This window comes from Colius striatus, chromosome 3 (genome assembly GCF_028858725.1).
Source record: "Colius striatus isolate bColStr4 chromosome 3, bColStr4.1.hap1, whole genome shotgun sequence".
NCBI classification, from domain to species: Eukaryota; Metazoa; Chordata; class Aves; order Coliiformes; family Coliidae; genus Colius; species Colius striatus.
This window is the reverse complement of record NC_084761.1, coordinates 6,411,591-6,478,827: the sequence shown is the minus strand read 5'-3', so window position 1 is coordinate 6,478,827 and position 67,237 is coordinate 6,411,591. Positions and strand designations below refer to the sequence as shown.

Sequence of the window (67,237 nt, the reverse complement as noted above, 5' to 3'; positions counted from 1 at the left end):
AACAACATTCTTACATGCATAAGCTATGAGCCAATTAAAGAGAATCTTAAGAATGGGAAGTTGTGCAGTTGAATATATACATTCATCTATGAAGCAAAGCAGTGAAATGCTGATGCCTACATATTGTACAGGCTTGAGCCATTACAATCGGAAAGTAGGGAAATATGTTAAATAGACTTTCCAGTCTATGAAAAACTATTCAGTCAGCAGCACATCAAAGCTACTCAGCCTGGACAGAAGGAACCCCAAACAAGAATTCTGGTATTGAATCCAATTTATGTCCAGAGAGGCCAAAGACACTCGCTGAGTGGCAAACCAGAGCTCCAAGTTAGAGCCAACAGCTCAGACAACATGAAAGGAATTTCCAAGGAAGTTAAGTTCATTCTTAACCCAGTATCTACTGAAATCAATAGGGACCTTGCAGCAGTGTCCAGGAGCATTAGAGAATATCTTATTCCTCAGGGAATACCTAATTACCAGCCTATCCCCCAATTTTGTTAGACAAAGACTGTAGGAACTTTGAGGAAATCTCAGAATGGAGATTTTGGTCACCAACGTTGTGCCTTTTGTCGTGCACACAGACTCACACAGGATTTCTTAAGTAACTCTGACAAAGGTCACAGTTCTTCATGCAAAATCTTTTATGTCTATTATGAAAATGACCACCTACAGCAAAGTAATGTGTAATCTTATAGAAGATGTTCTGAACGTGAAAGGTCTGTCTTTTAGATTGCAGAGTTGGTTTCCTCCCCAGCCTCAAGCTTGTTTTTAAGACAGTCTGGTCAAATCTTTTCCCTTCTCCCTCACCTCCCTGTGCTTCCCTTGACTTGTAAAAGTTCCTCAGCAGCCTTCCACACCTATACTTCTAGTGTCACCCACCATATTGATTCCCAAAGTCTGATGAGCCTCAGTAGTGCTGTAGCCTTACAGGTGGCATACAGACATGGCATACAGCCTAAAGTGATGCACTGCAATGCTGTTGGTCATATTGACAGCTTCCCCAGAACACAATTTTCTCAAAAAGTTGGGAATTTCCGATCTCAAAAGGTTGGGAATTTCCAATCTAGTAGGTGAAAAGGGCCTCAAATATTTGTGGTCACTCAGAATCTCCCAGAGCTTTGGACAAGCATTCTCAGAAGGCCAGTGAAAAACCTGAGGCTGGATGAAAGACCTGTTTAGATGACTGCTCTGCCAGCTTCTGACAGACACACTTCAAAAGGCATTCCTGCAAAAATGACCTTGGTTTCTACTTGTATTAGGCTGGGATATCCAAGTTTGCTGCCAGACTGTGCTAAACATTTAATGGAATTCTTCTGTTTCTCTAAAATATTAAAACTCACAGCCCTTGCATTTTTAGCTTAGTAACATAAATAATAGTAACAACATTGATTTGCCAGCCTAGCTTGTGCAGGCCAGATTCATTTTTGTGCCATGAGGACACAGCTACCATAAAACAGTGTGGAGAATTAGGCAGATATATGAAGACAAAAACATGAAGGTGTTTCCAGCAGCAAGGTATTAGATATTTTCTGAACTATCTTTGTTTTTGATAGGCCCACATCTAAACTATGATACTATAAACACTCTCTTCCCCACCTGAATGGCAGTGATTCATTACCCTTCACCAGCACTAGAATGATTGTACATGCTGGAACTTCCCAGTGGAAATAAAGATACCTGAAACAACTGGAAATTAAGAAATTATTGCTGGTTTAGCAATATTTGATAAAGCACTGCTGATTTATAAGCATGCTGTCCCCTTGTTACACTAGTCTTACTAGCACAAGGTATTTAATCAGGAAGCCAAGGATGGAGCATGAAGCATTTTCACTAGTATCTGCACACTCTGCAAGCACACCATGAGCACCAGGACCTGCAGCCACAGGCAGCTGCTGCCTGGCCCACAGATGGAGGAAAAGGCCCTCTTATTCCTTCCTTCAGTTTTCAAGAGCTTGTGAGTATCACAGATGCAGAGATCTGCTAGCAGTAATTATGTTAACAGAAGGACCTGTCACAGCTGAGAGGACCATCTATAGCTGAGAGCAATGGAGAGAAGAGAATTCATATCCTTTCTGTCACCACCACTATACTTCATGTAACTAGTCCAGTACACTGGTACGTTGGAGTGTGTGACAAAAAAAACTAACTTGTAATTCCCCTTACACTGAAATAATACAGAGCAAGAATGGGAAACAGAATACAAACGCAAACCCAAACCAACAAGGAAAAGGACATGCAAAACCACAGCCTGTGTCAAGTTTCAGAATGATGGTGGCCAGAAAACTGGGCAAAAATACTACCCTGACAGTTGAAGAAACCACATATTTTAGGGGCTTCCCTAGAGCATTTCTGATTTCTATCAACTAAAACAGACACCAGATACAAAAGACACCAACATCCACATCACACACAGTAGCTCTGTTTTCAGACACTTGAATAAATCATCACTTCCCATGACTTTCATTTCAGTAGCTGTGCTGCTATTCTTGTAACTGCAGGCAGTGAATCTGGTGTCACAGTCACACTGCCTTCTTTTTCAGAAGCCTGAGGTCCACGTTTCTGCAGTACTGCAGCATGGCCTGTGAGCTGCTCTGCCACGGGAAGGGGAACTCACAAACTCTTTTGCTGAAGCTGTTCTATCCTGTATGAAGGATGAAAGCCAGGCAGTTAGTGCATTCTCTAAGAAACAAACAGGTTTGAGCACTTGCCCTTCCTCCAAGGTTTACTTCGGCATTTTTAACTGGCAATTGTTTGTAGATTTTAAAGATGTGTGAGTCATGAGCTCAGGCCCGTTCACAGGAGAAACAAATGCTTCACTCTCCTTGGGAACAGCTGTGGAGGCCTCTGGTGCAGCTCAGGGCTGCAGTTGAGGATTGTCACCTCTCAGGCAGCTGAGGGAACTGGGGTCTCTTCCTGAGCACAGACTCCATTGCAAAAGGGGCTCACAGACCACAGACAAAAGCCTTGCTTTTGGATTTGGGTCCCTACCTAGAGGAGAGGTTGAGAGCTGTGTATTGCATATAGACTGAGTTCTCTTCAGTAGTAGCTGATATATATTGAACATGCAGTCGACATGCCAGATCCCATTTCAAGGCACTTAATGTTCCTGTGGCTTAAACAGGTGATCCAACACCTAAAGACCAATCCTGGGCACCTCCACCTCTCTGGTTTAGGTCTACAGAAACAGCAGAGATTTTGTGAATGTTAATTTCTCAAGACTCCCCTTTAAGTTCTCTGTGGCTGACTACAAGGAATTTTAGGGAGCTGAAACTATTCAGTATGTATTAAAAATTATTAACATATTGAGGACAGACACTATTAAACAGTAATGCCGTAGAGGTAGGGAGCAGGGTCTGCTTCACAAAAACTGCAAGTCAAAAGAATTAAGAGCTGTACAGGTACAGGTTTCTCACTTTGTTGCATCATCAGATTAGGAACTCTTAGTTCTCTTTTTTTTTGGCATTTTGTCTATATTCTATTTTTTTTCTGAGAAAATTATTGCCTTTACCACTCCCTGAAACCAATTTGGAATAAATAAGAACAACAAATGCAAGCAAATATAGTGAAAGCTGCTTTACCACAGCCTCCAAGACAAAAGATGAAGTAAACGTGTACAGTGAAAGCAGTGGTTGAAGAATTGTCCAGCAAGCACCTCTGGTATCTGAACAAGACTATGTAGATATTACTAGCAGCAAGAAACAAACCAACCAACCAAGTGGATAAGCAGCTTACAGCTTTTATAAGCAACTTCAACTTCTATTTTTGCAGACAAAACAGTAGAAACAAAAGTACTCTTTTCTCCTTTATTTTTTGTATTAACACCCTGTTGTACAAAGTTTCTCAACTGTTTGACAACCCTTTAAGGTCTTTTCTTTAACAGGTTTACATTACTATTTTTTCCCCCCTCAGCAAGCCTACAGAGGACTGGCTTAAGCCAGGAAAGGTATTGGATACATGTGGGAGTGTGTACAGGCCTTTTATATTCATGTAGCAAAGGAAGGAAGAGACCCCAAGCACTTTTTCTGGTGAAATCAGAAGTCTGCCATTCTGGGAACGAGATCCTGTCCCTGCTTACAGCAGTAGATCTATGGAGTCACTGACACCAAACTTTTCACAGGTGTCCAGCCAAAGTTCCTTATTTTTGAAGTTCCCAAACTGAAAAATAAGAGATGATTGGCAGAAGTAAACTGCATGAAGTAACTACAGCTGAGAATGGCTGAAGCTTTGAACATTTCAAGAGATATATAAAACTAAGGCCACTAAGAAGTCTGCATACAAAGGCAAGGAAGCAACACATCCTGAGCTAGAGGATGATTGCTGATGATTTTGCTTTGGTCTGCTTTTGTTTGGCTGTTTCTAAGTGACCACTGCATAGTCTCAACAGACAAAGTTACTGAAGTAAAGCCATTATAAATTGCAAAGCATTTTGTCTCCCACACCACAGATTCTTACATCATGAGTTAAATAATACCTGACACAGTGAATACAGAGCATAAAATAAGCTATTTAACAAAAATATGTACTGTTTTCTTGATTTTTTTCCCAACCAAAAGGGATACAGATACTACTGCACTGTGTAGAATCAAAACTACTACTACAGTGCAATAATGGGTAGTTGTATTCATTCAATCAATACAGACCTTTTGGGGTTTTAATGTCCATTTAGATTTAAGGACCAACCTTTGAGACATCTTTCAGTTACTCATTTCTTACTGATGGCAGAACTTGAGTATATAGCTATGTATCACCCAACTAAAAGGCATTACCCCTGTGTAAAGGCTGTGGCTTCTCACAGAAGCTGGTATGGTACAGCCAAAAAAACCCACAGACATGGGTTCTGAGCCAAAGCAAGAAAACATCTTTTACAAATTAATGAAAAGTCAACATTATTAGAAAGTTGTCTATTTAAACCTTCTCAATCTGATCTACCTCTTCACAATTCAAACATTTCACTGAAGCTCCAACAAACCCTGCTAAGTATGCCTAATGCAAGTGAGGTAAGAGTTGTTATTCTTGCATTAACAGTATTTTCCAACATTTAGAGGAACAGAATTGTAAATACCACTGAGACACTTCAGACAGAGCAACAACTGTCAAATTACTCAAAATATCATTGTGCAGTTTACAGGGCAGGTCTCTGACACCATGCCAATGCCTGACTCTGGGCAACACTCCAAGGAAAAAGAGAAATCAGCTGACTTCTTGTTAACCACATGTATAAGACAGCATATCTTGGAGGAGGTTCTGTTTACTCTTGACAGAGAGACCGAGGGAGATTTCTCAGTTATTCACATGAAACCTTTGGCATTGACAGTGCTCAACAACAGAAAGGGTTTTATTTGATTTGGAGAAAGGGTTGTCTGTGAGGTAATTGCATGTGAAGAGCAGCAAATTATAGAGGTTTGAACTACTTTATCATGTATGTTTCAGTCGGCAATTAAATGAAATCTTAACACATTTCATGAATGGTCAAGGTTTGCCCTGTGTACAAAACTGAAGAAAAGAGCCACAATTCATAAATTCAGTGTAACTGCCTTCAATTTTTGTTCTGTTGAAGCAGTATTTCAGGACTTCCATCATCTTGAGGGTGTCGCTAATCTTTCCAATGTCCAAATATCTGAAGTCAAATCAGAATGTTGAAACAGTGCTGAAAACTGGACAGTTTGTTCTGCAAAATCTTAGAAAATACCAGAAGCTGCTAACGAGGTTTGGCTTGAATATATTTATTTTAAACCAAGGAAGGATACTTTCCTAATAATCCCAAAAGGAAAGACTAATGACTAATGATTGCTTTAGAGAACAAAGATTCTTTCTAGCTCTTAATTTGCTCTAAAAGAAAACAATAACCTATAAAATACCTTGAAAAATCACACAACATAACTGGATACAGCTTTTTAGAGAATGACACTAAAACCATTTGCATGGTACAGTGATAAGCTTCTGTGGGATTTTCTCATGCAGTTTTTTAGGAAAACAGACAATCCCTACAGTGAACCAGGGGAAAAAAGCACTGGAGGGAGGGAAAATTAAAGAAACATGCTTCAAAATTAAAAAACAAAACACAGGTTCTGTTTGGGGTTTTTTCTTCCTTTAATCTCTAATGAAATCAGTTGGCAGCACCAGGCTAGTATATCAGCTTCCTAACACTGTGGCAGGTTAATAGTCACTTCTCCCATAGAAGCAAGTACTGGTTTAGCAGATAAGGAACATAGCACATGGCTGTTTTCTTGTGCCTTTAGACTGAAAATGCAATGGCCCATAAAACAGAGCAACTTTACAGAATTACTCAGTTCAGTCTTGCTGGCTGAACTGTGCTGAGAGGTGAAAACAGAGGCTGATAGTAGAGCTAGTAGCTGAGATGAATAATCCGGGAGTCAGGAGATGCCAGACCTGTCACCACTGCTTAACGCTTCTGTCAGTGCAGTTCCAGGAGCTGCTTCTGAGTCAGAAGTTGGTTCTTTCCAGTTATTGCTAATATGCTGCAGAAGCACAAGTTGATACAGTAAATGAAGCAGAGGTCAGCTTCAGGTATGCACACAGTATTTAATAATTGTATCCCATGATAGTTCTCAAAGAGGTTATATCTTCTTCAGGAGTTAAAGCCTACTTAAATACTTTAATACTGTAGGCTATCATGTGCCATCCCATCAAAATACAGATTCTTAGTGCAAGGCTGCTGTATTTACTGACACACTATAAAGTGTTCTTTTAACACTACCAAGGCCAAAAGATGATGATCCTAGTATTAACATTATTATCCATAAAATACACCATTCCTGCCCTACAATTACAAATCCTACTAAGAACAGGTGCAACAGTTTTTCTGATGCATTAGGTGTTGTCTTGCTCCAACAAGAAGTCTTGCACAAAGCTACTGTCCAACTGATGTTTTCTGATGTGTTCAACTTAGTAACTTCTCAATAGATACATCCTGGTTTAGCTGGATGTTTTAGAAAAGACTAGTAAGTTATTATTTTGCAGGTTTATTTAATGCTAGTAGATAGTCAAATCAACAAATGATGATCAATTCTTCCTTGATCCTCCACTTCATGTTTAGCTGTCTGGACTATTTCCTCTCATTATTGTGAAACCCTTACCCATATCCTGAAGCTCAGTTGTCTCATTTCGCTTTCCTACTTCCTTAACTATGCTGCATAATCCAACTGAAATTTAAATAAAAGGAGAAAACTATAATTAAAGGGCTGACATATTTCACTAGTAGTACGCTCACAGCATTAGAGTTATACTGGATTGTACCCAAAAGCTCTATTGCAACAGGGGCACAGACCCAGTGCAGAGCAGGGGACAGCACATGTGGTTTGGCCCAGTACTGACAGGAAAACAGTTGGTAAAAAGTCAAGTCCTCAGATGAAATGTGCAAGTGTGTATCACATTCATACATGCACATTCACCTCCCTCTCCACTACTTTCTCCTTTAGGGGTTTATGGCCAGCAAAAGGCCCAAGCAGCCCTGTCTGGGTTGGTGTGTCTGGTCAGCGGATGGCTGTTACTAGAGGAGCAGACATAGAACCATAGAGACATTTTGGCTAGCAAAGATCTTTAAGATCAAGTCTAACCACTCACCTCACGCTGCCAAGCCCACCTCTAAACCATGTCCTTCAGCACCTCAGCCACATGGTTTTTCAACATCTCTAGGGATGAGGACTCCACCACCTTCCTGGGCAGCCCCTTCCAATGCTTAATAATCCTCTCAGTGAAAAAGTTGTTCCTAATCTCCAATCTAAACCTCCCCTAGTGCAACTTGGGGCCCTTTCCTCTTGTGTCCTATCACTTGTAACTTGGGAGAGGAGACTGATCCCAATTCACTACAGCCTCCTTTTCAAGTAGTTGCAGAGTGATCACGTCTCCCCTCAGCCTCCTTTTCAACAGAATAAACACCCTCACACGCTTCTCACCAGACTTGTGCTGCAGACCCTTCACTAGCTCTATTGCCCATCTCTGGACACACTCCAGCACTTCAATGTCCTTCTTGCAGTGAGGGGCCCCAACACTGAACACAGTATTTGGGGTGTAGCCTCACCAGCACTGAGTACAAGGGGACAATCACTTCCCTGGTCTTGCTGGCCACACTATTTCTGATACAAGCCGGGATGTCATTGGCCTTCTTGGCCACCTGGGCACACTGCTGGTTCACATTCAGAGCTGTCGATTAGCACCCCCAGGTAGCTTTCTGCCAGACAGCTTTCCAGCCCCTCAGTCCCTAGCTCGTTGCGTTGCCTGGGGTTGTTGTGGCCCAAGTGCTGGACCCGGCCCTTGGCTTTATTGAAACTCATGCAGCTGGCCTCCAGACGCATCCTGGGGAGCTGAGCCCACGATGTGTCCCACTGCAAACGGCCTCAGCCCATCGATCTAGGTAACCGCCAAAGGCCTGAACGTGACGGGGAGCAGAGCGGCACCGCAGCGCTATGGAGGCCGGGGAGCAGGCAGCCAGCCCTGCCCGCCGGGCCCAGCACCACCGCCCGTTCCGCCGCGGCGGAGAGGGGCTCCGCGCTCCGGCCGCGTCGCGGGTCCCGGGCAGGCGGCAGCCCGGACCCTTTTCGCTGGAACACCTCCCGGGCCCTGGCAACCGTCGCGCCGGGCAACCGGGCAGCGGGGCTGGGCCGGAGGATGAAGCAGGTAGGGGCGGGCGGGGAGGGAGGCAGCGGCGAGGCTCCCTCCGTCCCCCCGCGCTGATGAGCTCCCCCGCCGCAGGCGCTGGTGGACGACACGGAGGATGTATCCCTCGACTTCGGGAGCGAGGAGGAGCTGGCGCTGCGGAAAGCAAAGATCAGGTAACGGCGCGGGGCCCGGCCCCGAGGCCTGAGTCCCGCGGCGCCCGCCGGAGGCAACCGGGGCTGGGCAGCTCCAGCCGTGCCGGAAAACAACAACAAACTCCATTTAAACACTTAATTCCCGTTTTTCACGGGGAGGGTGGTCAAGCGATGGAGTAGGCTGCCCAGGGGGGCTGGCGAGCCACAGCCCAGGGGATGGCCGCTGCTGCCCGGGCTGGAGCCGACGAGGCCACGGCCCTGCCAGCCGCACCGCTGCTGCGAGCCCGCCTGGCCCGCAGGCTCAGCCTCGTCCTGCCGCTGCCAATGGAATGTTACCGACCCAAAGCCAACATTTCATGACCTCCCCTCACCCAACCAAAGATTATTTTGAGGAAGCCGAGAGAGCTCTGCTCTCATCTTCACCAAAACGAATGTGGCAGGATACTCTGGCATTGCATTGCACACTTGGCCGAAGGAAACAGCAAGTTACTTGCAATAAAACTGTCATATTCGCCTACCATGAGATAGGATTTTATGTGGAATATTGAATCATAGAATGGTAGGGTTCGAAGGGACCTTTAGAGATCTAGTCCAACCTCTCTGCAGAAGCAGGGTCACCTAGATCAGGTGGCATAGGAATATGTCCAGGTGGGTCTGGAAGACCTCCAAGGAAGGAGCCTCCACACCTCCTCTGGGCAGCCTGTGCCAGGGCTCCCTCACCTGAACAGTGAAATAGTTTTTTCTTATGTTTAAATGGAACTTTTTGTGTTCCAGCTTCATCCCATTACCCCTTGCTAGATACCATCAAAAAAAGTGATGCCCCAACCTCCTGACACCCACCCTTTAGATATTTGTAAATATTAATAAGATCCTCCTCAGTCTCCTCTATAGTGTATCTTATTCTTGTAGCTGTTACCTAAGGAAGCCCAACCCATTGATCCATCTCACCTGATGGGTTAAGCAGTCTATTGTTACATTACCAGAGCATATTGGAGCTCTGTCCACACCCAGGCCCCAGAGCTGTTGGTCCATCAGTGGCTTCTGAAGATTCTGCAGCCCAAGACTGTCAAGGGAAAAGTTTTATGTCAAAAGGAATTATACCTATGCATGCAGTCGTCAATAATGTATATAATCAGCTTTGCTTTATATTGCTTTCTTCCTTTCTACCTTTACCCAGTTTACTCTGGTTTATTACAGTGTTAGTATTTCTCATAGGTGTAAACAAAGAAAAGAAAAGATGTTAAGCCTAACAGAAATGTTATTTGAGATGTGCAAACAAACTTGGCCATATGATTACTCTGTTTTATTAGTGTCTGGTGAAGCATTTCTACCCTTCCAGTGCATTGAACTTTGCAAGTCCGTGATGAGCCAGCCATGACACAAGATTAGCACTCTCACAGTTGCTTCAGCAGCAGCACACATTTTAAATGAAGGTTTATATTTTGGTGCAGTCTTGGGAGAAAATAGCCTAAAGGATTAAACTAAACTGGTAAATACATTTTAGGGGTGTGTCTTGAGCATACAAGCCACAGATTCAGTCTGTGAGACCAGACTAGAGTTAGAGTGAAGTGAAACCACCCTGAAATGTTTGTAAGGAGGTCCAGAGCATCAGTTACTTTAGAGATCTGTTCCTACTGATTGTCAGTATCCAATCATATAAGCAGTAAGCCATGCTATTAATTGATCCACTGTGTGTAGATAATCGTTAGAGACTGCTGTTCTTTCTTACCCTCATTGCAACAACACTAAAAGATAACCTCATACTGAAAAACCTTTTGCTACAGAATACAGAAATGAAACTCCTTATGTTGTTCACACAGAAGTTTGTTTTTATATTTCTGAAGAATCTTGTGCAAACAAGCCTGGAACACATCCATATGCTGCAAAATTTTGTTTTACTATTAGAAGGCATAGCAACAAGTTCCAATTATTTGTCTTTATCCCAATTTCACATATCATGAACTTTCATAAGCTATGACAAGTTGTTAACTTTCATAAGCTATGACAAGTTGTGAATTTTGTGAGTATTTGTGAGTATATTCAAGTGCTCTTTAAAAGCAAAAGGTATGTGGATAGTGATTTAGTTAGTAGCTACTTTCATAAGAAGCTTAGGGCAAAGATAATTTACACCATCCTTGCCATTCATCGTAGTACCAAAACAATTGATACAGAAGAGTTAGGAGCACAGGATTGCTTCTATCTCAGGTCAGCCAGGTAACACAAGAAAATCAAGCCAGAGAGTCTGTTAGTTCAGACTTTGCTTAGTTATATTTGAAGTACTAGACAGAGGTGTAGAAAACCAGTACGTAGAGTGCTGTCGTGGCACTTCCGAGCAGGTGCTGGGAATGATTCTCCTGTGATTCAGTGGTGTATGTTGATGTTGACCCAATTGGATTCCTTAATATGGGATGCAGTTAAATTCATAACAGTTCATTCCTATCTCGATAGGCATCATGCTTGCTAACTGAACAGAGGTTGTTGTAACAAGATAAATGATAATCATTTGGCCTCAAGTCTCCAGTTCTAGACTATACGGATGTTCAGCTACAACTGGATCAAAGTCCAAGCAGCTGGGTGGTTGTGATTTCAGGGGCAAATGTATGCCAAGCATATGCTGTCTTCCATTAGTGTAAGGAACCATGCAAGTTTATACAGTGATTTCTTAAAGCCATCATTTTTTCTGGAGATCAGCTTTTAAGAAGTGCTATAGAGTACAATTGAATTAAAATAGAAATGCATTTACTTAAGAAAAAGCTGTAATTTTTTTGTTGTTTCAAAAAGGACCCAGATGATTTAGCTTCAGGTCTTAAAAGACAATTTTATCTGTCTGGGATTTCTCCCTATTAAAAATTCTGTTTATATATGATAAGAGTTATAAATTTCATCTTATGGTTTAGTAAGCATCCTTCAAAGTTAGATAGTGGAACAGATTCAGCATGCAAACAGTAATTCATCATCTGACTTCCAAATGAAACACCACTTCTCCAAAGCTACTTTCACATTTGAAGTGCTGATACAAAAGCTCTGTCTACCCTGATGTGCTTCTACCACTCACATAATGAACTCTCAGGTCTTCTTGAATGAGATCAAGATGTGAACGAGCAAGATATGATCTGCTTTTGACAGATCCTCTCACTAACCCACCTGTCTGCTTATGGCAGAAAAAGCTCCTGTGCTTAAAAAGTCAGTTTAGTTTTAAGTCAGAAAACACTTTTGGAAAGTTTGAGGTTAGCATGGACATGATCAGGAGTAAATGTAAAGCACAGCTGTGTGTCATTCTCACTCATCCAGTCATGTGTGTGTAGTATTTCAAGCACAATGTTGCCATTATAGAATAATGACTAGAATAGTTAAACAGCTATAGAATAATAATACTACCATAAAGATATCAAGATAAGAACCAGTATAATTTAAATCTAATTATAATTTATGATACACATTTATAACTGTGTATGTATTACATGTATCATTTTATTATATACAGTAATAGAATAACAAATGTGATAGCTGAACAGTTAATGCTGCCCTAGGCCATACTGCTGTTAATTGTTTACAGTGGTAAAGGAGCTTAATGAGAAAATGGCTAACTTTAGAAAAAAATATTATTCAGAAAAGAGATTTTATTCACTCAGCTTCAAGGGAAGAAGCTACTTAAATGCAATAGCCTTTAGTTAATTGTTACTTTAAACTTAATTAACATAAACACAACTGTACAGAATAAGTTTTTGTATGGGGCATATCAATTGAAAGTTGTCCCGTGCTCATTACAGCAATGTTACTGTACAGGCCAACATTCGTGACATATAGTTACTTCCTCCACTGAAATTCCCCTTTGTTACAAACAAGATACTGTTTGATGAGCAAAGCACAAATGTCTAGTGGAATTAATAACCATTCATTCATAAGGGCTGTTAGATTCCCAAATCATACTCCCTCCGAAACAAGAAGTGTGGGTTTTTTGTTTCAAAGTTCCTGTTCTTGTTTTCGGAACAGTTCTGAAAGGCATAAGGTTTGTCTTGATTTTTTTGTGCCTTACAATGCTGACATTTCATGAAATAAGGGTTCTAGGGCACGGTGTTAAACACAACCACTGAATTCCTTCATGCAGTGCCAGAGAAACTCATGAGGGACTCAAGATTTTGTTCTACCTTTGAGAAAGTTTTGACATGAACAACACATTCCATCTCTTAGCTTTAGATTGAAGGTTGGCTATTAGAAATACCATTGATTGATAACAAAAGTGCATAGCAGCTACAAACCAAAATACCATTATAGACAGTTGTGTTATATTACATGATTAACAAATACTATAATGTTACTTCCTGTGCCATAACTTCCTAAGTGCTCTGTATTCTTTTTTCCCCAGGCACCCACTGGCCACCTTTTTCCACCTGTTTTTCCGAGTGAGTGCTATTATTACCTACTTGTTCTGTGACTGGTTCAGCAACAGCTTTGTTGCCTGTTTTGTCACTATTCTCCTCCTTCTATCCTTTGACTTTTGGTCAGTTAAGGTAAGATGACCCTGAATAGTAATTACCTTTGCTATTGTGTGCCAATAAAAGAAATACTTATACTGACAAAAGTGACAGCAGCATTGTGATCTGTTGGTTTATTAAGTGTCTAGCCCATTTTAGTGAAGATATTTACATATCTTAGTTACTGTTTATCATCATATTCTGTGACTGACAGCTGCTACTAACATGGTGAGATTGCCTTGCCATGGGGAGATTTGTTTGCATGCTTTACCTCAAAAGAAAAAAGAAAGAAGGTAATCTTGGCTTTAAGTAATGGGTGCCAAAGGATGTCCAAAGCTGCAATACTGTGCCCCAGACCCAGCACCCAGGAGCTGCAGAAGCTCCTGGGAGCCCAGCTATGGCACTGGTGCCCTCACATGCTGGCAGGTGAGTCAGGTCTGCCCAGAATCCCAGAGGCTCCACACGTGGAACAAGGCTTTTTTTTTTCTAGAGGTGAAGCATTGATGCATCCCCAGTATTTTGAAAACTTCCAGTGTTCATCCAGGTGCAGAAATGTTTTCTTGTTTGCTTGATTCCCTGCAGCTTACTTGCTTATAATTAATCTTCCATTTTTTCAGTGTGTTTGTCAGCACTTCTCCTCTCTTACTGAGGCAGTTTGTTTATTGTGGGCTTCTCCAACTGACTTAGGAAAGACATATACTAGAATTTCTTATGTAAATCAATATTACTGTGCTAATTAACATATTAGAAGAGGAGAACAGGCTTCTGAATTTGTGGTAACTCATATATCCTTAATGACTGTTGTGCTCAAGCGGGCACAGATTTTAGAACTAATTTTACTATTTGGTAGAAGAATATGATTTTCAGACTTGCTTGTCTCTTTTCTTTTTAAATGTTAGTCTGAGAAGTGAGTCATGCAACTGATTAATGCAGATAATTGTTTCTGTCACTAGAACGTGACAGGAAGACTCTTGGTTGGTTTGCGCTGGTGGAACCAGATTGATGAAGATGGAAAAAGCCACTGGGTGTTTGAAGCAAAAAGGGTCAGTATGGTAATAAAAGCAGACCCAGGACAAACATCATCCCTAATATCAGCTTTACAAGCTTTCCTAAGTAACAAATAGAGCACCTTTGTAAGGGTTACTTTTTATCCAGCTTCTCTAGAAGATAATATAGGTATTCAGTTGCAAGTCCTGTGGATTGGCACATTCTGGAAGCATTCAGAACAAAACTAGTCTCACAAGACTGTTGTCATATGCACCAGCAGAATAAATATTCATAGCATGGTATTATCAGTATGGAATAGTTCTGGTAATTCAATTTTATTTTTTAGTGAGAACATCTTGTTATAAACACTTCTCTTAATCCCAATGCAGAATTCCCTTCAGGAGAGATCTATGTTGAAAGCAATACTGAATAGTTCAAATTCAGTATTTTTAACTGTATATTTTATTAATACTCAGGAAATACAGTGAAGCCCAGATCACAGAGCATTCTCATACTGCTAGTGCTTCCCAAACACCCTAAGCAGAAAAGGTTTGAAATGGCACTTGCCATGAATGACAGTCAAGACTGCAGGTTTTTGCTTTCACTTGCTGAGATTATCATCTTGCTAAACCCATCATCTGCATTGGCCAACACCTTTCAAACATTCTGGCAAATGGTGGCTGGATTAGTGTGAAAAATGTAGTACCACAAGAGGGAACATATGATTAGAGTGGATTGTATTTTTGACGTAGTTTACCTGTGAGAAATACTTTGATGTGGTGTCCCTCACCCACAGGGTAACGATAGCAAACTCAGGATGTGATTGGAATTGGAAATTGATAGATGGTCTCAATCAGGAGAAAAAAACATAGGTTTTCTGTTTAAGCAGGCAATGAGTTAGAGGAACATTTGCTACCTAGTACTGCAGCTACTACTTATTAATTGAATTAACAGTTCAAAGCTACTTCAATGATTACTTGTTTTGTAGAGAGTACTTGATAGAGAGTGATGTTACTTACCCATATGGATGACAGGGGCTGACTGACTCAGCTCTAAAGGGTAACCTTGAGAGGTATCCCTGCTCAAGGGGAAAAATTTCCACACACATGTGCTGCTAAGACAACAGAAGTTTGCCCTTGGAATCCTATCTTCTGCTGAGGTCTGCTGGAACAAAAGTAACTCTTACATTCCAAACATCACAACTCCCTCCTTTCCTTGAGATAACTGCAGCCATTTATAATCTTGCTCATTAAGTTAACTAGGTCTTTTAGGTTCAGAGTTCTCAGGTGTATTGACTTTTTTTCCCCTACTAAAAGTGCTAACACAACATCACTGTTGGGTAATTTATAAGTTAGTCAGGATACAGGTAATTAAACTCCTTTATTGTTTAGAACATCTGTCTTTCTGTAACTATGAAGGCAGAGAACATTATTCTCTGGATCTCTGCAACATCACTGGTTGCAGAGGAAAAAATTAAAGACACCTTGTAATTATTGCTTTCAGAGTTTTCTTAGGCAAGATACAGTAATGTCACTGTATTTACAAGTTGGGTGCTATTGTCTGCCAATGGATGGATGAGTCTTATTCTTACAAGAAGAATTCAGGATACTGAAAATGAACCAAAAGGCTTTTCACTTTTCTGAGTGAAAGGGTCCCAAGGGTTTTCTTTTCCAGTTGTGAAACTTGTATTTCAGCAGCCAGCAGCAGAGGTGGTTGAGTGGGCTGAGGTTTGGAGGGTGATTTTGAATTCTGTTCTCCTAGGAAAGATCAATGCTAGGAAAGATTCCCTTTCTTTAGTTGAAGTGTTGCGAGTTAACAATGAGCCTTTCAGGGTAGACAGAGAAGAAATCTGCCACCAGGGCTTTCTGCAGCCTGCTTTGAGGTTTTTTTGCTTTCCCTGAAGAACCTAACTAGAGCACCATTTGATAAGGAGGCCTCTTTCAGAGAGATGCCAGCAGTTCCTACGGTGTCCAACATTAGTATTACAGAAGAAGCATTATTGAAGCCACAGTTGTTAATTTATGGAATATCAGTGGGTTTCATAAACAAAATTAAGGTATCCATTTACCTAATAGAAAACTGAGCTACATGCAAGATCTTCCCATACTGGACTGTTTTTTTTTCCCCCCAAACATCTGTGTGTGAAGAGGGCACACGTCAGGAATCTCCACTATGGACAGGGAAGTACTCACACTCAGGTTTCTGTCTTTTGTTTCACACTTCTCTCAAGTCTTGGTAAAGTTTGAATCTGATGTCGAAGTTAACATTGTATTTCTGAAGTTTAAAAGCAATTGTCAGTGTATGTTCAAAATACTACTAAGTTGTAAGTCTAATCTAATCTAGTAGGAGCTGTCATTGACAAAGGAATAATTAGTAAATATGAACCAAGCCCAGAACACTTTGTAAAGAAAATGCTGTCATGTAGAATTGGGCAGCAGGCAGAAAACTCAGCATTAGCTACTTGTCTTCTTACTCCATCTTCCTTCTATGCCTATAATAAGTGATATTTAGGTAAAAAAGTAATTGTGTCCCTTCCTCCTCTGCTGATTTTATTGTGCATTTTGTCTTTGCAACTAATAGTTTCAATAATTTTCCGTCTAGGTGCCTGCAGTAGCTGCTGCAACTGAAGCTGAAGCGCGAATCTTCTGGCTTGGTCTCATTATCTGCCCAGTTATTTGGACAGTGTTTCTCTTCAGCACCTTGTTCTCTCTGAAGCTGAAATGGCTGGTAAGTCTGGGGCTATGGAAAGACCCAGTACAGCTGTCAGCCAGTACTGGCAGAGGGAAAAACCACATCTGTTGGTTTTGCAACAGTCTTTGAACCAAATCTTACAACAGTAGAAAAAGTCTGCTCACAGCTTCAAGAAATCAAGAGTTTTCTCTGGTCAAGCCCTGCAGTCTGGAAAAGATTAGTAATTTCTAGCTTCTACCAGTATCAGATGTCAACTCCTTTGTCTACCTTGAGAACCTTAAGTGACTGGCAAAATTATAGTCTTTCTAACTGTAGCAATTTGCCTTTGCCCAACTTACTTCAGTCAAATGAAACTAATAGGAGAGAACAAAAAAATAAGCTAGTGATGCTGGTTTTCACATCTCCTTGGGGCTTGAATGTTACTTGCTGTTAAAAGTAGGTTTCTGATTCCCTTTTGAAAGAACAACTATCATAGTGCTTAAAACATTGATGAATTGAGCTATAAGTATGTATTTTGTAATAACTGTGTTTTTAAGCCATTTACTTTACAAAAAAACACAAACCCACTTTTTTCTTAATACAGATCTTCTCCATATATTGCATTCTGTTATTTTCCTCTTCATGTTTTCCTCTATAAACATTAAGTGCTTGGGTAATGACTATAGAATTCCTTTTGTCAAGTTCCTAGCCATGCTAAGTATCCTATCTTAATTCAGTCTGAAAAGATAAAAAGTGTCTTGGACATGTGCAGCTACATGACCAGTAACAGCCAAAACTGCATTTTATTATTACATGAAACAGGGAATTCAGCTATGGATGTGAATCAACTGGAAGTCATTACCTGCTTTCTAGTGCCCCAAGTGGCATAGCTGAACAAGCAAGTAGTTACAATTAAACCATCACTCTTCACAGCTCCATCTGTTTTTTTGACAGCCAGAGATAGTTTGCTAACCTGAGAGCTGGCTGGAGAGGGAAGCCTAACTACAACCAGAGGCAAGTTGCTCAGGTGGTTGCAAAAGGCATGTTACACAAATGAAAATAGGGGAGCTTCCAGGAAATTGTTTCTGAGGCTGAGGAAAAGTTTTTTGTAAGTTATTTCATTAGTGAGTCAGATGAGCTCTGCCTCCCGCTGAGCCAAGAGTACCACAGAAAGACCTCATTTTTTTTGACTGCCTGTTAATGTTGGATACTGATTCATTCCTGCTGCTCTCTGGAAGTTGCAGGATCTTATTTGTACATAAGGCTTGTGGCAGCTTAACAAGGCTGTAGGTTTGCTACGGATCTCAGTGTGAAACTTCTAGATACAAACCAGGCTTAAAACACGTGAAATGATTATGGAATCAGTTCAGTTGGTCCTTAGGAAGGTCTAAATCTTTCAAGATACAGAATGACCCCAAAAAAAATGTATTAGTGCTTTCGTAAAAACATGACATTTTGTAGAAAGGAACTATTGTTTTATGTTTGATGTGACTGGATCTCTTTGAAGATCATTTATTACAGGAATGTCCCCCTCTTAACAGCATGCGTGTCTAAGTAGTGCGTATATGTACATACAAACACACATGTGTAGACATGTTGTATACCTGCAGTCTATATATAGCAGTGTATTTGGCCCAGCTGAAATCTTCTTTGTCCACAGGCTCTTGTGATAGCTGGCATCTCCCTTCAGACTGCTAATTTGTATGGTTACATCCACTGCAAATTAGGAGGACAAAAAAGCATCAGCAGAGCAACTTCAAGGTTTTTCGTCACAGCAGCTGTTCCCAAGAGTAAGTACTGTGTTGGTCTCAGCTACAGCCCATCAGCTACCACATCCTCACCTGTCTCACCTTGCTGGTTTTGGCTCTTCCCTGGTCTTAGTTCCCAAAAGAACTCCTGGCAGGGCTCTCTCCTCTTCCCACTAGGCCTCTTGTGTTGAACTCACTTAGGAGGGCTATGTCCCACCCCACTGTGCTGTGAAAGCTGCTGAGGCTTCACAGCTGAGCTGCCTCATGACTTGGGATTGCTACCCTCAGTCCTCAGGTTTCCACAGGGCTCTTCCCTGCTTTTCCAAAAAAAGATTGCTCCACACTGGGCTTTATTAACACCTATGCTTCCTCTGCTCATTCCACAGGACAGACAAGGAGAATTTCAGAAGATGGCACTAAAGAACATGGGAAGACAGGCACTAGATAAATAAGGCAGAACTAAAAGGATGAGCAGTAAAAATACTCATTTATGACACCTGTTCTTCAGATGAAGATATTTAAGTAAAGCTCTTCTAGAATTACACCTGCATGAAATGATTTGTGTCATTTGTTTTGAGTCTTTAGATTCAGAGAGGTTTAAAGCCTTTGTTACTTGAAGGTTTCATTGAAAAACAGTTTGTATAGGCACAGAACCAATGCTCAGGGTCTGCACAGAGCATGGGAAGGAGAAAAATCTGTCAACTCACCTGAGACTGCTGGGTTATCTTAACTGAGAATTGTAATGAAATCAAGTGATTAATCATTTGTTTAATGTTTGAACTACAACAAACAAAATCCAATTACCCTTCTCAAAGCTTTGATTCCTCTATAAAAAGAGGAATTTCAGACACAAAGGACCTCATAGATTAAAGATAACTAATGTTTGTTTTTTAGTGTTGAGGCTTGGGGCTGAGTAGAAGAAAGAAGCCGCACAGCATGTTCACACAGTGCTTGGGTGGAACAGCCAGAGATGTATGAACAGTTAAAATACCCTCAACTTACTCTGGTACCTGTAATAAATAAATACTGTACTTGTACTATAATGAACTTGCCTAAACCCTACTAGGCTTTTATTTAAAAGCTGATGCCAATCACAATGCTCAATGTCAGTGACACAGTTTGTGCTCAGATTTCTCAATCAACTCCCTTACACACCTGTCTGCCAACTCCAGCTTCACGTCCAGGTTATTACTACTGTGGCACTCGATGCAGATCTTGCCTGTGTAACACAGGTGAAGACTCAGTTTTCTGGTTTTCTAGCAAGCTTTGAGATCACCTAAGAACAACAGGAATCTTCAACTAGGGAAAAAACCTAAGGCAAGAACATTTATATTAAGAATTTATTTGCGATATACAAAAAGAATACATTCCTCTATTAAATCAAGGCATAAGTTACTTTCTGTAATTGAACTACGTTTTTAGTCCATTCATAGATTAGATAATCTTTTCTTCTTGAAAATGGTGTTGATCACAGTATTCCTGAATTCCTGCAAGGACAAGGGAAAAAGAAACAGAAACAGTATTTCAGTTACACGTTGGGAGTTAGTTATTGCTGCATCACTCTGACCCCTGTTGGTACAAACACAAGTTGGGCCTCATCACAGTGAAAATGGCTGCAGGAGTGTCCCAGCTATTTGTATTTTTAAACTGCACATCAGTGGCTCTTTAGGTAGTTTTTGTTTGGGGGTTTTTGTGCCAATTACAATTAGAAGTGGAGGCAAAAACCACCCAGCTCTGTCATGCTCAGCTACAGTGAACACACCGCCACAGGCTCACTTAAGAACCTTGGAACTTGAGAGAGCAAGTGCACACACCTCTTCTGGGAATCAACAACTGAAAACAGTTACCAAATACAGTTTTGTTACTGCTTGAAAAGCCTGTCATAACTGATGCTCAGAAGAGATGAACATGGTATTTGCACCTGTTACTTTCATAACTGCTATGGACATCTACTGGTTTAATAATTTGTGGCAGAGTAACTTCATTCTATTTAGCACCTTTGTTTATTGCAGAAGTGCTCAGAAGTGAGAGGATTCATTTGCACAGTGATTTTCAGACTTACGTTGAATGATATTCCTGTAAGATGTTGTAGCTGGAGACTCAGGTGCTTCAGACAAGAAAGACTGGCCTTTGTCACAACTTTTCCCTTGAAGGACAAGGAAAAAACATGAAAGCAATGCAATGGGAAAACATGAATTATTCTTTATTTTACCCTTTATCCCGCTACCCTTCCGAAGAGTCATCTGCAGCCATTCCTTTAAGCAGTCCTTACAACACTAATGTCATTACAGCTACAGCTCACAGTCTTACAAAGGAGTACTAACAGCAGAAACCTGCAGTCATCAGGTTGCAAGTACTGACCTGTTCCTAGATGTCATTAAATCATTAATTGGTAATGGCTAGTGAGCAAGTAACCAAGCCTCCTCACTATCCACAAGAGAACCTAGGTGGTGCCAGCACCAGTGAAGTGCTGGCTTCAATGCTTCATGTCTGCAAGATGTTATTTGTAGTAGTTATGACTTTATTCAGCTGCACTTCCAGGTGATTACAGAGATATTTTGTACTTTGAATAGGATTAGACAGTTGAAAGGATGCATCATCTAATCTTAATCAAGTTTCAGGCTAAAGAAATCATCTTGGCCTCTCTTCACACCATACAATGTTGCAGTTCAGGAAGTTTCGATCCAAAAAAAGGTTCTAGCTAAAAGTGCATATTTACCTAAGAGAAAAAAGGTTTAATATTCTATTTATCAGTGTCCAAGTCAGGGTTTTCCAGTAATAAAATCAGTGAAGGAGAAAAAAAACCAAACTTGTTTTAAATGTAGTGCAATACTGTAACTTTACCTATTTGAGGATCTAGAGGCACTTTACCCAAGAGGGAAACATTTAAATTCTGGCACATCTTCTCTGCACCTCCAGTAGTTGGGGGAAAGATCTGAGATTCATTCTGGGACAAGAAGAAAATGACAGTTAAAATACTGCAATTCTGAGAAGAGGCATTTTTGGGAGCATTGTTTTGCACACAACCAACAGCAAGATACAAAGCACTGTAATACATAAAGATACAAATTACTGTAATACCTCAAAAGCTTTACCTTACACTTTGGACATATGAAGCCACTCATATTTTCCACAACCCCTATGATTGGCAGTTTCACTTTGTGGCAGAAGTTGATCTCCTTCCGAACATCCTGAAGCGACACTTCCTATAGATATTGGGAAACAATGCTGTTTTGATTGTAATGTTTTGATGCTGAACCCTGTAAGTTACACCCTTAAGAGCTATTTTAAAGTTCATTCTAAACTATTACTGCTCTCTTCATATTCTGAGGAACGTAAACTTGTGTTACATGCTCTAGCAACGACACTGGGAGTAGCAACAGGAGATGTACAACAGTTCTAACCCACTGAATGTGGCTCTGTGTTGAAACCTGACTTGATTCTAGTAAAAACTCAGCCATGTTTATGTTTTATCTCCTATAATAATCTATGTCTTTAGTTCTTTAAATGCAACTTTTCCACATTTTCAGTTTTTTTCCCTTGGTATTCCCAGAAGAGCAGACAAGGGTGGGAACCACCAGGCTTATACTTGTTACTTCTTTCCAAACAAAATATGAAATAGCTTGTTATCCCCTCAGGCTTTTTACTGACCTCATTCAGTTCTCTTGTCCCCTCACCATTTCACTCCCTTTACATATTATTTTTTCAGCTGTTTGTGGAAGTACTGCATGTCTTTTGCTAGTTCCACCTCCCGTTCTTTTCCATGTCTTTTGCTAGTTCCACCTCCCGTTCTTTTCCATGTCTTTTGCTAGTTCCACCTCCCGTTCTTTTCCATGTCTTTTGCTAGTTCCATCTCCCATTCTTTTCCATGTCTTTTGCTAGTTCCATCTCCCGTTCTTTTCCAAACCAGGCATTAAAACCTATGTTCGAATTAGATGTATTTTAAGTTTCTTCAGGGGCTGATTTTTCTTTTAAAAATGCACATCACAACATTGCCTACTGGAGGCAACAAGCTACTTCTTGTGGTGTCCAGCAGTGCAAATCTCATCCCTTGAAGCCTAAACTTCTTAGTGATTCCTAAACAATGAGCTGTTGGTGAGTACATGAGAGATTCACAATGATGTGAACTCTGATCCTGAGGAAGGCAGTGAAATGCTGCATTTCCTTTCATGCAGATCATGACAGCTTTTTGTCAACTGCTCAGTGGTTTAGTGTCCCACTCAGATCCCCTGCTCCACTGAGACATCTGCTACCTCATAAACCAGACAGCTATAGGCACAACACAAGTCAAGTCCCTTAGATTCTCTACCATCATTTCCCTGAAGTTAAACAGAGACTAAATCAAGGACTGGTCTTTAACTGCCACCATGCCTCTATCAACAGAAGTTAAGTTCCCATACCTGAGGGGTGGTGATGATAACAGCACCATCTATATGTGCTGCACTGAGATACTGCACAATAGATAAGTGTTCATCTGACGTTCCTGGAGGTGTATCTATGATCAAATAGTCGATTTCACCCCAGTCCACGTCACGAAGAAATTGTTTGATCAACCCTAAAAGAAAAGATAAGAATGTATAAGAGAGGAAAAAAAGAAATCTACCTTTATGGTAAATTTTAGGAGCTACTTCAGGTTTTATAGGCTAGGTATGCAGATTCTTCTGACTTATCAGCTTATATATAGAACTACTTATTTTGCAAGGTTTTAAGAAAAATAAAGACAGCATTTGAACTTGTAGCTTCAGCAAATCAGTGTTCAACTAAAGAAAATAAGTAACCATTCACTTGTCTTTTCCTATAGCTTACTATATGTTATTAAACAAGCTCATGATAGTAAACCTTTAAAGTACCTAAATTATTGCTGAAAACACACGATACGTACCATTTTTTTTGGGTCCTCTCCAGATGACGGCATCATCGGGACTACTAAGCAAGAATCCTACTGACATGACTCCTAAGTTCTCTTCAACATACTAGAAAAGAAATAAAGAAACTCAGAAACAGAAAAGACGTAAAGAAAGAGTAGAGAACCCAACTCTAAACCCAGATGTTTAGCAAAAGTAGTTTGGGAGAGTCGAGTGGGTGGCAGATATTAAGAAAGGAAAGGCAGAGAACCTCAAGCACCTCTTTGATAAAAGGGCATTTGCATGGCTCACAAACTACAGATTGAAAAGACAATCCAGCTGCAGTAAGATTTACAGTGGTTTATGAAATCACTGGAGACAGTGTGAAGACAAAAGCAGCTTTTCCCTCTTGACATCACATCATCTTTTTCAAAGGGCACACACCAAAGGTGATCTTTAGACAACCACCAATCCTGCAAACCTTCTCCTGCCCTTTCTAAAGATTAGTGAGGTTCCTCTTGGGTTTAAAATACTTTTTGTCTGGCACTGAAAAGGTGACATAATATACAGCAGAATGATAACCAAATATAACTATATTAATGGACTTGTATTTATTGCCCACAGCATAGTGGGAAAGTCAGTAAACAACATACACTTAACACAAACTATTTTAGAAATATAGTATTATTAACAAAAGAAATGTAACACTCTGATCTATACACCCTATGTCCAGATTCTACAGAATCTGAATATTTACATAATTAGAAAAAGGGTTAACAGCACACTTTCTGCTGTCCCCTTACTTTCTTTTCACCTCGTAACACGGTGCCCAATTCAAACCCAACAAACTTTCTAAATCAGTATCACCTACTTACCACTGGAGACCATCCAGACCCACTCTGATGAACCTGGAAATGTAAGTGATACATAAAGTTACACTGGAGATAAAGACAGATGTTATAAAGAAAAGTGAACCTAAGTAAAAACTGGGTAAATAGCTAATGGGCTGATAGATACCAATTGTACTTTATTGGAATAGCTGAGTTAAAAGCTGCAGTATGGCCAGATCTCCACTAGTAAGTGAATAACTGCTCAAGTCCTTTACAGGAAGTTTACTCCTAACTTTATACATTTATGTAAAATATTCGATAAAGGTTATCATGCTGGCATAACTTAAGTTCTATGTAGCCACGAATAGGTGGCCAACATGCCACAAAAACAGGTCTGCAGAAGTGGCCACCCTGACAGCAGACAACTCTTTCACAAACTAGTTATGCTGAGCTTCTCCATGTCACCTTCATTTCCCTTCCCACTGCCACACGTTTCCCAATAGCATGTCCCTTTAGAAGTTTTAAATCTATAACCCCCTAAAATGTTAAGACAAAAAAAAAGAGCAAAAATCCTTTAAACGTGTTCCAGCATTCACTTACCTGTTCTCCTTCCAGACCCATCATTTTAGGGATTGATGGCCCACAGATATCTATGTCCAGCAGAGCAACCTGGAAAACAAACCAATCATCCCGCCCCACTGGAAACAAGCCCGCGCCGGCCCGTCTCCAGAACAACGCGCGTGACGGAACCGCTCTGGCGCCCTTGGGGGCCGCGACCAGCGCAGTCGCCCCCTGCCCGGTCAGGGCCGGTGTGAGGCGGGCCAGAGGCTCGCCCCCTGCCCGGTCAGGGCCGGTGTGAGGCGGGGCAGAGGCTCGCCCCCTGCCCGGTCAGGGCCGGTGTGAGGCGGGGCAGAGGCTCGCCCCCTGCCCGGTCAGGGCCGGTGTGAGGCGGGGCAGAGGCCCCGGCCCGCTCCGCGCCGCGCAGCCCACCTGCTTGGCCTCGTCGGCCGCCAGCCCGTGGGCCAGCGCGGCGCTGAAGGTGCTCTTTCCCACGCCGCCCTTCCCGGAGAGCACCAGGACCGTGTGCTTCACGCCGCGCAGCCGCTCCCGCAGCTCCGCCGCCTCCCCTGCGGGACGCACGGCCGCCGTCAGCCACGGGCTGGCCCCGACCCGCCTCCCTTTCCCCCGGCACCCGCTCCCTCACGCCTCCTCTCACCCGGGTCCGGAGCCGCGGCGCCGGCGGCGCAGAGCCTCTGGTTGGGGCAGCCCTGGCAGGCGGCGGCCCTGCCCGCCTGGGCGCTGCCGGTTCCCGGACAGTCTGAAACGGAGAGTGAGAGCTGGAGCACGGCCGCTGCCGGCAGCGACCCGACCGCGCCGCCCTCCCTCCCCGGCCGCGGGCCCTCACCCTCGGGCCGCGGCCCGTCCGCCGCGTCGGCCATGGCGCGCGCCGCGGGGGCGGGGCCAGCACAGGCAGCGCATGCGCGGCCCGCGTGTGCTGCCGCCAGGGGGCGCCCCCCGTGCCCCGGGAGCAGCCCCCGGGCGGAGCCGCGTCGGCCAGCGGCAGCGCCTCGGTGCCACGGGAGCGGCCGTCAAGTGCCCGCGGGGCCCCCAGGCTGCTGCAGCCGCCGGGAGACACGGGCAGACACCCGCGTCAGCTTCCCGCGCGGCTCGGCCCGGTGCAGCCTGTCTTACTGCTGGGAGCTGGTGGATCGCTTCTGTACATTCATGCCACTGCTGTCTCTCGCGGCAGCTCTGGATGTGTTAACCATGGCCCCATGCTGGTAGACTGGTTGTATTCACTGAATGGGTACATTCGTTTGGAAGATGATTCCGCTTTAACTTGGCCAATCAGCTTCGGAGCAATTGTGTCTTAAATCGTGGCATGTGAAAAAATCACAGTATGTAAAATCATGGTACATAAATAATGAAATGATAATAAATTCATTTTCCAAAGAAAATAAAGGTGCACCAGCTTGTGATGTATTCTGGGCCCTAATTACTGACCATTCTGTGCCAGTTGCTGCTCCCTTACTGCCTCTGCCACGGCTGCCTGAGCACAGCCTTGTCTCCTCTCCCATTCACCACATCACAGACCTGAATTACAGACTGCAAACAGGGGTGATTATATCTTTCACTGCTCCTTGCCCCAGCGTGAGCTGGCACTACACCCGACCAAAAACCACGTGTGGCAACTGCAGCTGTTAAACTGAATCACCTAGAGACCAGCTGAGAATCCCCAGCAGGATCCCCTGCCAACATTCAACAAAAGACAATCCCTGCCTCAAAATGCTTCCAATCTACATAGAAATGAGAATCACACTAAATCACAGAACCATATCTAGTCTTATGAAGGGATAATGTTTTTTCCAATGTAGTTGACAATCTAGACCTTGCTTTCATTTTCCCATTACCTATGTATAAAATTCTCAAAGCAGTCTCGTGGTTAAAACAGTGCAGAGCTCCAGCTATTGCAGATGCTGCAACAGCCATCTGAACTGATGAGTAAAGCTTGGTGTTCCAAAGAAGGCATTATATGGTGTAACCACTTTGCTTTGGAAAAATGGCACACAATGCATTTGTGTTCTCTAAAGAATATTTCAGTTTTTCTCCTGGAGATACATATAGTAGGTATGAGCCTTGAAACATCTCTTTTTTCTATTGTATCTAGAAACAGAACAAGGGGTAATGGGATGAAGCTGGAACACACAAAGTTCCACTTAGACATAAGAAAAAACTATTTCACTGTTGAGGTGAGGGAGCCCTGGCACAGGCTGCCCAGGGAGGGTGTGGAGTCTCCTCTGGAGGTTTCCAAATGTGCCTGGATGTGTTCCAGTGTGACCTGATCTAGGCGAACCTGCTTCTGCAGGGGGGTTGGACTAGATGATCTCTAAAGGTCCCTTCCAACCCCTACCATTGTGTGATTCTATGAAAAATACAGCAAAGTTGTGTTTTCATGAATACTCTCCAACTTTGACAACCTCAAGCTTTTAGAAAGAACAGTGGAGGAAACAAAAGCAATACAAAAACTTCTGAACAACTATCCGTTTACTAAAAAGCCCTAGAAAAAAACCCAAGAGTTTGGCTTCTGGTTTTCTGTCACTAATAAACAGACTACTGCTCATTTTCCAGTATATTCACCTCAGGTAAATGCTTATGATCACCTGAGTGTTGTACGACTTCAGCACCTATTGCTCTGTAATTCTTCCATGGGAAACTAATGCAAACAAAAAGGTTATGTGGAAGTAGATTCAAGTGTTTAAGCAAATGTGAATGTCTGAGGTGGGAGGAACTGGCCAGTTAGACTTATCTGAGACATTTATACTGTACCTTCCCTAGCAAAAAAATGGCTCTGCTTCAGACCAAAGCCCAAGGCAGCACTTCAGTTCTGTGCTTCCTTTCAAACATGTGGATTGGAGTCACTGATGTTGGCAGGACTTTCCGTGTTTCAAACTGAGGTACGTGTTAAAATATTTTTCTTGGGGGGCCAACAGATCATTTCCTGTTTCCGAGGTTATAAAAAACTTTCCCCACAAAAAGCACCAAAAAGTGAAAGTAAATGTCTTCCTCAGCACTCCTCCTTCTCCGAGGCAGTGAGGGCTCTTCATGCAGGGGCATCTGGGCAAACAATAGGCTTTATAGAGTGTTGGAGTCAGGCTGAACTTAGTGGTGAACTCTGACAGACCTCTTGCAATCTCTCATGCTCAGGAATAACTTTACCCTCCTGGGCAGCTCTTGAGAATTATTTCCATCAATTATTTCAAGAGGAAGGGTTGTGTGTGCCTGAGCATTTGCAGTATCAGTCTTACCCTGTTTATACACCCCAGTCTGGTGCTTGTCCACTGTGTGTGGCTTCACTGCCTCTATCTCTCCTCCCTACAGTTAGTGCTTAGATTTCTATATATTTTAAACATCATAAGAAGACAAATATAACTTACAATGACCATTTATTTAAAATTACCTCTACTTTTTTTCTATCTGAAGTGTCATGCAAGCTTTCTGAGACAAGATATGCTCCAATGTAATGCATATATAGACATATATATTTTATTTCCTCAGTTTGAAAAACAGATGTTAACAAGTTGTTTCACAGTTATATATCTGGAGAAGAAGAAACGATTGCAATTGTGTTCCATCCCACCTAGAAGACATCTCTGCTGATTTAAGGAGTTAGGATAGTGCAATACAGTGCCTAACTACAGATAATGATGTTCAAAATTCTTGGCACAGAAGATGGATCCCAATGCAATTTTAGAGCACTGGACTTCAGAAACAAGAGGAGGGGATTTTTTGTTGTTTTTTTGGTGGTTTTTTTTGCCAGACAGGCCAGAGAGCTGAAAGGAAAAAATAGATAAGTTATCTGAAAATTCACTCATCATTTTCAATTGGAGAAAAATCCTTGTCAGGGGAAGGCTTCACCCATCTTTTCTACTTTTTTTGGAAGATGAATACTGAGGGGGAGAGAAAAGCCCAAGACAGTTACACTTTTTTATTGTCCATTTGAAGCAAACTATCTGCAGAGATCACTGGAGATTGTAAGAGATGATTCCAAGAGTCTGTTTCAGTTCAGAAGGCTTGTCTCTACTGCTACACTTCCCCACAGCCACTGATTGACATACATGAAGTAAAACCTTTTATTTTGTTTCGCTCAAAGTAAGCTCATTGAAGGTAAACCTACAGACCCATCCCTCTACGCTATAACTGAATAGTCTCACTCACATTGTGAGTGGGTCCCAGCACACCTACAGTGCTGCTGTGTGAGGTAAACCACTGCTGCTTTGTGGGAAAAACAACCTTCCCTAGGACAGAGGGTATGAACAGAGCCCTCCCCGAATGCTGGGCCCCAGGTGGGTGTTGGCCTGCTGGCAAGGAGGAACAGCCCTGGGACCTCTATGACGTGTCTGCTGCATGTGTCTGTGCAGCCCCAAGCAGAACAGCAGAGGCCCTGGGGCTGCTCAGAGCATCTGCAGATAGCGGGAAGCTGGAGGGCTGCTGCCTGAGCCCTGTGCAGGATGGAATTTCTGGGAACTACACATCTAGCCAGCTACTGTGGTACAAAGAAGAGCTGCCTGTTCCCGGATATAGCTCCCATCAGCACAACCCAGGACACCTATCGTGCCTACCCACCACCACGCTACCTCAGCCCCAGGAGACCTACAACACCTCACAAAGTGGTTTTGGTCCCTCCCTGCCCTGACAATCAATTTGTTGCCTGGCCGCCCACTGTCCTGCCTCCACTACGCTCTGCTCTGCATGCCCGCTATAGCACTCATGACTGGCACCAAGCAAACATGGTTCAGTTGAAAGGCTCTGAAGCCTCCAGGTGCAGTGCTGGTAGACTGAACACTGATTCAAGGAGAATGATGCAAGATAAGGATCAACTGACTTACCAGATGCAAGAAGACAGCAGAAGAGACCTGGGAGAAAGGATCTGTGACATTGATTTCTGGAGATCTGAGCTCACCTATGAGCTAGAGTGTCTGCTGAAAGAGATCCACGACTTGGAAACAGCAAAGAAGCGGCTTGAATGTGCTGCAGATGAAATGCAAGGACCACTGAAGGCAGGTTTACCATAGCTAGTTAAGTCATGACTGTACCACGGAATGAGCTGGATTGATGGGCTGAGGCCAATTGCATGAGGTTTACCAAGGCCAAGTGCTGGGTGTTGCACTTGGGCCACAACAACTCTGTGTAACGCTACAGGCTTGGAGCAGTGGGGCTGGAAAGCTGTCTGGAAGAAAAAGTGTTGGTTAACAGCTACCTGAATGTAAGCCAGCAGTGTGTCCAGGTGGCCAAGAAGGCCAGTGGCATCCCGGTTTGTATGAGAAATAGTGTGACCAGCAGAACCAGGGAAGTGATTGCACTCAGTGCTGGTGAGGTCCTGCCTCGAGTTCTGTGTTCAGTGTTGAGCCTCTCACTACAAGAAAGACACTGAGGTACTGGAGAATGTCCAGAGATGGGCAATGAAGCTGGTGAAGGCTCTGGAGAACAAGTCTGATGAAAAGCTGCTGAAGGAATTGGGGATGTTTAGTCTGGAGAAGAGGAGGCTGAGAAGAGACAGGAGCTACCTGAAAGGAGGCTGTAGCGAGGTTGGAGTTGGTCTCTTCTCCCAAGTAATGAGAAATAATACAAGAGGAAATGGCCTCAAGTTGCATCAGGGACAGTTTAGATTGGAGATCGGGAGGAACATTTTCAGAGAGGGTTGTTAGACATTGTCCCAGGCTGCCCAGGGAGGTGGTGGAGTCCCCATCCCTAGAGATACTGAAAAGCCGTGTAGCTGAGGTGCTGAGGGACATGGTTTAGAGATGGGCCTGGCAGTGTGAGGTGAGTGGTTGGACTTGATGATCTTAAAGGTCTTTTCCAACCAACATGATTCTATGATTCTATAATGGATTAAAACAAAGGGCTTTACCTCTCATGAATACCAATATAACTTTTACTGTTATCATCAAGACAGTTATTGGTGAAACCTGGCCATCCTGGACTTTATTAAAGTCAAAAAAAGAACCTATCAAGGCATTTCTATGTCCTCTTTTCCTTTCTTTCTGCTTGAGGCTTGAGGAGGCTGTGTCTCCCCCAAGCACTGGCCAGTCAGCTCAGTATGTTACAGGAGAGCAGAAGAGGGCCCTGTAAGCTGCAATATCCTGATATTCTTACCTAGCTCTGAATTTTCTGCTGTTGCACAGTAAAAATACTATTTTCACTTAGGATAGCATATAATTTGTGTTACATTTTGAAGTTCTCCAGAATCTTAAAGGCAAATTAATTGCAACAGGAAAAGCCACAGTAATGTAAGAGTCAATGAATGATGCTAGCAAAAAATAGAGTCAAAACTGTGTCATAAACATCTGGAGTGCTGTTGATGGAAGCTATGTCTATCATGTCTCTCAGCAAGTACAAATAGAAAAGTAAAATTCAGAATTCAATAATGCTTTTTTGTCTGTACTGATTCAGAGTGGCAGGCTGAGGCTGCTTTCTGTTTGGGAACGTTTTCTGCTGAAAGGCTTTGTGCCAGCTGATGCTGTTTCATTTATCAGTCAGGCTCTAAACAAGTGGATGAGATGTTAAGAGCAAAGTTAACCTGCTGGGGAAGGTTAACTGAATTCTCTATTCAGTGTCTGTATTTAAGCAGTCACTCTCTTGTACAGATATAAAACTTCCAAGCTTTGGCACTGTGTAAGGGAAGATGAAGGGGGATGAGATGGAAGGATCTTGCTAAGAATGAGTGTAGGACAACATGGGTGTTTTAATCCATACAATTTAAAACAATGCTTGGGCATGTCAAGATGTGGACTTTGCTGCACATTGCTAAGGAGCTAATCAAATAGCAGCTATGGTGGCAGCCAATCCTTAAAAGTATGTATGAACAGGTAAGTAGGAATGGGACACTAAGATGGATCAGTTGAGCACAATGAAGCCACATCCTATTCTGTTCCACACTCACTAGATGGTCATTACTTGCCCATCAGCTCTGTGGCCCCTTCAGCAAGGTTTGAGGTTAGGCTCCACAATGCAGTACTGACCATGTTGCAAATGTTCCTTGGTTTGCTTGCAGATAACCCTTGAATGCTTGTATGAGCGTGAGAAGCGGGAGGAAATAGATTTAGTTCACGATGATGTGGAAAAGAACCTCATAAAGGTAAGATCAGACTTAACCAGTTTATTTTTCAAACTGTGGAGATAACTAAATTCCAACTAAAATATTTATCAGGGTAAAAACATTACAGTAATTTCTTCTTTAATTCATTTGCAAAACTAAGGGGGGGGGAAGAGGAAGAAATTTAGTAAAATGATATATCTTGGGGTTGGTTAGTGTTCTATTCATCCTTCCCTGAGGAAAAGGAATAGCCTACCATCCTTGTGAGGTCTTGTCCAGTTCTATCATCCCTGAGCCTATAAAACCAAGGTAGAAACATTTTTCAAGATGGGCCATGATCTGTAAAATCTCAGAAGTTCTTAGGGCTTCAATATAAAATGCTGGTTACTGCCTTGCTCTCTATGGTGTTACTGAACAAAGAAAATGAGATGGATAGTAGTGATTGCTAAATCTTTTAAATAAAAAAGTAATCAAATAACATTTTGCTAACATATTTGGAAGAAGTGATATTGGATGTGTATGAGAACAAAAAGGAAAGAACAGAATGGGATAATGGCACTGCTTCAAGCACTTTTCTGGGAGCAAAGGGATGTGCAGACTGCTTGGATAACCGAGATGCTAGTTCAGAGCCCACTGCCTGCAACTTGGAGTTTTAGAGTTTTAACAAAGAATCAAGGAGGTAATATTTATTAGCTGAAGTATTTCAGCACTTAGTTTAACATGAGAATTCAGGGTAGGATGAAATACTGCTAAATGTTCCCCACGAACATTTTCAGCATGAAAAATAAAGGCTATTTAAACAGCTGATCTGCCCAAACACTGCTTTGGATAAATAGTAAAATAAGTAGTGAAAATAAAAGACAAAGGCTCATTTTATAATAACAGGAAAGCCAGTTCTAAAGTTGATGTTAGTCCTACACATCCTGTGCAAGTACAGAGACAGAGCCTGTGTTTTAAAATTTGGAGTATCTAAATGACTTCCAAATAATTTAAACCACTTTGTTTCCCATTTCAGAACTCACAAAACTGTACACACTTAGATAGGAGAGTATGCTGGGCTAAACCAGAGTTTTTTAAAAGGAAAGAGGCTGGAACACCTTAACATTGCTTGAGAGACCATAATTACTGTGTCTGCACAAGTTTCAAAGTGGTTGGTTTGAGTATTTTTTGATTTATTTTAAGCTGAGTGAAACCAGGCTTTGAACTTCTTTGACTAATATTTACAGCTGTGAAGAATATTGCAATACATCTCCTTAGGGAGCCTGTTTGTGAAATCAGATATATTTTTAACCTACTCCAGTGTTAACAAAGTGTTTGCACTGTTCTAGAAAAACATGGAAGCAGTTAGAGAGGGTAGTTTAATGGATTAAGGTTCATGTTTCAAGTATCTTTACTATACTTAAGCCACACAAAATGTCACTTAATGTTTATTAGAATGACTCCATCCAATAAAATCTAACATGTTAGATATAATAGAAAAAGCCACACAAAGCCACAACAAAAAATACAACTTTGTAGCACTGGAGAGGGACCAAAACACATTCTTTCTTGACCTACATTGCATTTCAGATATGTGAGATAGTTGCAACATCTAGACTGCAGAATAAAAAGGGTAAACTCACTAAAACAAATGAAATTTGATTAAAGCCCTGATATAGTATATTTTTTTTCACTGTAGGAAGCTGATGCATTCAAGGACTGTCAAGAAATCCTTAAAAGAACTGCAGAGAGAATAAGCCAGCAGCTGGAGTAAGACTTTACATTTAATTCCTCTTCTAAAGATAGGAAAGCTGAATTCTATGGTAGCTAGTATCTAATGGCAGATTGAAAACAGCAAAGGCAAAAGCAGAGAATGAGCCTGTTAGATGCTCATTGCCCTCCACTTCTAATTCTTATCAATGATAGAATTTATATGCTAAACTACAGAAGACCAACACTCACTACTTGAAGATGATTATGACACAGTTTTTAAAGTTGTGTTTAAACTGAAATCATTCATTAAAATTAGACACACCACAGTGATAGCTTAGTTGTGCCAGTGTTGCTGGGTGGCACACTGGAGTGAAGTTCAAAGGGAATAGTTAATTTTTTTTAATTACAAAACTAAACTCAAAGAAAGATTGTTATTGACAAAAGAACAAGTATCTAAGCACATCATAAGGTATGAGATGAGTTATGGAATGGACTTATTTTTATGCACCTTTATGCATAGTTTTGCTACAGGAGGATTTGGAATGTGGTTTTTTTTCTTTGGGAGTACACAGATATCCTAGTAAATGCAAATTATATTCAAGTCTTATTATTCAATTAGGTAAAACTAGTCTGAATACAGCATTCTGTTAACTGCACAGAACTGACAAATATCAGAACTTGTGTTTATGTGACATGACACGGTTCTCAAAAGAAAGATTTCATGTAGCCATACACAAGGAAGATAAAATGGTACAGTTCTTCATTATTACATTGCAGGAGAAAAAGGTGTAAGTAGATTTTATAAACAACTGCCCTTACTAATGGCACTTAGGACTCACATTAGTCAAGTTAGATGCATCTCTATAGTTCATCCCAGTACTGTAACATATTGGGTATGTGAGGAGATAAAAGTTTCTATTTAATGGCCTGAACTCTGCTTAGGTCCCTGGGCTGGCATTTCTGGTTACTTTTGGTTCAATTCAGTCACCACATCAGGCAGACCAATAGTAATGCCAATTGCCAAGTACATCATATTTGCAAAACATGGCAATAGATCTGCTGCCTTCCCAATGCACTGGAAAGCAAGACTTTGATTCTTTCTTCATTCATGTCACTTATTCGAGCCCAAGGTCTTCAAGGCCTTCCCTCCTTTTTGGAAGAGCTAAAGGAGATTAAATTACTCCAGAAATTCCTTGTGGGCAAGAAAGGAGAGATGGAGCAACATCTCTTTCTCTCCTCATGGTCAGGATGAGCAGAAATATTTAAACAGCTTTTCCAGTGACGTACAATTTGAATTATGCTAAATGAATTTCTCCCTCAGATCAGGAGATGAGAAACTACAGCTCTGGTCTGCCCTTTCTCACTTAGAGCCATGCTGGCATGAAGGTTATCACTGAAAACCCTTGTCCTTTTGCTCTGAGGCTTTCGCTCATGCTGTACAACTACTCCCCATTGTTTTTCACCCCTATAGTTGTCTGTCATCAAAATGCCAAACATAATTAAACGCAGAGTTGAATACAATTCTTTGGGGAATACTTGCTAAAGGCTAGAAGAGATGTGTGGTACAGCAGCTCCCTCTAGCTAAATTACAGCACTATTTTCAAGCCACTGTTGATGCTAACAAACTCTAAAATTGTAGGAAGCTAATGAAAGCAATGAACTATTCAGCACAACAGCATTAAAAGTGGTCCCGATTAAAGTCTTTCCCCTTCACAGCACCAACAGATGTGTACAGCATGCCCTGGAGAAGGATCTTTCTGACAAAAACTCATCCCATTTTATTGATGACAAGTGCTTTAACCTAAGGAACACATCAGACAACATCAGCTTTTACCATGGAGTGGAAAAAGCAGATGGAATGTGAGTATGGTGGCTATTGTCTTTTCTTTCCTTGCTCCCTTCTGTGCTGTAAGTAGGGGCATGATTATAGGACAAGTCCTAGCCTTATGTTTGAGCAGTGATATAGAAAGAAGTGGTTTTTCTCTCCATATGGCTCTGTTTTTTCTTGGTGTGAAACCCTTCATCATCCTCAACTACACCCTGCCTCCTAACAGCTGCCATTGCTGGAGACCAGGCAGAAGCTGGCAGCCTGCAGCACCTACAGCACTGATGTGCAGTGAGCTGTGTTTTTCAGTGAGGATGATCATTTACAGCTGTATTGCAGCTGGCTCCTTGCCCTCAAAACTCCTTTGTGCAGATGTATCCCTCTGGTTTTGATTTACATTGTTTTACAGCCTTCAGGTTTCAAAACCACATCCAATCAAATAAGAATGCAACCCAGGTGTGCAGTTAAGTGCAATGGGGTCAACAGCATGCAAGTGTACACCAAGGAACTATGTATATTTTCCTGTAAAAGTAGCTCAGGTGATTTGGAAATCAGTCCATCAAGCTGTAGAGAGGTATGTGTTGAACAGGATGATCCAAAAGATTTGGCACAGCTTTAGCATTACAGCCTGAACTACAGTGGCTCAACTGTACACAGTTTTAAAATTGTTTATTAGTCGTGGCCTCATCAAGACCTGCATCCAATCCAAAAGCAACAGCAGAAGAAAAGCAGCTTGCAATAGAGGGCAGTGTGTCTACGCTAATGGCTTGTTAGTTCCCTTACCACTCTTTAACACAGCAGTGTTGGGGTGGTGAATGTACTTCACAGTCTCAAATTATGACAACTCTGTCTTGTTGGAAGGAGGAAAAAAACTCAAGCCCAGTATTATTTGTTTATTTCTGTTTTTAATAAAAACTTCACCTCATTTGCTACTGAAATGAGGGCATATCCTAAGGAAATTTGGCAGGCACAGTGCTGACTCTAGCAGCAGTACCTACTTTTAGGATTAGCAATGAATAAAATGATTTCTGTCAGCTCTGGTAAAAAGCAGATTCATGGGGATAAGTTTTACAGCCCTTCTCCTTTCTCACCAACCATTATCCAAAGAAATGCCACTTTTCATTAACGTTTTCCTGAAACCATCTGCCAAACTGAGACATACCTGCACCACTCAGCAGCAGAGCAGGTCTTTTCTGCCTCAACAGAGCCAACCAGATAAATTACAGTCTGAAAAAAGCAATGTTAAAAAGCAGATTAAGTACTAAGTGTTTCAGATAGTCAAGATGGAAACCTACTTGGGAATTTAATTTTCTGATGAGAAAATGAATGTAACCCATCAGACCACAGAGGGGAAAAAAAAGCCCAAACCAATATCTTGCAGAAAGTACACTGAGATTGTCTGGATCAGTAGCTGTAAGCAATCTCAGCCCAGGTTTACTACACTGATTTATGCACTTTACTGTGGAATCAGGTTGGTTACCTGAATCTTTACAGGGCAATTGCCTAAATAAATATGTAGCACTAAGGAATTCCAAATGATTTAAGAAGATCAGTACTTCAGTTAGGAGAGAGAGGAATACCTTATGAAAAACTGTAAAAAAAAAAAGGTCACTGAGAAAACAAGCACTGACAAAAAATTGTAACGGTCTTTTTGCATCCCTTAACATTTACTTTCAGTGCTCAATTAAAATCTAGAGCAAATGTGAAACTCAAAAAAAAAATGACCTGTCCCTGCAGAGTTTCAGCTTTTCAATTTGGCAAGTAAAATAACTCTACCTTTTCATCAAATATGCTGCATGTTTCTGGTGAAGAGAGAAGTGATCTAGTAGACGAAGCAGTCCATTAAAGGATGTGGTGAATTTAAGTCCAAAGAACGTAGCTTATGCTGCACCAGCAGTTTTCAAGCCAGGGCCTCAGGCTGCAAGTTTAGAGTCCTGCAGTCTCCTGGTTTGGAAAGGTCTGAGTCCCAGCTTTATTGTCACTGCCTAATTATGATAATGATGGCCATCTTTGCAGCAGGGCCACAAAAGCAAGCACTCTAACGTTTGTTTATGTAGAAGACATTGCAGCAGGAACACTCATGGGTGGCATTTGCAGTGCAGGAGCCCTATATTCAGTCTGTCTCTAAATTCATAGGCTTTGCCATGGAATCACAGAATAGTAGGGGTTGGAAGGGACCTTTAGAGATCATCTAGTCCAAGCCCCCTGCAGAAGCAGGGTCACCTAGATCGGGTCACATAGGAACGCGTCCAGGTGGGTCTTGAAGATCTCCAGAGAAGGAGCCTCCACACCCTCCCTGGGCAGCCTGTGCCAGGGCTCCCTCACCTCAACAGTGAAATAGTTTTTTCTTATGTTTAAATGCAACTTTTTGTGTTCCAGCTTCATCCCATAACCCCTTGTTTCTGCTTCTCTCATAGTTATTACTAAATTGAGCTGTAATAGCCTTGTAAGTTAAAGCAAAGGTGTTCACTTTAATATAAGAAGAAGTAAGAGGATGGAGATACTTACACAAATCACACAGCAGGACAGTGTTGAGGCTGGGAGAAAATTCCAGCTCTCTTTACTCCTAAGTCAGTGCCTTATCCATTTTTTTTCTGCTATTATTCCTTTGGATGATGAAGGCTACTAGGTCAGAGCCACATGTTTTAGGTCATATATATCTTGTGAGGTAGGACTGCTCTGACAGCAGACCAGAGCTGTCTGAAAAGCTGTGTAACAACCCTTTGGTTTCTTGCTCATTTCCCCTAAACTGGGTTGAGCTCTTGTGTTCTCTTGTGGTTGGTGACATACAACTCTGTTTCCTCAAGATAAATGTTTAGGTTCAGAAAAGTAGATGGTATTTGAATCTAATTGGATGGTGTGCAATGTATAGGGAATCATGCTAAATAATCTAATAATCCATCAAAGCCATAAGCACTCAACACAGAGAAGTATGAAATGAGTCAAATTTCAGCTGAAATAGAGCAGGTATGAGATCAGACTTAGCCTGTTAAAGCCAGGAAGAAGCCACATTGTTGACATTCAAACATGATCCTGAAAAACTATCAAAACTCCAACAAGTATGCAAGTAAAGGTCATTCTTTATAGAGTAAAATGTAAACCTATGTGCTTTGGAGCTGATGCCAAGGCCTCTAAGACCTTTAGTTAGCAGCTACAGTATTCAAGCAAGACATAGAAGGACTGTTGAAGCAATAGCTCTCCAAAAATCTTCACTTATTGTTGCCAAATCTTTGGTTTACAGGAGAAAAAAGAAACAGGTGTGTATGAAACCCACAGAACCAATTTGCACAGTTCAGTGGAGGAACAGTGTAGCCGAGTGAAAATACAGCTGAAAGAAAATAGCTCATCTAGACTTTTATTATTTAAACCTTCCTCTTTAAATTTCTTACTAGGGCTTCAGTTCCTGCAACATGGGCTAAGTTCAGTGAAGACAATATCAGGTGCTCTCAGAAGGCAAGGGCCAGCTCTGTGAGGCTGCGACAGGACGCAGAGGCTGTGCTGGAGGGCACTTCTGAGAGCGTGTGGAATCATTTTGTCCACACCAACTTGGCCTTTAGTAACCGTATTGCTGAAGTGGCTGAAGTGAAGAACAAGCTCCAAGTACAAATGGCCAAGGTAAGATTCACTAAGAGTTAGCAGCTGCATATTACCTTAGTGGCACCTAAAGGCATAGAAATTGTCTCTAAAGCTTACATCCTTCCTGAATAAGCACCTCCTCAAGAGATACACCTGTATTACTTTTCCTGCAACTGCATTTCCTTAACACAGCCTGAGAAGAGCTCACCCACAGACAGACAGACAAGGGGACAAGGTTTGAAAGGAACTATGCAACATCTATCCATAATCACACATGGATTATGTTCATTTGCAATTTACCTACTTAACTGGAGAAAGATACCTTAGATGGTATATTTTCTTATTTTACATTTATTGGTGACATTCCCATGCCATTTCCTAACACACACATACTTTTTCTGTAAGAATGACTTCTTTCTGAAGTGAACTAACTTTGGAAGGTGTGCAAATAAAAAGGCTCACAAACAGCAGCACATTTACGTGTCTTAAGGGAAGAAGACTTCAAGTCTTTGCACTTTTCATTTTGCAGCAGCAAGGGACAAGCCCTAAATCAACTAAACTTTAAAAGCATTTATATGCAGAATGTCATTAGTCTGCCTTTGATACCTAAATTCCAAGTTCCCTTGCCTTTTGATAAATAGATTTCCACATATTTAGCCTGAATTGTGCTCTGATTGTGGTCAGAAACAGCCTGATATTTTGGAGTGGGTCAGACTGTGAACTTTTCAAACATTTATTCTGCCTTTGTCTTCATATTATACAAAGCAGAAATGGCACAGAAAACAGACCTCTGTGGATCTCTATGGTGCCTTCTCAGAAAGTTTTCACTGAAACAAGTGACACTTTGGAAATGTATTAGTTGAATTTTGAAACATATATTCTGAAGTTAACAAGAGGTGCTGCCTTTGTACTAACAGAAAAAAAATCTCATGTTACTTTTGTGTGACTTTGGTCAGAGTTCAGCAAGTTCTTCCATTAAGATCCTTTCTCTTATAAAGGAGCCTCGTGTACACTCATTTTTCTTTTTGGTTTCAGTGCACATTTGGAAACAATAGAGTTTTCCTGCCATTCTATTTGCCATAAGTGGTTCAAGATGTTTTCAGTTTATTTTTAGGGACTCCAAGGATTAAGTGCAAACTAACCAGCTAAATATGTGTTAAGTTGCAGCACATAAATTAATGTTCTCTTCCCCACCCCTGCTTATGAAGCATGAAAGATGTTGAATGTAGGGGTTTTGTGTGTGTGTTAGATTGTATATGGTCTAGCCAACTGCAACACTTTATCCCTGAATTGGCCATCCAAGTTTCTTATGGATTTATATCTATGAACATTTGCTTCTCATTCTCCAGTGACCTTTTCTAATACTTTTAAGTGCCTTTTTTCTAAAAGAACTTACAGCTTAAGGTAGCACTGGGTGAACATATGGAATCACAAAGTGCATCATCACATATCAACACAAGAGCAGGAATTTTATCATGGAGTCCAGCTGACACTAACTGCTGACAACTGGTGTATAATGGAAAAAACCAAGATTTACGTTGTTATACTATTACACACACACAGAATCACACACCAAATCTCAAGGGCTGGAAGGGACCTTGAAAGATCATCTAGTCCAACCCCCCTGCCAGAGCAGGATCACCTAGAGTAAGTCACACAGGAACTCGTCCAGGTGGGTTTTGAATGTCTCCAAAGAAAGAGATTTAACAACCCACATGGGCTCCCTCACTCTCACAGTGAAGAAATTCTTCCTTCTGTTTCTTTGGAACCTCATATTACACCATTAAATAGGAATAATAGGCTATCTGGAGAAGCTTGAATAATCATATTTGTATAAAGAATAATTAGTTTGTATGGTACACATGGATACAAAACTATCAAGTAAGATTGCACTCTGTGAACTAATGCTGCTGTTACTGCTGAGGTACTAGTTAGCCCACACAGAACAGAGATAATCTCCTTCACACAAACTCCATAGTACTGTAGTTACATAACAATAACAAAATGCTAAAGAAGAAGAAATGCACATATGCTGGTGAGTCGTTCAGCCTGGAGAGTGTTGTTGAAACTGAGCAGAGCTTGTTAAGATCTGAGTGAAGTTATATGCTGAAAGTCCTGTTGGTTCTCTGTTCATGACCTTACCTCAAAAGAAGGTGAGGGGAGAAGTGAGTGCTCATTTAACAGTTGTTTATAGATAAGCATAACAGACCAGCCTTTATTCTTTCTCCAGGCTTGCTGTAATAATTGAGGGGGAAAAAAATGGCTAGGATATGGCTCCTTAAGTAACTTTCTTAACCCCTAACATTCAAGCTGCTTGGCACACAGCCTTTGCTGCTTTTCATGTCTAAAACAGTCCCAACAAGACCAAATGCCTTCAATTTCTAGTCAGCAACACACAGTGCAAACATACAGACACTATCATTTTAGAATATGTATCACCTGTCTCATCACATTTTTTACCATGAACCTACAACAATTCACATTTAGAGGGATTGTTTAGTAACTTACAGATATCTTGTCTTGGGGCAGATCAGATGTATTTTTACCTTTTATTCTATTCGGAGTTGGTTCTAAATCCCAGTACTGTATAGGCTCCAAAGTGAAATCAAATAGCCAGGTCAGCACAAGCGAAGTCTCCAAAGAACATTGCTTGTCAGTAGTTCCCACTTGCTTTTCTGCATTCTCAGTCCAGCTGCTGTCTGCTCTCACTGTCACCTCATTGATGCGTTCAGGAAATTGTCTGAGTTCACTTAAGGTTTTCATTGTCTGCTATTTGGCTTTTTCTGCCTGCCCCTTCTTTTGGGGAAGCTGGCTAGTGAGGCTGACAGCAGCAAGATTATCAGAAGTCTGGGAAGTGATTTGCATAAGGGAACAGTAAAACAGGGATTAAATTACTTTGGCAAACTTTTGAACAGCACAGCTTCAAGCAAGCAACAGAAAGAATAAGTTCTGTGTGACTTACTCTATGTGGTCCTGCTCTGGCAGGAAGGTTGGACTAGATGATCTTTCGAGGTCCCTTCCAGCCCTTGAGATTCTGTGTTTCTTTATAGAGAAAAAGGTGATGTTAGTAGCATGAGATGACACTGCTTTATTTAGTCTATCCACTTGACAGTTGGAGTGGTGGCAGAGAACTTGCTCAATCCTATAGAGAAGAAAAAAGCATCAGAAGAATTTGCATGATCAGATAAAAACAAAGGAAGGATCAGTGGCCAGATTAATCTAGATGGAAAACAGAAACACTTAGTTTTCAGAGCAAAGGAATTCATCGCTGTAACAGCTTTCCACAGATAGGTGGCTTCATTAGCACGAGGAACTCAAAATCAAGATCATTGTTCTCCCTCACAGCTCTGATGACTCCACAGACACCGATTTACAAAGAGGAATTTCTACATGATAAACCAGTGACCTGCAGGCACTGCAGTCTTAGTGCATAACTAATACTTCTTTCTAACTCCAAGACTGAAGATGTCCCTTTCCCTTTCTGTCCCAACTGCACAAGTCTACAATTGATTTCTCCTCCTTGATCCTGGGATTAATCTTGGTAATAACAATGGAAAGTTCATCCCAAATTTGCATAGCAGAACCCTGGAATTATGAGGTGCTGGGAGCAGAAGCCCAGGATCCCTAGCAAGGTATTTGACAAGAGTTAGATTACAAACCAGAGAAGGTATTACAGCTTCACTGCTTCATCATCACTGGGCTCAGAGCATGTGGTCGTTTGGGAATATTCTGCAAGAGCCCACTCACCAAACATGACTCTGTTCAGGCTCAGAGCTCTGCAGGACCAGGTTTTTAGGCTGGTGAACCGAAAAGACAATGTACACAATCCAGTGCAGAGAGGATGGTGTGTTGTCTTCAGCAACACTTTAGGCCAAGAGGCGTTATGGAAAAGATTTTTTACATCTGGTGTAAAAGTACACAAATCTTTATGAAAAGAAGGAAAACCTTTAATCCTGCTGCCAGCCCCTCATTAATATGTTTGCATCTCTTTTCCATGAAGTTAATAGCAACATAAATAGTTACCTTGGCTTCAGTCTCCTGGAAATGACCGACAGAGGACAATGTTTATGTACATTAGCTCTGGGAAACAGTCAGACCCGACAGCAAGTGACATGTTTGCATAGTCCAGTATTTACACCATAGCTAAACAGCAGATTATCCCTGCCAGCTCCAAAACCTGTACTGTGCTCAGAAGTGTTTATATGCCCAGAGGCAGAATGCCCAGCAACACCCTTCTGCAAGCCTTGCTATCCCCCTACCTGGGAGCACAGGCATCAGAAAGATGTTAGAAAAACAGGTACATGTTTAGTAAACTCATGAAGAACAGAGCCACCCACTCCAATAAACAAGTAGCTGTGATTCTGAGCATTTCTATTCAGTTCTCTGAGAATATGAACTTCTGGAAACATCTCTGTTTGTTTTGTTTGCTTTCTTTTTCACCCCTGGGTGAAAGGGCACTATGTTACATCAATATGTGATGGAAATGAACTCTCTCATTCCTTTTTGCCTGGTATATTATTACTCAGTACCTGAAAAGCCTATAGTGTTTTGTTTTAGTGAGTTACTCTGTCTCTTAAATAAGTTAACTCCCTCAGAGTCTCCATCCTTCACACATTATTTGAATGAAATTTAAATGTATTTATACATCTAGGAAAAAATACCCTTTCCTGTCTTGGCACTTATTGGGTGTATTTATACGGTGGCTAGAAGAATTGAATACATTTTACACTTTGACAACTTTCTTCTAACTCAAGGGATGAACCTACTTCATTTTACAACTAGCATAATGCATAGAATGAAAGCCAGGAAGATCTCAGTGGCAATAAACCCAGAAACTACAAGCCTCTGAAATAGTTTTCAGACTTCTTAGCTGAGTTCTGATGGGAGCTGTCCTACGGCTGCTGAAAGGGACACAACCTGTTCCTCCAAACAGGAACATAAAGGAATACTAAAAGATGATGGGAGGTGTCAATGCAAGAGGTACATAGAAGAGGTGCAGCAGTGCTGTGAGCTGCAGGAAGGAGTATGTGTATAGCAGGAGTACTTTCCCTATGGCACTTGCCCCACAAAGGCAAGACTCCAATGTACTCTCACAAAACTTTTTAGAATACATTTTGGTGATTGCTTTTCCCCTTCCCTCTTTTTATGCCTTACAAATCTCAGTTATTTGCAGTTTTTTGTGCCTGTTCGTGGTGGCTGGCTATACAGTCAATCTTATTTAATAGTGGAACCTGCTCTAGAGTAAGGCTTTCAAGTGATTAATGAAGAGTGACTCAGAAGTGGTTGTAAAGGTGTGTGCTGGTTAGTGTAGGCAGCTCAAACTTGCCTGGAAAAACCTGTTTGAAGGAGGAAATAGTTACCTAAGCTAGGAATAGACTTTTGCCTACAAACTGAGAGAAATTGCAGGTGAAACCTAAGGCACTAACTTGAAAACAATACCAGATTTCTTTCTCCTAAATTATTGTTTGGTCTTATGAAATCTTAAAGACTTGCAGACTACATCATAGTACAAACTGTGGGCAAGCAGGGAAGCCATGTAGGAGAAGCCTGGCTCCTCAGCATGCCATGCAGCAATCCTCCACTTCATGGAGTAGCCTAAGGGGAAACATGAAAGGGGGAAGGCTAGAGTTATCATAATCAAGAGACAGGCATTACACATCAGGATATGTACACCTTGTCATGAATCCAAATGTCTTTATTTGCAAAACAACAGACACCTTTTCTCACACTGAGGGACACACAGCTGCTAAATAAAAGCAGCCTGGATTGAATGGATGTGAGACTTTGTTGGCATTGATATAGAAGATAACTTCTGCCACAACATGTCTGCGTGAGAAACTCAAGTGGTTGCTACTGTCACTGCTGCCTCCCTGCAACCCATCTGCACTCAGGCAATTCATGTAGGCTTGGCAGAGCACATGGGATTTAGTTCAAGGCAGAAGTGCTCATACAAATTTATAAGTCTTTTCCTTATTTACAGAAAGGGCTATCTTGCAGGAAACAGGAATGGACATACATAGTAGCTTATCTAGAATAAAACCTCACATTTTCAGGCTCCAGATACATTGAATTGACTCTAAAGTCAGGGCAAATTCAGCTTACCATGGCATTTCATTAATGACTAGAAACTATCTCATTCCTGACAAGAAATAATATTCTAGAGAAGTTGCATGAGCCATAACTGTTTCACTCCAGCACCAGTTATTCCTAGAGACATCCTCTCTCTGTTAAAGGGATGAAATCCCTTGAGATAAAACAGATCATGCACAAGGACCAAACTGCCCATTTTATTGTTATTTTGACCAGGTTCAGCAAAACCACATCAATAATAGAGCATTTAATTTTGTTCTCCTAAATGATGACGTACTCTAAACTTGCTGGTCCTGCCCCAACTAAAAGCATGACACAGTATAAAATGGAGGAGAAAAACAGCAGAACTCTGAGGCTTATTCTCATTCTTAAGTAGTTAAAAGTGTAGCAAGGAGGTATGCAAAGAGTTAAGCCTTTTCTTCTGTGTAGTTATGGCTTCTTCTGTCAGTTTGGAAACGTTTCACAAAAAACCCTAGGCCAAGCTAAATGTTTCCATGTTTTTTCCTTCCTTAAAGTTGCTTTAAAATCAATATTTTATATGTTTTGGGGACCAGTGGAAGAGTTAAATAGAAACTGGCTGCATACAAATATGACATTTGTTTAATTACTTGTAGAGATTAAAGTAAAAACACTGAAGTTCAGTAGGAGGAGAATTCTGATAAGATTGCAAATTGTTGTACTGACCAAACAAAAGGCCTAGAAGTCCCTGGGTCCTCTTCCCATCTATGCTGAATAGACCAGACACAGATTAAATGTCCAGATTAAATGCCTTCTTTGTTTTAGAAATATAGTATTTCCATTCTCATGATTTCCTCTTTTCTGGGAAAAGGTTGTGTTTGAGACAGTTATAAAGAAAATGCTGGGGATTTCATAGGTATCCTATAAAATTCTGCACATGCAGAATTTATGCTGTAGCTTTCAGATCCATTGACTGTATTTATGCCATTCTGTAATTATACACATGCCATATGTATCTGCTCCCCGGGTTATGAAGCTTTATAAAGCAAAGCTTACAATATTCCCCAATCCAGACCAACCTTGCCATTGATGTGCTTGATGAATTGTGCAGTGCATTGGCTTGAAGATATTTTTTCTGGGCACAAACTAAACTAGTACTTCTCTTTCCAATCAAATCCAGTTATCTCCTGTGAGCACACACAACAAATGCACCACAATTACTCCTCAGAATTATTCTAACTCATCTGTCATACAGTTACACTCTCTGATTGCGTTATATGCTGATGGCACATTCTGTTAAGGAATGTAGGAGGTTTTTTTTCCTTTTAAATGTGCTTTTCTTCTCTTAAGAGACTGTTCCCCACACCACTGTCTGATTAGTACCAAAACAAAACTTGCTAAGTCATAAAATAGTGACTGCAACTAAGCTTAGAAAGAAAGGGACAAAGCCTAAGAACAACAAGAGCAAAGGACACGGTATTCTCTAGCAAGAATTTTTGTATGGCACGAGAATGTTCCTCCCACCATATTACCTGGCTGCTGATTTTTGCATTCAGATGTTAAACACAGGGCAAGCCTTGGAAACAACAATGAAACAAGGAAAGGTCTCAGACCAGCATTTAAAAATGCTTATGTTGTACATAAGACTGCCCTGATTACATGATGAAATGTGTGACTTCAGCAGCTCATCCTCTCAGTCTGCGTCCAGCCTATATAAAACATGGCCTTGTTGAAGTGAGAGAACAGTGGGAGCACAGTTTTATGCAAAGCTCTCAAGAACTCTGTAGCACAAAACTTTACTCATGTCCTGGACAGGAAAGTTTCCGGATGGGCAGCTGCCTGAGCCAATGCCCCACCACGCTCTCATAGGAACACTCTGCTCAGCATTTGTTGCTTTTGCTTCCTGCCTTTGGAGGTCATCCAGAGATGACGTGGACTGGAGCAGCACTATCTGGTGATCCTCCCCACCAATCCGTTTAGGTAGAGCAGATTATCTAAATAGTTTTATCCAATGTGTGGCCAGGATGAGTAATCGAAAACTGTTTGTACAAAGGCTGTGCCATGCGTTGGAGGTGGTTCCCCTGAGGCTGTTTTTCTTTGTATGTCTTAAATGACAGTGCTTTTTAAAAAAACCCAAAAAACAAACCAAAACCACACAAGAAATAATTTGAAAACACACAATAAGCCTAAGCCACATCCACTTCCCCACAGCCAAGCATGGCTCAAAGATGGATGCTTAGTTTCACGTTTGATTTTTGAGTTCAAAGGCAGGTTTAAACATTTCTTTTTCTTTCAGAAATGAATGAGGGGTTTGCTCAGCAGCATTAATCAATTGCCTCTGTTGTGCACAATGTGCTTGCAGACTACCTCTATCTTTATGAGCAGACACCAGAGCACCTAGTGAAGTCACATGGCATGAATGTAGTTACTGTACATTGTGCTGTCACAAAGTGGTAAGGGTCGGATATAACACGGTTTTTGGTGACTTTTAGATAAAAGCTTTCTTTTCATAACTAATCAACTACTGGATTCTCAGTAGAGAAACATTTTTATCTACACTTCAGAGCTTACCCTTTTTGAATATTAGCATTGTGTGCATTTGCAGACTTTGCAAGCTCTAAATACTTTGAGTCACTTCTAGATACAAGACTACTATTGTCCTATCTCAATTCTATGCCATTATTTATGGGGGAAGTGCATACATGACTTAGAATTCCAAAAAGAGAGGACAAAATATAGTCTCCTGCTTCTGTGTCACACAGTGGAACACCTCTGTGTACAGTGGGCAATGAGGCTCAGTCAGGTGCTCTCTGACAACACAGCACAGTAAGTGGTGTAAAGAAATGGAAACAAACCTCATTCATGCACTCAAAATGCTACTGCTAGATTTTAAATCCCTGGGTGTGCTTGCACTGTGGCCACAAATGAATGTGTCATAAAAGGATTTCAAAGAAGTGTGGGTTCAGAAAACCACCCTTCTAAAGTTCTCACTGCTAGCTGAGCTTAATGGAATGGCCTGTTCAAGAGATCTGCAATCTGCTCAGTGTTGTCTGTACTGGCATCTGCTTTTTCCTTCTGCATCTTAAAGCAGCACAGACGATGGGTAATATGGTAAACATTTGTGAACTGCAGCATCACTGTGGGGAGCTGGTTTCACAGTTGTCATACATTTCTAACCGAGTGCTCTGGGCTGCTCTAATTGTGCTGTTTCACTGATAGATTTGCTTCACAAAGGTGAATCACCCTTTCCAGAGAGCTACCCCAGACAGAAAGCATTACTACCAATTAAGCTCAATGTCTGAACCACAAAGTTCCTACCCAGAATTCAGAACTGAGAGTGGAAGTCTTCTATTCTAACATGAGTAGAAAACAAATAACCCACTCAGTCCTTTTGAAATGGAGACAGAGTTTAGCCCAGTTCTTACTAGGCTGAGATAGGGGCTACTTTGTCGTGTTGCTTTTACTTTGAATTACCTTTTACTATTAAAAAGAAATAAATCTGCTTTATTGTAAGTAGAATTAGTGCAAGAGACCAACATCCTCACAGTTGCCCACTGCAGGTGACAGATCCACAGTGAATTTGGCTCACTCACACAGTGAGGCACAGCATGGGGAACACTGCTCTGCTGACACAAGCTGTGGCATAAACACAGGAAAGGAGGACCCTGCTCAGCAGGGAGTGACCTCTAAAAGCACAGCATAGTCTGCCTTGGTATGTCCCCATGTGTTGATGCTTTTGGTTAGCAATGAAGGTAAACAGTGGGACCAAAGGACAGGACTGATGGGCTTGTAAAATTCTCCCCAAAATACACCTGCTTAATGTATAACCTGGGAGCTGGATCTCACCTCTGTCATGTACAGATGAACACATGCCAGATTCTCTTGGGGAGGTTATAAATAGCAAAGTTCTGACAACAGCACAAACTACTGAAACCCTGCTTCTGAACAGCAGAAGACTCAAATCCTGGGTGTTTTCAGGGAAAAGAAAGGATGTGGGCTTGATGCATAACGAGGACATTTAATGTCATTAAGTCTCTTTCCCTTGTTTTTTATCTATAGAAACAAGTATGTGTAACATATGCAAGACAAGATGTAAAACTATGTATCTAACAAAGCACTCATCATAAGTAGTTCCTCTGAAAAATCAAATAGCTACCAAAGTGCACTGGATTACCTGCATAAATATTTCCTCTAAAACACAGCTAACTCACAATGATTATCTCATTAAGAAGGAGCCACTGCAGAATAAAGTTATAGGGAGATATTTCCTACTGTTAGCTTCACTTTCCTCCATACCATGTTCCCTTTATAACAAACCACATTTTTTCCCCCTTGCAGTCTGTAAGCCACAAAAGCTTCTTTTTGTGTGAAGATGTTCTCAAGCTAGCTCTGTAAGAACCAACTTTGGGCTCAAGGGGCTCATTAGAGTGTGGAGACCTGGGTTCAAACCCATACAGTCATCTTCATGTGCCGCTGCTTAACAGGGTCCAAGATGGTTCATCGACTGGAGAATTGCATTGCTGTAAGGGTTGAACTGGTCTGGACAGTGCCAGCCAGGAGATCTTTCACATTGCTCTGTTCTACAGTGCTGACAAGCCCTTAAGAATTTTAACTGTGTGCAGGTTCCTGGCATCCTTAACTCTTTGTCTATTAAAAAATCTTTCAGCAGCAGCAACAAATTCAATCTTCAAACCACACACAGCATTAGCAAATCTGGTACAGCTTGGTGTGTAGGCAAGGTCTAAATAGCAGAGTAATTTAAATCACTTTAGGCCATTTTTACTGGTTGTTGAAATTCAAGTTACATGGGTTATAGTACACTGGCTGAGAAACTGTGTTAGTTCAATTTGTTCTCTTCCATTTTAAAGCAGTCTACAAAACAAAAGCTTGAAGAGCTTCATCAAATGAATCCCGATAAATGAAAGCAACATACTAATCAATTGGCTGGGAGACGTTACCTGGCTATAAACAATTTCTCCCTTCTTTCTGTTTTAAGACCGAGCAAAACTTTTCCCTTGCAGTTTCTCTCATCTTTTTCATACAGATTAAAGCATAAAAGAAGCACTTGTAGGATTCTCAAGGATAATGCTTATTTGATAGCATGAGCAGTAACTAAAAATGATGCTGTATTATTCCATGGACCTCTCTTTTCCAGTGACATTTTGCTCCATATTGTCTTAATTTACAGAAAAGCAGCATTTAAAGGAAGTTGGTCTTCCCTTTACAGCTCCCAAGGGAGTTTTCAAACCTTTGAGAATTTAGTTGCAGTATGAAAATATCACTGTGTTCCTAAGTTCTTGCAACAAATGTCCCCCAAATACTTGGAGTATGAAACAGTTGCAGAGAGGACACATTTGATTGCTTTTGAATTTTTATGAGGCAAAAGCAAATAAGAACTGAATGAAGGTTTAAACAAAAATGACAGTTTAGTGGAATTTTACCTGTGCAACATGTTCACAGAACAAGCAGCAGGTTTTTTGTGTTTAGGAGAAGAATTAGATAATGAAGCAAAATGGAAATATGTCCCTTGAGCTATAAACACTGCCTCCACAAAAGTGGCTGTATCACAAAAACATGGTCGGAATTTTCCTCATCACAATAACTCAGGGCTTCTGTTCTGCTTGCAATGAGTTTATATTCCAATTTGCCTACAAGTTTCTTAATTGTATAATAAGGAAGAGATGGTACTTTTCTTAGTGGAAGTTTTTTGCCCCTTTTCCAGGAACAACTTCATTAAGTGCTTTCATGAGATGTATTATGTACAGCCCTTCCTTTTAGCTCTCCTGTGAGATTTGATTACTACATGTCCTTTTGAAGAAATGTCAAGATCAAGCCAACATTATACAAACCCACCCAAGTGATGTGAGATTATAGCAGTCTCCTCCCCTAAATTAAGCAAAATGACATGCCAGAATGTGTTTAAGGGGGGAGGGAGTTCTGATTTTGTATGCACGTGACGCTTACAAAAACATTCTTCTTTGTCCAGATACTTCAGGAAATCTTCCAGACAGAAGATACAATCATGTTACTGGAGAGATCCATAAAGGCAAAGGAGTACCCACTGAAAGTGGCACAGACCCGCCTGGAGAGAAGAACTAAACGACCCAATATAGAACTTTGCCATGATGCACCTCATTATCAGTAAGTAAAGGCCATACTACTCTACCCCTTCTTTCATCACATACTCAAGAACAGGAGAGGTAATAATTATGAATCAGTTTGAAGAGATGAGAGTTGCATTCATTACATTGTGTTACAAATTCTAGAGGAAGAAGTAAAACCAAAGTAGCTACATAGAAATAATGGGCCGAAACACCTAATGTTCAATGTGTGTAGTTGACTTTAGAGTCCCTCTCCCAGCACAGTTAAGAGCTCAATTGCCTGTTGGTGGCTGATATCTTTTGGGATTCAGTCTCATGTTGGAGTTGAGACTGAAGAACTGATTTTAATTCCATTCAGTATAAAAGACTGCAGGAAATAGCTAACTTCAGAAACATGTTATCCCAGACAAAATTCTGTCTTTTGATTTAAATAAAACTCCCTATTTAATGTCAAGATCTTAAAAAAAATTAAATACAAATAACAAAGAGGCAGAATCTCTTACTGCCTCAACTAATTTTCAACTATGTAGTGACTCCAGTTTCATCCAGGTTATCTCACTTGGCATAGATTTTGGTTATATAGCTGTGGGGGCTTTCCAGAACCTGTTGGCCTCAGCTTGGAGATAGCTGGGCTATGATTCATTGTATAGTGCATGTTGTCTCTTTCTGGATATACAGGAAGATGTCTAAGAGACTCTTTCCCTAATGACTGAAAAAAGGGTCTTCTGAATTTTAATCCTATTTGTCTCCCTTCAATCCAGCTGGAATAGATCAGTGTTCCAGAGGATCCCTATCAAATAGATCTTATTTAAAAGATTGTCTTCTGAATGCTCTGTGGGGGATTTCTCGAGAAATACTGCACCAGGGTCCCTCCTATAGCTGAAGTGAATTTCACACTCCAGGAAAAGAATTTACATAGTTTAATGAAAAGTAGAAAACTATTCCCTTTTTATTTTTCTCTAGCAAATTCCCACTGTATACCACAGCTTCACATACAATGGGATTAATGAAGTACATAATGTTTAAACTATTTATATTATTTTTCCTAAACACTGTTTTATCAGCTCAAAAAGCTTCTATTCAAACAGAGAAGCAGCAATAAATCATAGCTTATTGTACTGGCGTCTTTTCACTTTTTCCAACTCCTTAAACCATAAATGGTACAACACAATATATCTTTCTTCAGCCTCATACCTCCTTAATCAGATCTTGCCAATTCCTTTGGCATATCCATATATTAGATTTCTTCAACTTAATGGTCTGCTCTCCATATCCATTCTGTCACAAAATATTGTTTTGGATCTGAATTCTTTTACATCCATTTGAATAGTTTCGGTCACATGGCTTTTCCTATCACATAAATCATGCCTAGTCTAAGGTGCAGGAGTTCAGCAATGAGAAACCAGAAAAGCTTCTGATAACACTACACTCAGCAGTTACATTTACTCTGGGAGAAGATCATTTCCCATGTCAGTTGCCACCACACTATCAATTAGGTACACAACTAACCTTGTACCAGCATTTTATTACAAAACAAACCCGAAAAGATGGCCTTAAATATTAATACACAAGTCCAGTTTTATACTCACTCCGAGTCTTGTTCTGTCTCTGCTTCCTGCCTGAAGATGTCTTCCACAAAAATATCTGCAGCATTATGACTAGTATCAGTCTGGTAGCAGGATTGCCTGTATACAAGATATAAAACCTGGTTGAACTAGGATCAAAAACAGTCTCATATTATCCCTGCTTCTTCCCACAGTTGCAAGGGATACTGTTGATGTTCCAAAGTCTCCTGTCTAAAAATGTTTGGAAGCTTCCTTTGAAGTCACTGAAACTGTAGAATGTCTTTAAATATTTTCTTCAATTAGAGTGAAAGGCCATTTGCATAACACTTAAAAACAAGTCTATAGGGGTTTTAAATCAATCTCACCCCTACTAACTTCTAGGTTAGCACCAGCTTGTGAAGTGTGCTTATATTTGGAAGCATTTTATGCTTGATATACTTGCAAGTTTTCTGTCAGTCTAATGTGATTTCTAACATTTTAACCTACATGTTTATATAATTACACTATTTACTAGAGGTAGTTATATTGACAAATAATTGGCATACCCTGCTCTCCTTCCTCCAATGCATATGAATTTTGCTTGACCACAGCTCCCTAATCCAAACTAGTTTATGTTGGATACTTTAAGTGATCCAAATCATTGATTGTTCTATTCATCAAAACTACAATTAGAAATTTTAACAAAGTATTTGAAATTTGGCCACTTTTTTTCTATCACAAGTTTTGGTTGAGCACACATCTCAAAATGTATTTTCTTAGGGTCAAAATATATTTCTCATGTGGTTTAATGCAAGAAGAAACTCAGTCCAATAGCTCAACTGTAATAGGGAAAGAAAATGTCAAGTGAACCACTTCTTTGTAACATGTAAATGTTATCTGAGTTTGCTGTTTATTTAAAAGGAAGTGCTGATGTTGGCACTTGCTCTCTGTGTGTGCTGCCAACTTTGTAGTTGAAGAGATTAGATAGAAAACAAATTAATAAAGTCTAGTTTTTTTTCTGAGCTGAAACAACTGGGACTATCCCAAAGCCAGTTAAAGTGAATCCTGGAAAAATCAATCTTTCTTATAGTCTGTAGTGCAGTGAGCATTTCGTAGGACATTAGAGAAGACACAAAGTTGATGGAGTTTATCAGCTCAGTGACTATACACAGTTTGCCACATTTCTATTGATAAGCCACTGGAAGAAATGTGTTTAATATCAGCTCACAGAAAATCTTGATTTCAGAGCTCCACATTCAATGGTCATTCTGGCAAATGATTCCATTTAACATGTCCTGCAACAAATCTAGACTATGTAGCACATCCTGCTGCACAAGTATAAGCTAATGTGACATATATCAACACTCCCCAGCAACATCCATCCCAACTGTATTCTACAAGACCAAACACAAGTGCTCAACACAGCCATGCTAAGCCTAGAGAGGCCACACAAATGAGAAGCTACAAGACAGCAAATAGAAAGATATACCAAAGCTGAGTGGCTTAATCAGCTGTTGAAGGTCAAGACAAGCAAGAAATCATCATTTCTTACAGGTGCTACACAAACCAATTTGACAAATAGGTTTCAGATTGATTCCATCAAATCCTGCCTGAAAGCGTGACCTGTCCACTGGCAGGACAGAATGTGCTGAGGGACTGCTACAGTTACGTGAGTAACCTCGTCCCTTTCTCTTTTTTTCAGGCTCGTCACTGAAGTTTGCAATTTAGATCATACCTTACAGTCCTTAAAGCAACGTCTGCGAGAAGCTCATGATACTCTGCAGACGCTGTCCCTCGACAAATCAAAGCTGGAACACCAAATCTCCGTGAAGACAAACTCCTTCTTCATTGACAAGAAGTGTATGGACATGCGCAAATTCTTCCCCAGCACCCCACGGCTCATGGGCTACACTTGAAGAGTAACCTTTGACGTCTTGGCACGTGATAGAAAAGTTGAAAAGGCTGCAAATATTTTCTGAAGAAACATTTCCCCAAAAATAACAAAGTCCTAAAAAAATAAACTAATGAAAATTATTGCACCTCCTTCCTTTGGACAACCTTGTGCTCTCAGCTGTAGCTGCTACTAATTCAAATACAATTAGTAGACTTATTCTAACAGAATCAGACCACACTAAAATAACCAGATAAATACTGCAGGGCATGTGGGTTACTAGCTAGAGGAAGTGTTAGACTAAAATGCTGTAGTTCAACAGAATTAGTACAATACAGGATTTAACCATTCAGGGTAATGTGCCTTCTGTGTTTCTGGCCTTATCTGGAGAAATCCAGTTTAAATGCTTACCCCATCCTTAAACTCTCCTCCTGTCTAGCAGTGCTAGATTTGGTGTGTGGAGTTAGAGTTGATTCATATAAGCTGAAGGGCCATTTCAGCACCACCACTTCATTTTTCCATTTCTGCCTCTTCTTTTTTCTTTTTTAGTTTGATTTTTCATACAATTAAATACGAAGAAAAAAAATGTCTATTTATATAAGTTGCTTGTGATACAGAAACTGGTATCAGTGATACCACACTGGTATGATATTTGTCTAAGTCTGAAAGGTCTTACCTATTTAGAAATGTGTGCTATCATTAGATCTCAAAGGGCTTTATGAGCAAAGGCAGTACCATTGCTCTATTGTGACTAATGGGAAAGTTAAGATAGAGTAGGAATAAAACCAGCATATGGAAACATAATATGCTTAAAGTGCATTGAAAGTATCCTTCAGTCTAAATCAAGATTTCTCAGCTTTTGAGCTCTCAATGGAGCACTGCTCTGTGTGGTGAAGAGAAGGATGGAATGGGCTTTGAGATCTGGCTTTTCTGGATGACAGTTACAGTTAATGATGACACATTAAATGGGCACTTATCTGAGCGTAGGATTTGAGGAAGAATTAGTTTTAGTTCAAAACAGTTCTGGTTATTTTGGACACAATAGAGTAATACTGTTTAGCTGTTACTTGTGTTTCTTCCTAGATTTACTCACACTCATTTACAGAGTAACCAGCAAACTACAATGCTAGTAACTGAGCTGTTGTCTGCTACCTCGGAGTCTTCTCTGCAGGGCAGCTCTAGGAATACACAAAATGAATTTTTCACTGGACCAATGCCAAATCTCAAACAATGCACGTCTCCTGAGTAAACTGGCCCTGTTCCTTATCCTTTGTTTTGTGTAGGTGGTGCCTTAATCTTGCTACCAACAAAAGCAGCATTGCTGAGGCATGCAGAGCTGAGCAGTACTGATACTTCCTTGGGAGTTAACCTCAGTTTTCACCAAACATGGTTGCACCTGACATGTCTTGTGCTCAGTTTCTCTCCTTCAGTTAAAAAAGTAGTATCTCCTGGCTATTGTGTCAAACCATTTACATATTGATATGTTTCTCAAGATTTTAAATCCTGGAAAACCATTTTGGAACACAGGATTGGGAAGTGACATCCAGACCTGCTTCTGATACTCATTAAACCCACCTCACATTGACTACACTGTATCTAGATCCTCTAGATGAGGATAATGCCGTAGTCATGTTGGGCAAGCTGCCTCATCCAGCAAGCTAATCCTCAAGGGTGGCTTTTGGAGAGGGTTTCTCTGAGTAGAGGGAAAGTTCCAGAAGTCATTTGGGTTTGTATTGCAATGTGTGACTGCAGAGCAATTCAAAGAGTTCTGGTAACGTGTCACTGGAGACAGGAGGAGGTCTGTTACTGAAGGCTTCACTGGTAATCTGATTTGAATTAATAGTCATACCTTGCTGTTTCTTACTCAGAAACACTTCACAACAAACTTCTATCACTGACTCCTACCTTGGGACATGACTTGAGGTGGGAGGACTGAGGAATCTCACTGTTTTGTTTCCCAGCAGGGAGGACTGTTACCACTGGTAACATTTTCCTCCCTCTGTGTGCCTTTGTATGGAGGCAAGGCAGATTTTATCACTTGTTTCTGTGATTACAAAACCATAGAATAAAGCATTTCATTCGCATTTCATATTCTTCATGTATTTAATAAAAGCCAGTATGATATTTTTGTTGTACTATTAAACATTGACAATAGTCCCACCCTTTTTAACACATACTGACAGCTGACCGAGCAAAGAGCTAAAAGATATTTGGAAATTTGGATCTTCTTGAAGCCTTTAAATATATTTCTAGAAGCTGGAGGCTTTCCCAGTTCACACAGCTACTTTAATAGCTAGAAATAGTTTCTCTCTTCCTTATGCCAAGAACTCAATTAAGAAATCTATAGCAGAAGGAGGCGCTTATTAGGGAGCTGAATTCTTTTAACAGTTCTTGACAGAAAAAAAGGAAAAAACCTTTATCTGAAAACAATCAACATCAGTAAAAAGTCAGCCTGAATCAAAGGCCTGAACTTGAAAATTTGGGAGTGGGGGCTTTTGCGTGGAGATAGTGGGGCTGAACAATAGTTCTGAACATCACAAATTCCAGCTCCTTCCTGACTGTGCCTTTGTTCAGCAAAGTTCTCTCCAAGACCTCAGCTCTGCTTTTGGGTGGAGTTCTCACTTGGTACATTGTCAGTCTAAACAACACTCAACTTGTTTAACCACAGTGTGAACTCCTACTAGGAATGACTGCTTAAAACCATGGATCTATGATAGTTAGCACTGTTCTTTGAGAGCATCATTTTAGATAGGAACAGTAATTCCCTGAGATTCAGCTGCCACCAGCAAGAATAATTTACTGAGTACGGCAAAAGCCAATACTGTACAAGAATCATCTTTTTCCCTAACTATAACTGACCAGAAGATACTGTTATTGGAGTATTGTTCTGCCATTGGTTTACTGCATAAATTAAACTCAGTCTCCAGAAAACAGTTGATCCCAGTTGTGATGGGAATACGTCAAAGGAAACATTTCTAGCAATCATAAAGATACTCAGCCAGATAAACCTGAGAGTCTCTTTAAAGAAAACTAACATAACATAAACATTCTTTCAGCTTCTTTTCCCCCCCAAATCTCTGCTCTTATGAGCTAAGTCATTAATTATTGTACTCACATGTAGCCAGAGACATCAAGAAACCAGATCTACTATATTTCCATGTATAATACCAGAAATTTAATGCACAGTTCCACAATACTTGGAAGATAAGATCTGTTTTATAGCAAATAGACTAATGCAGAAAAGACCAAAACCTGTCCCTGCCTGTTTCAAACAATGAGATAATTTTAGTTCCAGACAAGCTATTTCCTAACATTATCTACACTATAGCTCATAAAAGTTTATGGACTCAACCTACAAACAGAGTAAAAAACAATAGTTCTACGTATCTTCGTTACTGGTGATCTCAGTTCAGTACCACAAGGTTGCTGATCATAGTGAAGACAGCTGATTTTACCCAAGTCTATTAGTAGGTTGTTTTGGGTTTGTGGGGGTTTTTTGTAATTTAAAATCACAGCAAGGAAGAAGAATTTGTCATGTACAGGTGAAATTCCTTGACATGGGATTTACAGATATTGTCCCCAGTCAATATATGTGATGGTGCTTGTATGACAAGTCTTTTCAGTATAGCTACTCACTTGGGTAAGACCTGGCACGTGCTTTCAGCACAGGATATTAAGGTGTGAACAACAGGAGACAAGCAATATTAACTGTGGAGACAGAAAGAGTGCTGAGGTCTGGTATTTGCATTTAAATACAATTACAATTTGGTAATACCATTGCACAATTGCAGTTTTTCATATTATTGTGTTTTAATTTTGTTAAGGAGATTGCGTGGGAGGTGCTTCTCAACACCTGCTTCCCCCAACCCCTTCTCTTCATACTGGTGCATTTTGGCAAGGAATTGCAAGGAATGTCCTATTCTGTATTTACTTACAGCACATGCAGGATCACTGATCTAATAAGAAATCCCAAGCCAAATGAAGACTATATACCAACAGTTTGATAAGTAACTACTGTCCTGGGTAAGGTTATGTGGTGACTTAGAGGTCTGCAGTATTCAATCTCTTCTTCCAAGCATAAGCCTTCCTTGCTCCAGACTTTCCTGCTCATCTCAAGGACCTGGGATTTCTGAGGACGTCTCAGAAAGGGTGAAAAAGGCATTGAGTATCTCAGACTTTTCCATATTGTTGTCACAGAATCCCATACCCTATTCACACAGTGGGACCATGTATTCCTCAGCCTTCCTTTCGTTGCCTGTATACTTGTGGATGTCCTTCTTGTATCCTTTTATGTCTCTGAGATTTTGGCCTTCCTGACTGTCCCTCAATGCTTGGGCAGTGTCTCTATACACCTCCTGGGTGACCTAACAATACTTGACCTCTTGTAGGCATTGTTTTCATGCCTGATCTTTTTCAGTAGCTCTTCGTTTATCTGTGCAGGCCTCCTACCACCTTTGGTTTATTTCCTGACCATTTTAATTGGCCATTCTCAAGTTCAGACAAGGTCATCCATGAAAAATCAGGAAGATCTCAGTGACCTTTCTTCTCTACAGGACTGTATCCTGCAGGATCTCTGAACAGGCCAAAGTTTGCTCTCCTTAAGCATAGAGTTGTGATCCTCCTACTTGTCTTGTTTCCTTTCAGAGTCTGCTCTTCAGAACTATGTTCCTTGAAAGAAGGAAATAAAAACCCCACAACCTGGGTATCTCATGTGAGACCTCTAAAATGAAACATGAGAAATTAACTCCTACTGCTGACAGTGCTACAGAAAAAAGCCTCAGAAATTAAGTCTGTTCCTTCAATGCTAATTCTCTCCCTTTTGCCACGAGAAAAAGAAATGGGTATCTAAGTTAGATGAATTTGGGAACTCTCTCCTTCCATGCTCTCCTCCTGGGATCAGTTTTTATTAGTGTAGCAGTGTGTCAGAAGTTTGTTCTTTGGCATGCTTCTCCATGCTCCTCTTCAGAGTATATAAATTATACTTTTGAAACAGACCCTGTATTCCAGCATAACTGACCTCTCAAAGTCTATTTTGCTTCACTCACCACTTTCAGAACTACCAAGGTCACTTTCCTTGCCATGACCTTGGTGTCCCAGCCCAAGATCAGAAACCCATCCAGGGACCAGGTCTTCAAGACCTGCCTGGACATGTTCCTATGAGACCTGTTCTAGGCTGACCTGCTTCTGCAGGGGGTTGGACTAGATGATCTCTAAAGGTCCCTTCCAACCCCTACCATTCTATGATTCTATGACCAGAGCAGCTGTCCAGGCCTGACCTCAGCCACCCACCCTGGGGCCAGTGTCTGTCTTCCTCGGGGTCAAACTCCTCAGGATGAACTCGGCTGCCCAGCTCAGGGCTGGCTGCCAACACTGGGATGAGCTGCCCTGGCCACCCCTGACCTCAGCGGCTGCCCCAGCCTGACCTCATCTGTCTCTGACCTCAGTGGCGGCCCTGGCCACCCCACCCTGACCTTGGCTGCCCTGGCCACCTCAGGGTAGTCGGCCACCCACCCTGACCAAAGCTCACAAGCCACCAAGCCCAGGATGGTCAGCCCATTCTCCTCAGCCTGACTTTGGCCTAACTCCCTGGGGCTATCCCCTATCCCCAGCCTGATGTTAGGAGACAGGAAGGAAACCTGTGTATTGACCGTGAAGTGGTGTATCCATCCTTCCCTCTAAGGAAATCATCTTCTAAAATCTTACTTATCCCATACATCAGCTTAGAAGTTTTTAACCAGAAGACATTTCTTATTCCCTAGTATGGAGAAACTATGTTTTAGCTACTTGGAAAAATAAGAATGTCTCAGAAGATCCATTTCTGAGTCAAATCATTTCAGACCAGTGTCCTTGAGCCTTTTAAATTTCAATTAAAATCTAAGCACCATCTGAATCCTTACACATTCTCAAATCTGTGCTACTACTTTTTGCCTCTGAACATGATCAAAGCTTATTTTTGTACAGCAATAACACATAGGAGTCCCAAGAGATCTGTACTTTTCACTTTGCAGAGATATCATTATGATACACACACACACACAAATGGTCAGAATCACTGAATGTCCTGGAACAGTTAGTGACTGCAGACATTGCAGGCTCCAGGGTAGGTTGGTCAATACAACAGATCTACAGAACAGAAAGGATTTTGAGGGGTTTTTTTTCCCCCTAGAAATTGCAGAAATCATGCATTTCCCCTAATACAACACAACTCCTGATAGTTTTTGGATATAATGGCAAGGTGCACACATCTAAGCTATGTTCAGCGGCAATGAGATTTTAAATTTCTGTCTCCTCAAATCCTGATAAGAGAATTGTCTATTAGATGATTGACTTTTTAACCCACAAGCAGCTAGGGTGCATACTTGTCACTACACAGTTTCTTACACTATTGTAAGAGAAAATATATAGGGCAATACATTCTATAGAAGAGGTTCATGAGAGCAGGAGAATTGCAGCGTAGTAGGAGTAGATAAACAGTTGACACACAGAAGCAGATACCTCTGGACCTGAATTCTGACACCAAAGCAGTAGCTTATAAACCAAGACAAAGTTTTCAGCCTACTGCTGCATTTCTTCTCCCCCAGTCCTCTTAAGAAGGAAACTCATCCCAAGTTGGTTACAGGCTTCTTTTTCAAACCAAGATTTAAAGGCATGAGGTTATGGTAAAGGCACAACCAATTCCAACAATGACAAATAAATAATCAATAACAAAGAAAGAAAGGAAGCTTTACTGTACAATAAAGAATTTGTATGCATAGAGGGTATAAACCAGCAAATCTTTCTTCCAATGCACATTTCTTTGAAGTACTGAAGAATGGTAGAAATTGCAGTATCACTGAGTTATGATCCCACATCAGGTATGAACATGCTTGTTCTCTTGAAGTCATAAAATAACCGCTGCCTCCTTATTATGTGCATTACCAGTTCAGATCTGTTCTCTGGCTTCAGGCCTGCTGAAAACCATGCTATAAAACAAACCTTCTATTAAAACTTAGTCAGGAGAATAAAGAGACAGGTCTGACTAGTCTAAATATTAATTCGTGAAGCAAAGACCCTCCTAACTCTTTGGACTTTACTGCTCTAGTTATTTTTCAACTGAAATCCATAACTGTTTATCCAGTTTTCCTGTGATCTTTGATCTCTTACATTTTTATTTTTAAAACCACAGATAACATTCCTGTATCCATATTAGACAAATAAGTAGAGGAGTCAACACAGTAGTTTGAACTTTTGTTTGGATTTTCTCTTAGTATTTATAAACACCAAGGCAGTCCTTCATTGGTTGCCAATGCAAAGACATGCTTATAAAATACCCATGCTGGTAAGGCAGATCTATGCTATACAAAGGAGATTCCCTATCAGTTATTTGAGGAATTTTTCTTGTTGGTTTTGTTGTTTTATTTTTCTAAAGGCAATTACTGTTACAGGACTATCACCAAAGCCTCCAATATGAAATGGAATCTTTGAAGTGGAAAGAATTGAAGAGAAATATGTCTAAATAAACAAGGCAGAGGTTGCTTTCTGGTGGGAAATTTCTTGATGTTTTGAAACAAACATTCATAAGAAAATTCAGCACAAGAAAACCAGACTTTAAAGAAATGACAGTGGTGAAAATAATCCTCAGGTCAGAGGGCAACAAGCAAAACATGGTCAGGAAGGTGGCGAAATAATGACTGTCAGCAGGTCTCTACTCTCCAAAGTCTAAAAGCCCATCAGAGTTATCTCACAACGAAGCAGAGCTGGCACAGAAAGAGCAGGGAGCTACTGTGCAAAGTACTGAGCAACAGACTGATGCAGTGAACTGCACCTCACAGTTATGCTCATAAGAACCATCCTGCACAGTGCCAGTTTCTTAGATGACAACTGCACGCTGCTCTTTGTGGGCTACGCATCCTGGTTTGGTCCTTTGCTTTAGCATGCAGGAAGGAAAAGCATTTACTGAATGGGCATTTGATACAGTAGGGCTCAGGCTAAACATCTAGGCACTTTGTATGCTACAGTGTAGTTAAGGTGACATTGTTTGAAAAGCTCAGCTTCAGAAACAAAACCCAGTCATGTTATTGCAACCATGCAAAGAGGAGTGTATTTATCCCCTCATATCACATCTGTGCCCCGCAGGCAATGTTCTGAGAGAAGTCTGTGAAACTTGTACTTGCAGCTATCTCAGACAGCTCCACCTATAACTGTCTCAGCTCTGGCTCTCCTGGTGCCTGACATGATGCCAGAAATGTGTACGTGATCCCCTCATGTTCCTACGCAGTATTAGCTGTGTTTAACTAGCAAGCATTTACAAACACAGCATACAGGAAAGCAAGATAAACATGCAAATGGACTCAGGAGTTTTATTTGCATCTCTATTGTGTTCATTTTCGTACACTGCAGAGAAGCACAGAGATCTAAACGCTGACACTCCTCAATCTCTCAGGGAAGGGCTGTGCCACTGCTCAGTCCTAAGGGAGCTCTAATCCAGCCTTGTGTCCAAGCAGTTTGTGATACTTTTGCCCTGCAGATACTGCTGTGACTTCAGCCCAATGACTGAGATGATTGTTTTCCAAGGATTTTGTACACATTTTACAGCCAAAACTGAGCTGCGGGCATCAGCATTTTTTAGACCTCAAAAGATCTTAACCCATAACTGGCACCAGCAGTCCTGTCATTTTCCTCTAGCCCCAGGTTCCTTTTTTGCAGAGTCCATTCCTAATCCCAGTCCTTGAAGGAGCAGAAAGTGCCAGCTGCAGAACTCAGCCAGATACTCTTTATGAAAGGAGCATAAGAGGCAGCAGCCACAAAGCTGGTCTATTAATGGTGAAACCATAGCGAGCTGGCCATGCTAGCAGGTGGAATTCAGGCTGACCTACCCACAAGCATCCTTTGTGTTACACACATTTTACTAGATTACAGGATATGTTGGCTAAGCAGCTAAAAGACATTTGCATACACAAATAATTTTCTTGGCCTGTGTTTTTTGCTGCTTTTGGAGCTTGCCTGTCTTATGAACAATTGTTAAGCTGTTATGAACATTGTTAAGCTGAGCTATGGGTCCCTAGTTTTCAGTAGCCTGTCAGCACTAACATTGCATAGCATCACACAGCACTAAGCAAAACACTGAGGGATCTGCCACAGCTGGCAGTTCCCCCATTGCTTCTCACATTTCAGCTATGCCAAAGGCTACAGTAACCACCATGGCAGAATCATGGGAAGGTACAAGAAGCGGCTCCTGAAGACACATCACAAAACCCTCAGTTGGATGAATGCAGCAGTTTTTGCTTCACTACTGCCGATGGCTCCAAGCAGGAACAGTGGCATTACCTCTGTCTAAAGACACATACTCATGAACTTTTTTGCATAACACATCAGATCTACATAGACTTCAAGAAATCTCTCTTCATTCTGCTGTAGCAGAGTACATACTTGAGTGAACCATGACAGTATTGAAAGGGACAACTTCTGTTTTCAAGAGACTGGCTATCTTGCTACTTCAGATCTTGTGACAGCTGCTTGGCAGCATCAGCAAGCCCACAGCTCTAGCTGTGGTGGAGTCTTGTTATGAATATTGTCTCTCTCTAAGTTGTCACCACTAGTGATGTACATGAAACAAGCAGTCACCTCTCAGGGAATGGCTTTTCAAACAAGAATGGAATCCCTGATAATTGCTACATGTCCTCTCACCTTTTGAAGGAAGGAACAAGAAACTTGCTCTCTCCATAGGCCTTGGTGGGAACAGACATGGAGATTCACGTGCACATTGTCTTGTTAGAGTTTCACAGACCCATGCCTGGCCAGCAAGAAGCTACTGAGAGAGCACAGCTATGTGTGTAGCCATTGTAGAACCAGGGCTATGCTCTTGCTGGTTCAGTTTAGTTTGTTTGAACCGGCTGCTGAAACTGCAGTTGCTTGTTCTAACCTGCCTCTAGCAAACTCTAGCCTGTGCCACTACCCATGCCCCCTCTCCTTGGGAGCTACACCACACAAACACTTCTGTTCATGCTGCTACTCCTTTCTATGTGCTCAGGCTCAGTGTCCCCATTTCACCTTTCTCATATATGGGAAAGCACAACCCTTGCCAGGCCTCTCCCTCCTCCCATCAAATACACAAAAGAAAGAGCACCACCGTGCCTCCATTTCATGCAGCAAAAATATCTATCAAATAGACTCCAGGAAAAAGCTGTTAGATGCCAGTGTCACAAATGCTGCCTGCACACTCCAGCCCCCTCAATGTCTGCAAAGACATACATACTCTCATGAAGAGGGCAAGTCAAAGAGTGATCATCTTTCCAGATGAAATTTATAACTAGAAATTGTCACCTCAAGCTACGTGGGCTCAGGGGTGCTACAGAAACTAAAGTGACATATAACCCTTGTTCAAACAAGTGTTTAATGACTAAACAACTAATGGATACCGTGTATCATACACCAAAATATTTCTCCCTGAAATAAACCTGAGTTTATTCCTTAAATGTACTAAAAAAGAAAAAGGACAGTTCATCTGTATAAGTTACTTAGTGCAGAATTAGTTTTGTGCATTGGACTGAGCGTGAATAGATTGATTTTCCCAATAAAAACATAATTCTTAGTCTGAGCAGAAGGAGAAGGTGTTTGCAGCTAGATGGAGGAATGACTTTTAGAAAATTATTCTGAATACTTAATTAATTTTTTTTGGCATAGCTGAGGTTTCCTGTGTCCTGAACACAGAACAGACAACAAGTGCTTAAGCAAACAATGACTCTGTACTAAAGTCATAACTCTACACAAGAAAAACTTTAATAATATGGCCCTATCAGAAAAGTTAAGTGTCAGGAGGAGATTGCTGAGTATGTGTGGCTTGCTTGTTAACCTGCAAGTGCTGTACAAGGCTTTGTTGCTAACAGGTCATCCAAGGGTGGCTGGAAAAAAAATACTACTTTTTCCTCATCTGCAGTTTGTGCAGGAAAGTTGAGACAGTCTTGCCAAGTAGATACATTATTTTTTTGTACTCCAACTAAAAATACTTATGCAAAAGAACTGCAACCTCGTTCTCCCCAGGACAGTTAAATTATAGCTATGCATTGGAGAGCTCCACATCTCTATACATAAACATTGAGGCACTGCAATTTATTACCAGTAGATAGCTCCAGCATGTTACTGTTCATTTATCTTTCATATTCCACGAGCAGCAGCAGAACTCTTCTCAGTATGAAAACATTCACAACTGAGTTTATGCAGCCAGATTTAGCTCCTTAAGGCCATTGCTTTGTATTTAGACCCATCATAGTCTTGTACATGGCACCAAGCCTGGTGGCAAAGACATGTAATACCTCGAGCAAAACAGAGGCAAGGCTCTCTGACTGGAGAGTATTCAAGGCACAGATGAGGGAAAACGGGAACCAACTGATGAAACAGTGACAAGCTTGTTTTTCAGAGCTGAGAAATATTCTAGGCTTTAGAACAAGCTTCCAAAACCCCCCACCAAACAGCTACAGATACGTGCACAGCAGAAAAGAGGACAAAATGATACAGATTTGGCACAGGCAGAGAGCATCCAATCTCTCCTGCTGAGAGGACTTTTTTTTCCCTTTCTTTTAAACTAAGAAAATGTGGTAGGTCAAGCCTATCTGGATTTTTGGTATAACACTCCATAACTCATGGCAAAATAACTATGTTGAAGGCAATACTAAGTAATACAAGAATTGTTAGGTAAGGAGCTGGATAACATAAAGAATTTTACAGTCAGATGCCACACTTTGCCATCTTTCTCCCTCTCCCATCTCTGCTGGTTTCCTGCCCCTGCTCCTGCTAGCTCCTTGATTGGGCAGCTAGGATTGGACTGGCTTCTTCTCTACTCACAGTAAGTGCATATTGTACTATGAGGCTATATTTTGGATTTGTGCTGAGAACAGTGTTGATCACACAAGGGTGTTTTGGTTATGGCTGAGAAGCAACTACAGAGTTAAGACCTTTTTTACCCTTCATGCAACCAGTGAGTGGACTGGGAGTACACAAGGAGATATGAGAGGACATAGCTGGGACAGTTGACCCCAACTGATCCCAGGGACACTCCAGATCGTATGGCATCATGCTCAGCAGATAAAGTTGGGGAAGGAGGAAGAAGGGGGGAGACATCCAGAGTGATGGCATTTTTCTTCCCAAGTCACTGTTAGGAGTGATGGAGCACAGATGTCCTGGTGATGGCTGAGCACCCACCTGCCCAAAGGAAGTGGGGAAGGAATTCCTTGGTTTGCTTTGCTTGTGTGCACAGCTTTTCTTTCCCTATTAAACTGTCTTTCTCAACCTACGAGTTTTCTCACTTTTGCTCTTCCAATTCTCTCCTCTATCCCACTGGCTGTGTGGTACCAAGTTAAGGGCCGGGGTTAAACCACAATACACATCACCAATCAACCATGGCACAGTGCTAACTACTGATCAAGCAACTGAGTGCAGAGTTGCCTGAATACATCCTGTGGAATGAAGGATTTCCTTCATGTTTGACTACCTGCCTAGAAGTCACTTAATCAGAATTATGCTATGTATTCTCTTCCCCATATCAGCAGCACCCTCCCCAGAAAATGCTAGAACTTTGTTAGAACTGCTCTAAGTTTTATTCTCACAGCTTGTTTCCAAGCTAAGAGGGGTTGATTTAGAAGGACTCCAGGAAAAATCTGGAAGGA

At 41.2% G+C, this 67,237-nt stretch overlaps 3 protein-coding genes across 5 annotated transcripts; 2 read left to right on the top strand and 1 right to left on the bottom strand.

Moving 5' to 3' along the window:
• The first annotated feature begins 8,595 nt into the window (after positions 1-8,595).
• TVP23A (trans-golgi network vesicle protein 23 homolog A) lies at positions 8,596-19,214 on the top strand. Of its 2 annotated transcripts, none has more exons than XM_061992254.1 (7): positions 8,596-8,637; positions 8,713-8,792; positions 13,138-13,174; positions 14,200-14,289; positions 16,835-16,960; positions 18,564-18,693; positions 19,038-19,214. In XM_061992254.1, exons 1-7 carry the CDS (start codon positions 8,629-8,631, stop codon positions 19,097-19,099), a joined length of 534 nt encoding a protein of 177 aa, XP_061848238.1. In that variant the 5' UTR covers positions 8,596-8,628; the 3' UTR covers positions 19,100-19,214. The 2 variants fall into 2 exon arrangements, with proteins under 2 accessions (XP_061848238.1, XP_061848237.1); XM_061992253.1 differs by having other exon boundaries at positions 13,138-13,282.
• Positions 19,215-19,977: 763 nt separating this feature from the next.
• NUBP1 (NUBP iron-sulfur cluster assembly factor 1, cytosolic) lies at positions 19,978-26,194 on the bottom strand. Of its 2 annotated transcripts, none has more exons than XM_061992252.1 (11): positions 26,018-26,194; positions 25,542-25,643; positions 25,316-25,452; positions 24,926-24,994; positions 24,371-24,403; positions 23,534-23,624; positions 23,052-23,206; positions 21,747-21,857; positions 21,496-21,598; positions 20,714-20,797; positions 19,978-20,138 (listed from the first exon to the last, which is right to left on the bottom strand). In XM_061992252.1, exons 1-11 carry the CDS (start codon positions 26,046-26,048, stop codon positions 20,086-20,088), a joined length of 969 nt encoding a protein of 322 aa, XP_061848236.1. In that variant the 5' UTR covers positions 26,049-26,194; the 3' UTR covers positions 19,978-20,085. The 2 variants fall into 2 exon arrangements, with proteins under 2 accessions (XP_061848236.1, XP_061848235.1); XM_061992251.1 differs by lacking the exon at positions 26,018-26,194 and adding an exon at positions 25,731-25,781.
• Positions 26,195-29,334: 3,140 nt separating this feature from the next.
• TEKT5 (tektin 5) lies at positions 29,335-54,739 on the top strand. Its single transcript, XM_061992249.1, has 7 exons — positions 29,335-29,883; positions 31,878-31,961; positions 33,598-33,668; positions 35,328-35,471; positions 38,829-39,051; positions 51,047-51,201; positions 54,408-54,739. The coding sequence occupies exons 1-7, from the start codon at positions 29,335-29,337 to the stop codon at positions 54,619-54,621; spliced, it is 1,440 nt and encodes a 479-aa protein (XP_061848233.1). The 3' UTR covers positions 54,622-54,739.
• Positions 54,740-67,237: the final 12,498 nt, after the last annotated feature.

Excerpts from the sequence above, each read along its gene's own strand:
- TVP23A (XM_061992253.1), top strand. Across the intron at positions 13,283-14,199 it reads TTGACTTTTGGTCAGTTAAG|AACGTGACAGGAAGACTCTT; the intron begins GTAAGATGACCC and ends TTCTGTCACTAG. Across the intron at positions 18,694-19,037 it reads CACAGCAGCTGTTCCCAAGA|GACAGACAAGGAGAATTTCA; the intron begins GTAAGTACTGTG and ends CTCATTCCACAG.
- TEKT5 (XM_061992249.1), top strand. The coding sequence starts at position 29,335 with ATGGAATTTCTGGGAACTACACATCTAGCCAGCTACTGTGGTACAAAG. Across the intron at positions 29,884-31,877 it reads AAATGCAAGGACCACTGAAG|ATAACCCTTGAATGCTTGTA; the intron begins GCAGGTTTACCA and ends GTTTGCTTGCAG. Across the intron at positions 31,962-33,597 it reads TGGAAAAGAACCTCATAAAG|GAAGCTGATGCATTCAAGGA; the intron begins GTAAGATCAGAC and ends TTTTCACTGTAG.
- NUBP1 (XM_061992251.1), bottom strand. The coding sequence starts at position 25,764 with ATGGCCGACGCGGCGGACGGGCCGCGGCCCGAGG. Across the intron at positions 24,995-25,315 it reads CGGCCGACGAGGCCAAGCAG|GTTGCTCTGCTGGACATAGA; the intron begins GTGGGCTGCGCG and ends TTTGTTTTCCAG. Across the intron at positions 20,798-21,495 it reads GCCTCTAGATCCTCAAATAG|GGAAAAGTTGTGACAAAGGC; the intron begins GTAAAGTTACAG and ends TTGTCCTTCAAG.